Source organism: Molossus molossus, unplaced genomic scaffold (assembly GCF_014108415.1).
Source record: "Molossus molossus isolate mMolMol1 unplaced genomic scaffold, mMolMol1.p scaffold_m16_p_23, whole genome shotgun sequence".
NCBI classification, from domain to species: domain Eukaryota; kingdom Metazoa; phylum Chordata; class Mammalia; order Chiroptera; family Molossidae; genus Molossus; species Molossus molossus.
This window is the reverse complement of record NW_023425359.1, coordinates 6,718,135-6,785,116: the sequence shown is the minus strand read 5'-3', so window position 1 is coordinate 6,785,116 and position 66,982 is coordinate 6,718,135. Positions and strand designations below refer to the sequence as shown.

At 46.5% G+C, this 66,982-nt stretch overlaps 2 protein-coding genes and 1 non-coding gene across 4 annotated transcripts; 2 read left to right on the top strand and 1 right to left on the bottom strand.

Moving 5' to 3' along the window:
- Positions 1-9,311: 9,311 nt before the first annotated feature.
- On the bottom strand, positions 9,312-18,266 carry CUNH1orf131 (chromosome unknown C1orf131 homolog). The gene is made up of 6 exons (XM_036277493.1): positions 18,142-18,266; positions 14,801-15,144; positions 11,452-11,508; positions 10,668-10,763; positions 10,464-10,550; positions 9,312-9,368 (listed from the first exon to the last, which is right to left on the bottom strand). Exons 1-6 carry the CDS (start codon positions 18,224-18,226, stop codon positions 9,312-9,314), a joined length of 726 nt encoding a protein of 241 aa, XP_036133386.1. The 5' UTR covers positions 18,227-18,266.
- A 66-nt stretch (positions 18,267-18,332) lies between these two features.
- On the top strand, positions 18,333-54,340 carry GNPAT (glyceronephosphate O-acyltransferase). Of its 2 annotated transcripts, none has more exons than XM_036277521.1 (16): positions 18,333-18,579; positions 28,201-28,383; positions 35,578-35,754; positions 37,532-37,661; positions 40,328-40,455; positions 40,765-40,840; positions 41,094-41,245; positions 41,367-41,497; positions 43,289-43,512; positions 46,252-46,494; positions 48,535-48,614; positions 49,425-49,565; positions 50,977-51,076; positions 51,159-51,252; positions 51,839-51,900; positions 54,046-54,340. In XM_036277521.1, exons 1-16 carry the CDS (start codon positions 18,502-18,504, stop codon positions 54,087-54,089), a joined length of 2,043 nt encoding a protein of 680 aa, XP_036133414.1. In that variant the 5' UTR covers positions 18,333-18,501; the 3' UTR covers positions 54,090-54,340. The 2 variants fall into 2 exon arrangements, with proteins under 2 accessions (XP_036133414.1, XP_036133415.1); XM_036277522.1 differs by lacking the exon at positions 18,333-18,579 and adding an exon at positions 26,309-26,455.
- On the top strand, positions 39,618-39,722 carry LOC118640805. Its single transcript, XR_004961458.1, has one exon. It is a non-coding gene; the product is annotated as a small nucleolar RNA U13 (small nucleolar RNA).
- Positions 54,341-66,982: the final 12,642 nt, after the last annotated feature.

Genomic DNA, 66,982 nt, shown 5'->3' with positions numbered 1-66,982 from the left:
AAAGATTCCTGAAGATTGGAGAGCACAGAGGAGCTACGGCTTCCTGGGGCCAGCAAAGCCATGGCCAGCAGGTCCAGCTGCATTGCTTTGGGAAAAGATGAGGCCAATACACCAGGAATAAAAGTGTGGCTGGGCTCTTACAAGAGGGCTGCCTGGAGGAGGTGGCTTTTTACAATGAAATCCATATGAAAGGCTAGGGAGCTCCCAGAATCATCAAGGCTGGGGCTACCAGGCGGGCCTGCTCTGCGCCTTTGAGAGGAGCAGCTCAAGCTCAGCCTGGACTTGGTGTCACCTTGAGAAGCCAGCACCTAGGTCCCAGGGAGATGAGGAGGGGGAGACGGGACATTTCCACAATTTCAGGTGGCCTCTTCAGGAAGAGAATTGCCTGAATTCAGAGAGAAGCCACCAAAACGCCCTGCTGCCCTCCCACCACGGTCGGCAGTCCGGGAGGCTCGTGGGTGACAGTGGGCACGAGTCTACTTCTCTGACTCCCCCAGGAGGGTGGAAGCAAGACGGCTGATACCAGGGACTGTGTCAGGCTGTCCTGCAGCCACCTCTCCTGTCTTCAGCACAAAGCACCTTTCAGGGACAAGAATGGACCTAAGGGAGAAGCAGGTCTGTGCCACACACGTGTGTGTTCGAGCGGTCAGCAGCACGGAGCAGGAACTCATCAGCTCCGCGTGGCGTTATGTCCCCCTCTAGGAGGCCCTGGGCATCTCGTCGGCCATCAAATTCCTTGTTCCTTTTCACCATGGTGACATTTTTATACATACAAATTCTATCAAGATGATGCTTCTGTTGGGCTGGCTGAGGAATAACTTGGTGTCCATCCATCAAGCAGTTTCAGTGAGAAGGGAATTCAAAGTAATTTAAATGTCAGGTTCCCCTGCCTTGTAAATAATGCGACTGTTACGTAGTTCTTCTGCAGTTTGTTCTTCGCTGGTGAGCAAGTTCGGTCAAAGTCTATGCCTTTCCTTTTAGAATTAATCTCTTTTAAAAGTTTCCAGTAGCATTTCACTGCATAGCCTCCGAGCTCCTGATTCAGAGCAAGCTACGACATTACACAGCCCTGCCTTCCCCTTCTAACCAGTTAACAACCCCGGTGAAAGCAGACATCAGTCCTCCGGACCCACGAAGGAACTGACCTATAAACTGGATCGTCAGCCCTGTGGTAGTCTGCAGCTGCGACAGCACCCTCAGGAGCCCGCTGTGCACTTCACCGAGAGCAGTGGGCACGGGCCTGCCGTCCTTGCTCCGTGCTTCCCAGCGCACTCCGGAAAGCAGCAGAATGCAGAACCCGTGGGTGCTTTTTCCAGGCTGTTCGCACTGTAACCTTCATCTTAGTTGCAGGTGTAAGGCGTGGTCCCCTGTGAAGGCACGTTCCGGCACAGGTGAGCAGGCAGCTTCTAGACGAAGCTGCTGCTGGCGTCATGACCACCTGCTGGCTGCGAGATGCCAAGGGGTAGGTCAGATCCGTGGGGGACGGGCCGTGTGGATGCTGAAATGCACTACTACAAGGCCCGTGGATGGTGCCAGGGCCTCTCAGCCTCAGCACTATTAACATCTGTTGTGGGGGTGTTTGGGGTATTGCAGGATGTTCTGAGTGTTCCTGGTTCCTGGTTAACGCCAGCAGCAATCCTCAAGGAAGCTGTAACAACTGAAAGTGGCAGACATTGCCCAATGTCCCCTCTGCGGGACACCCTGGCTGAGAACACTATGTTATGCAAGTGGTTTGTCATGGGCCAACATGCAGAGTGATGTGGGGTGTCCACTCCAGTGTTACTTGGAAAACCGGTATCACAGGCTTGGGGCCTTCGTGTGAATACCTGAGACCAGGCTTTTCCGTAGGTCTGCAGTGTTCTGCCAGATGGGGACAGGTAGGGAAAGTGGGGTCAGCTGGGAACAGAAGCCCACCTGCAGGCCTGTTTGTATTCACCGAAGATGCCCCAGCCCCCAGCCCCATTCCTAGAAACAAAACTCCTTGGTTTCCCTTGGCCACTGTTGACGGAAAGCAACAGAAACTTCTTGATGGGCTTGTGGCCTTTAACTGGCTAATGTTTAATTGGATTATCATTAGAAGATATGCAAGTCCCTGCTGACCCTGGGACATCTCAGGATTTGTCTGCAAGTAGACTAAGTCTGTGGCTGTTTTCATTCATCACATTCCTGGCAGGTCCTCTCGGAGAGTAAAGGATCCTGGCAGCTTTAACATTCAGCTGTAAAACAGACGAGAAGTTGTGGGGCAGGGTGCACGGATCAGACACCAAGTTCAGCCCTCGGAAACATTTCAACCTGGCTTTGACATTGGTTCAGCTATGGGTGGGGGCAAATCTCTTCAATCCTTCTGTGCCTCGGTATCCCCATCTGAAAATGGGACTAATCATACTAATCTACCTCCTCTGATATAGTGTGAGGATTATAGAATAACGCTTTTTAAATAAAAAACAGTACAGTCTGTTTATCTACGGAGTCTAAGCTAATGGTTCACATTCAATGAATCAAGCCCGTGTGGTGACTTCCAGAGTGTTCTCTGGCCAGTGTCTTCCATCGGAGCCTCCAAGGGCCGTATTTCTTATACAGCTGCCTGGCCTTGTGGGCAAAATTGACATTTAAAATAGGCTTCCACCCTGGCCGGTTTGGCTCAGCGGTTAGCATCGGCCTGTGGTCGGGAGAGACCCGGGTTCGGTTCCCGCTAAGGGCACATACCTCGGTTGCAGTTTGTCCCCGGCCCTGGTTGGGTTGTGAGGGTGGCGACCACTCAATGTGTCCCTTTCACATCAATGTTTCTCTCTCTCTCTCTCTCTCCCTCCCACTCTATCTGAACAAAATATGGAAAAGTGTCCTTGGGTAAGGATAAAAAATAATAATAATAAAATAGGCTTCCTATGAATATCGAAAGCAACACTCCAAGTGTCCCTATTCCCACAAGACCTATGCACTCTGCCCAGGACGCTGTGAACAGGCCACATATCAGCATTCTCGCTATTAGTCCCAAAGGCATCTGCGATAGAAGTTCCCTTCAAATATGGAAAGAGATGAGTGCCCCCACTTTCTGACTCCTTGGTTTCCTTAAGTTCTGGTGTCTAAGGGGTCCCCACCCATAGTGCGCCTCCTTTGTTTCCAAAGATCTGGGCAGAGGGATCAGCCCTGAAACCAGGTCTCAGTAAGGTGAGGTGCACCTGACCCGCAGTCTAAGAGGCTGGTGGGGCTCAGCGGCAAAGGGGCTGGTGCTCAGCACGGCGCTGGGACTTCACCCGCACTGTCTATGAGGGTGGGTCCCGACTTTTTCAATGAATGACACTGACTTCAGTCGGGAGGAGTTGGAAGTTGAGACCTGCAGGAGAGTCTCGTCTGGAGGTGCTGGTGTTCTTTCTAAGGGCACTAGTCCTGGGGAGGACCCAGGGGGCTCTTGGGCAAGCAAGGTGGGCGCCACTTACCAGGCCAGGCGCTCAGGAAGCCTCTGAGAGTCCACAACAAGCTTTGGGTTTGGAATAGTGACAGCTTGCGGCTGTGCACGCGGGAACACAGTAGGTGCTTCCCGGGGGGGTCCTGCCTGGGGAAGGCCTTCCCACCTCCCACTCCTGGGGACTGCCCCCAGCCCAGCTCCGAGAGCAAGTGCAGAGTGAGCAGAGCAGAAAATGTTAAATGCATGACGCAGAATTGCTGCTTTCGCACTCAACTGTTGTATTAAGCATGAGAGATGTTTGTTTGACATTGGCAGAGGAATTTAAAAAGTAATGAAAAGCTTTGTGTCCTTGTTTTGGCTGTCAACAGAACTTCCATTTTCCTGCCTATCTTTACCCGTTTTCTCCCTCCCCTCTTCCCCCATGGCATCCACTTTGTCACTAGTTGTTGGTGTTTGGTGGCAGCCCCTAGTCCCTTTGGTGTTCACGGTCTGCAGAAAGCACGGAGGGGGGAGGGGAGTGCTTTTTCTAATTTTTGTAATGGTACCCACAAGCCTTTGTATTTTTTGGATTGCAAACACTGTGTTTTCTGGTCTTTGGGGGTCGGTTGAACTTTGTGTATTGCCTTTTGGAAAACCTGAGTTTTACCACCGTCTCAAGCAGATTTGAAATAAATTCTTTTGACACTGCCAACAACTAAAAGACGAGGTCTGGTCTGTTAACGACTGCTGGGTGCAGGTCTGCCCTTTCCCAACCCGTCTCTGACTGCTGGCTGGGCCAAGCAGAGGCTGCAGAGGGGCGGCACCCCCCACCCCACCCCCGACTCTGGCCCAGGGGGCCTACGTGTGCAGGTGCCAGGGTCAATGTGGTTGTGTGGTACATGCCGGGAAACCTTCAGGGTATTACACACAACCCAAAATTATGAAAACTCTCCAACAGTGGGAGTTCATGGAATTCATTTTTGCAGGAGGTGATAAAGCTGGCAATTGATAACAGTTAACTTACAGTTAAGATAAATTCATGCGCCTGGCCAGTGTGGCTCAGTGGTTGAACGTCGACCCTGCACCAAACGGTAGGCGGTTTGATTCCCAGTCAGGGCACATGCCCAGGTTGTAGGCCGATCCCCAATGGGGGGCATGCAGGAGGCGGCCAATTGATGTTTCTATCTCCCTCTCCCTGTCCCTTTCTCTCTCTCTCTAAAATCAATAAAGAAAAAAAATTTTTAAAGATAAATTCATGAGTAGAAATGGAACATGGGTTATCAGTGGAAACTGAAATTTGGGGTTAACATCCAAACGAATCCAGGAGCATCAGGAGCCTAACCAGCCCCTTCAATCGCACAAAGTCTGCGCATGTGGCCCTAAACTATCCCTGTTGTCTTCCTCAAATTGCAACCCCAGGAGCAGCCGTCTCGCAGGCCCCCAACAGCTGGGACCTGGCCTCACCCTCAGCTCCCTGCAGATCACTGTCCAGTGTGTGGGGACAGTTGCAGGCTCTGATGTCAGAGAGCAGGAAGACTGCTAGCAGGTGCTCTTGGAGTCGACATAGAGAAGGGAGCAGAACCGGGCCAAGGAAGATGTCGGCCACAATGCAGACCCAGCAGGGACCTCCAGGCTTTGGAGTCGTCCCAGGCTGGGAGGTGAGTCCCATGTCCATCATCATTGACGGGGCCACCCCAGGAGGGGCTGAGGCCGTCCCTAAAGAGGGCTCGTGGCTGAAGACTGTGGCCTTGGCACTTCTAGCAGCCGAGAGTAAGTTCTTATTTCTGAAAAGGAACCGGAGGGGACATCATAGCACCCACCACAGTGCTCCCCATGCCACGGATCTGCGCTGCACTCGGGCTGGGAGCAGCGCCTCCAGAATCCCAGTGGGGGAGCTTACATGAGGGACCTCAGGGGGACGAGCCGCATTCCTTCCACTGTGCCTGGTGTTGAGCCAACACGGACACTCACTGGCCCCTCTCCTATCCATTCTAGACCCCCGGCCTCACCTGGGGCCTCTGCTCGTCGTGGGGTTCAGACCGTCACCTCTCCTATCCATTCTAGACCCCCGGCCTCACCTGGGGCCTCTGCTCGTCGCGGGGTTCAGACCATCACCTCTCCTATCCATTCTAGACCCCCATCCTCACCTGGGGCCTCTGCTCGTCGCGGGGTTCAGACCGTCACCTCTCCTATCCATTCTAGACCCCCACCCTCACCTGGGGCCTCTGCTCGTCGCGGGGTTCAGACCGTCACCTCTCCTATCCATTCTAGACCCCCGGCCTCACCTGGGGCCTCTGCTCGTCGTGGGGTTCAGACCGTCACCTCTCCTATCCATTCTAGACCCCCGGCCCTCACCTGGGGCCTCTGCTCGTCGCAGGGTTCAGACCGTCACCTCTCCTATCCATTCTAGACCCCCGGCCTCACCTGGGGCCTCTGCTTGTCGCGGGGTTCAGACCGTCACCTCTCCTATCCATTCTAGACCCCCGGCCTCACCTGGGGCCTCTGCTTGTCGCGGGGTTCAGACCGTCACCTCTCCTATCCATTCTAGACCCCCGGCCCTCACCTGGGGCCCCTGCTCATTGTGATTCAGACCCTCATCCTGGGGGTTCTGAGCTTCCACTCCCCAGGCCCTTCTCAGTCCAGGGCTGTGGCAATTGTCTGTTGACCATCAAAACAGAGCAAGGGGAGTAGTGAGAGGTCCCTGAGTGGGCCACCTGGGTGGATTCGTCCCTGCCCCACTGGGTGACAGCAGCCCTACCTCGTGTTGATGGTCAGGGTCAATCACCCCTGCAAGGTGATGGCTCTTGGTGTCCAGGCCTCACCCTTGGTTCAGTGGAACATGTGCTATGTTATTTCTCCCTTTGGAAAGCTGGCTGTCCAGGTTCAAGGACCAAGCTGTGGGGAAGGCACCATAAGCTCCCTGAGAGGGTCATTGGGAATAATGGCAGGCGGTCGTGTCATGTGGGCCAAAGACTTACCCATGCAGGTGGGTCCAGGACTGGGAAGAACCCCTGCCAAGGAGAACGGCAGGATGAAGACTGAGGAATTCGCCCCACCGCTCTGGGGCCCCCGTTTCTCCCGTGGCTGTGGTGAGCACCTTAATCACAACCACCTTCCTTCGGCGACGCGTTGCCGTTCTCTGCTGCTAGCCTTGCAGGGAACTTGTCACCCAAGAAATCAAGTACGGTTTGAAGCTTTATCATCAGTCCAAAGGTACAGGCTGCTTTCTCTTAGCTCCTAAACCTGTGTTTCCAGAGCGTCCCGTGGTCACAAAACTGGTCTTTAAACATCTACTCAGGCCCTGGCCGGTTTGGCTCAGCAGTTAGAGCGTCAGCCTGCGGTCCCGAGAGACCCGGGTTCGGTTTCCGCTAAGGGCATGTACCTTGGCCCTGGTTGGGTCGTGTGGGTGGCAGCCACTCGACGTGTCCCTTCGCGTGGATGTTTCTCTCTCTCTCCCCCCCTCTCATTCTATCTGAACAACAACAAAACATTTATTCAGTGAATTAAAAGGTGAAAGCATTACCAGGTGACTAATTTATACTTGGACTTGCACTTTTCCAGAGCTGACTAGCCTGGGGCTCTGGTCCAGGCTGCCAAGGACTCAGTGGTGAGCCATGTGGCTTGCGGCAGGCCAGGGCAAGACAAGGCACCTTTGTCTCTGGTCCTCTGGCAAAAAACAAGGAAGGTCAGCTTCCCACTCTAATGGCAAAGGTCATTTCTAGCTCCTGAGAATTTTCCTAATGCTTTGTCACATTTGGGATCTTCCACACCTTTTCAAAGCTCTTAAAAACTGCCAAAATGCATATCCTAATGAATATTGCCTTTCAAAATAAACCTGGGAAGTAAAACACACTCCAATCCAAACATTTTTTTTTGGGGGGGGGGTACGTGCCCCTACCGGGAACCGAATCCAGGACTCTCTGGTCCGCAGGCCGATGTTCCAACCGCTGAGCCAAACTGGCGAGGGCCCAATCCAAACATTTTTTGAGCTCATGTGCAAAGCCTTGAGTCAACTTATAAGTCACACAGAAAAGTCAGCCATCTGTACCCCTCTGTCTTGACCAACACTACATTACTTACTAGGTTTGGATCTCAACTTTTTAGCAATAAAAAAGAGCCAAAATGGATTTCCAGCACTGAAGGTGTTTCTTTCAAGGTGCCATACGCTTTGAGAAGTTCCAGACACTGTCAGCAAGGGCAACTGTATTAAAAACGTAGGGTTAGCTGCCCAGGGTGACTGCTTACAGGTAGGTACTAGGATATGAGTCAACTCATTGTTATTTAATAGTCACAATCATATATGCACAAAAGTTGTGTTTTTATTTATATAACTTCTTATGAAGTAGGTTTTATATACTTGAGACTGAAAATCGAAGCTGTTTTTCCCACAAAATAATTGACAAATCACCACATTTCTCGGTTCTTTCATGATACAGTAACATTAAGTCACTTTTATAAAATTAGATGGCAATTTAAAGCTAATCCTTAGCCCTTCTAAATCAGTAAATATATGAAAAATCTTATTATGCACAAATGCACAAAACACCAGTGAAAGTGAAATGTGAGTGAATCTTGCTGAGAAAATCGAACATCTTTCCAATAGGTTTACTTTTTATTCACATGGCGTGTGGTTGGCCCAACATGGGCCATCAGACACTTCAGCAACCAGAAGCGTTTTCGTTTCTATCTGACTGTCCCTAGAAAAGCAGTATATGAAATATGAAACAGGTAAGAACGGTCTGGAAGTCCTGCTCGGGACCAGCGTCAGTGTGATGCACTTTCCATTCCTCCTCTAGTTCGCAGACCACTTCATTTAGCCACTCGGGAAGAATTTATTTTCTTGATATCAACTTGGCTCAGAATCAATGTCCCATTTTTGAATTTTCCAACCTGTCCAATCCGACCACTTGACAAAATACTGGGAGCTGATTTCTTCTTTTTGGATTTCCTACATTTAAAGTGAGAGAAAGGTACTGAAGTTGAGCTCATAAAGGAGGGTTGCAGCATCACTAACCAGAGCACCATGGTCTGCTCCTGCAGTGCCCCTCCCCTCCCATGCACAGCCCCCATCCTGGGGCCAGCCGCACCATGGTCTTCCCAGGTCCCTAAAACTACCACCTGCCTTCCTGCCCCAAAGCCTGTGCACTGATGACTTTTTTAGGCTGCCCCTCCTCTTCACTCAGGTCTCACCTCAGATGTCACCCCTTGGAATGACACCTGTCCACCCTCAGTGGTTTTCTTTCACAATGCTTTATCTCAAGCTCTGCACGGAACATGCCAGCCTGACACCTCACACTTATCTGTTTGTATGCTTGTGTATTTCCCTCATTACAATGTAAGGTCCTTGAGGGCAAGGACCCACCTCCCTCCGTGTGCTCATGGCTGCACCCCCAACACCTAAGACGCCTACGTGCCCGACACCCGTGGGCCCTCAACAGACATATACATCTAGAACACAACCAGTGGATGGCATGTACAAGCTCACCGGAGTCCGAGAAAATAAGTAAGATAAAAGGAGTTAATTCTGAAATAGTAACTCGAGGTGGTAGAAATACACATAAGCACCCAAATCAGTATTCTGTCACTCAAATTCCGGTGCTCTGTCCCATGTACTGTGTCAAAGGACAGGTACTCCAGACCCAGACTGTGCTGTCACATCAGCAGGGAGCAGAAGTCTTTTGTTGGAAATGTCGGTCTCAGCTTTTCCACTGGTCACTTGCAGTTTCTGGTCTTTGAAAATAGGAGGTTGCTGTTTGATGTCAGTCAATTTACTAAATCCTGTCTTCCCCTTACAGGGTTTGATTAGGAGGAGAGACAGTACAGCACTCTAACAATATAGGTACACCACGCGGACTCCAGGGATTACTTTCAGAACTAATAAATAGGTGTATCCATACCATTCCGCCACAGTATCTAATGATATCACTCACCTGTCTTCCTGCCCTTTCCTCTTCTTTTTCTTAAAAATATCTGTGTCTTGGGCCTGATTTCAGAATTAAAGATAATATATGTATCAGCAATGGATATGGAGACTCAAAAAAAGGCAAGAGTTCTGTGATCAAAAGCCACTTAGATACTATTTCAATATATTTTAAGTAGACACTGTAGAATAACAGACAAAGGGAAGGGGGCATGGGTGTGGGAAGAGATTACGGAAGAACTTCTATGCAAACATGCATAACCCATGGACACAGGCAATAGTGCAGTGAAGGCTGGGAGGGGGGCAGGAGGAGGGTGGAGGGGGTCAATGGTGGAAAAAGGGGGGAAACATGTGTAATACTTTCAATAATAAAGACAAACTTTACAAACAAAAGACTCAAAGTTTCATCCTAAAATACTTTCAAGAATGTGAAGGGCCATTCCAGAGAAGACTAACTACAAATGTCCCATCTTCCATTTCAGATGAAAGGGAGTATAATGACCTTCCCCCTGTGATGTTTCATAAACCCTTGTACACAATACAACATGTAATAGAGAAATGGGGATTGCGTATGGGGAGACAAATGACATAGCAGACATTATCTAAACAGGAGTTTGCTACTTCAAGCAAACCGTTCAAGAAATACGCCAGATTACTTGGCTGGTATAAAATGCTGATGACCTGAATAAGTGAACAGATTCTGATCACTTATCTCTAGCTCTTTCCAAGTAGGAGGGAAGGGGGAAGAGAAAGAAAGAGAGGGAGAGAAACATCGACGTGAGAGGGACACATCGAGTGGCTGCCTCCCGCATGACCCTGACCAGGGTTGGGGATAAACCACAACAGAGGTATGTGCCCTTGGCCGGAATCGAACCTGCAACTCATTGGTTGATGCTCTATCGCTGAGCCAAACCAGCCAGGGCTCTAGTTGTTTTTTCTTATTATTATTGATTTTAGAGAGAGAGGAAGGGAGAGGGAGAGAGAGATAGAAACATTGATGAGAGAGAACATCCTCCTGCATGCCCCCCACTGGGGCATGTGCTCTGCCCAGGAACTGAACCAGAGACCTCTTGGTTCATGAGTCGACGCTCAACTACTGAGCCACACCGGCTGGGCTTTCTGCTCTAGATTTAATAAAGAAAAGGCCATTACACCTACCATTCTCTTTTCTTCTTCCTTTGCTGCCTTTTTTTCTTTGATCTGCTTCTGCAAAACCTTATAATTCACATAACTCTTTTTGGGAGGCTGAAATGAAAGAAAAAGGAATATGTAATCAATTTTTATTCTGCACAGATCTCCCAGTGTCCCTTGCCCTGGCTTGCTGTGTCCTGTCTGGTAACAGGAGGCTGAGCAGCCCCTCACCTGTGCACCCAGCATAACCGCACGTTCCCTTTCCAAGACTCGTTCCTTTCCTTTTCCATAACCTGTGATCCCAAAGCGGTGCACCTCCAGCCGAGCCTGGAGACACAAAGCAGAACCAGACCCAAGTGTGTTACAAAAATTCCACAGAAGAAATACAGGCCCAACAGTATGCGTTTCAAGTATGACGTGCTGTGTGTCCAATACTCGTGTGTATTCCCACAACCTGTGACTGCAGCCAGCAAGACTGCTGCGATGGTTCAGGAGCTGCGTGAGGTCTGCAATGTGACCACCTCCTCCCAGCACCGCTCTGTTTAATCTGGACAGCTGAAACCATGCAGGAGTAAACAGAGCCCGCAGCACTTCCTGAAACTCTACAATAAGCTGCAACCACAAAGGCAGTAATTTCAACTTAAAGTTACCTCTACTCACACTTGGAAACCATTTATCCCAGATTTAAACACAGATTCGTGGGGGTATTTTTCTTTAAAAGATAATGTAGAAAGAAGACAAGAAGTCACCAATATCTACTCATGTAACAGTTGAATTATTTACTCCTTTTTTCTCATGCAATTGTGAAACCTAGTTACAATCTCAATTCCTCCTCAGCACTGCAGCGCCGGTGTTGCAGTGATAAGACTACCACGCTGCAAATGAACGCGCGACATTCAAGCAAGTGAGTTGTCGTGATGTGCTTAAACATTTCCCTAACCCTTGCACATGTTAACATAGTCATCTTTCTTAGTAATATAAAGATGAAAAAAATTAACAATTTCAAAACACATACCTTTTCTAAGTTAAATTCTTGTATATTCACATCTTTCTCAAGGATACTAGTTTTGGTCTGAAAAGGAAAAAAAAAATCTTATTAAGATATTCTATTACTACTCATTATAGTATCTACCACTGAGTGGAGATTTTAAAAAGCCCTGAAACTGGCCCAATTGCCTAAGTACTAAATGATAATACAAGCATGTTGCACAAAATCCTAATTAACACCGAATGGAAGCAAAGTGGAGAAAAAATTGTTAAGGTCTCAAGGCTTAAGAAAGGATTGATGAGAAACTAAGAGAAAGACCAATGGTGAGAGAGACCAATGTCTGTATCTCATGTACCACATATACAACATTCTGTGTGATGGTGAGTTCAAAGAGGATAACTGGCCCTGGCCAGTGTGGCTCAGTGGTTGGAGTGTTGGCCTGCACACCAAAGGGTCCCGGGTTCGATTCCCGGTCAAGGGCACGTACATGGGTTGCAGGTTCAATCCCCAGCCCAAGATGGGTTGGGGCACATGCGGGAGGCAAGCAATTGTGGTGTGATGTCTCTGTCTGTCTCTCCCCCCCCTCCATTCCACTCTATCTAAAAACATCAATGGAAAAATATCCTTGGGTGAGGATTAACAAGACAAAAACAAAAAAGGAATGTTATTCCTTAACATTCTTAACAGGCTTACTCCCTGCAGCCTCACCTGCTTGTCTGCTTAAAAAAAGAAAGAGAGCCCTGGCCGGTTTGGCTCAGCGGTAAGAGCGTCGGCCTGCAGAACAGAGGGTCTTGGGCTTGGTTCCTGCTAAGGGCACATATCTTGGTTGCAGTTTGTCCCTGGCTCCAGTTGGGGTCGTGTGGGTGGCAACCAGTCAATGTGTCTCTCTCACATCGATGTTTCTCTCTCTCTCTTCCCCCTCTCCATCCCACTCTATCTGAAGATAAACGCAAAAAAAAAAAATGTCCTCGGGTGATAAAAAGAAAGAAAAAGATAACTGTGTGACCAGAGATGTTAGAGGGTAAAAAAGGTTATATTTAAATAACTCTCTCGTTTCCTCCTTCCCACCCATTCTAATGGCTAACAAAACTCAACCTTGAGTTAAATATTTCTTTTATGAACATCAGATTTCTAAAAATGGTGGCGATTTGGTTTAAAATTCCCAAAAGAAAATTATACTAAAAATGTCTTCAAAATATGTAACCCTCAATATATCCTCTGGCTGTGGTTAACAACCCACAGAACTGACCAGGAAACTACTGTCAAACTGTACTGGCCAACAACAGAGGTCTCGACTCAACCCCAGCCCCTACTCGGCAGCGTCTGGAAACGGCAGTCCTGCTGGTCCTGCTCAGCAGGGTGGGGGCTGTGCAGGCATGGAGCGTGCAGCCCTGTCTTCTACCACGCTGACGGGCCTTGCGCACTGCAGTCCACGTGTATTCTAGTTTCTCCTTCTCCAAACGGGAGTTGTACTTCAGCTTATCCTGTTTGTCCTCCACCACTGTGTGTGATGAGTGTGTGGCTCAGTCACAGAATGCTTCCACAGATGATGATGGCTTCTGTCTCCATGGAGACCCTGTACTAACCTCCTGGGGTTATTACAAGACACAGGGTAAAGTACTGCAACTGTGCAGCACAGGTCCAGGAGCAGGAAGACTTGACCAATGCTCATATTATCAACGAATCCACCCACAAGGAGCCAACAGGCTCCCAGTAACCTTCACAGCACTGCTCATCTGCTGTCACCAGAACACTGGCTCTGGTTGGGCCTGGGGGCTGGACTAGCAGGATCCCACCATAGACGGTGACTGTCATGCTCTTGGTACATGGCTAGCTCTCTGCTGTCAATCCCATACACATCGTCCATGTTACCATGCTTTTATTATGTTTATGATTTTCTTCAGGCAATCACACATTTCATAGAATCAAATGCCTTAAGGCCATGGGCAGAGCACAAAGGATGCTGTATGGGGCACTTCCATTTGTCTACCCCAGAAAGTCTTATTTCCTCCCCCATGACTAGAAAACATTTTACATTTACTTTGAAGTCAGGATATCTTTTCCATTGGCATGTACATTTAATCTAATTAATACAATAAACAGTACTTCTGAAGAACAAATGGGTTAAGTCTTAATGATTTCAGTGTTTCTCCACACTTGAGGCCTTGACCCAGCTGTACCAAATTTGCCTAGAGAGTTGCAGTCATCCCCTTGTCCACGGGAATACATTCCAAGACCCCAGTGGATGCCTGACACTGCAGATAGTACTAACCCCTATGCGTACTGTGCTTTTTCCTATACAAACATACCTTTGATGAAGTTTAATTTATAGACTAGGCACAGTAAGAGACTAACAATGAAACAGAACAATTATGCCCAGCAAGTGTGGCTCAATGGTTGAACATCGACCCATGCACCAAGAGTTTACCGGTTCGATTCCCGGTCAGGGCACATGCCCAGTTTGTGGGCCTGATTCCCAGTGGGGGCATGCAGGAAGCAGCCAATCAATGTTCTCTCTAATAGATGTTTCTGTCTCACTCTCTCTCCTCTCCCTTCCTCTCTCTCTAAAAGCAGTAAAGAAAAAATCATTAAAAAAAAAAAGATCATAACAATACACTGTAATAAAAGGTTATGTGAATGTAGTCTCTCCCTCTGATAACCAAGATAGCTACTAAGCAACTAACAGGCAGGGAGAAGATACAGGGTGGATACACTGGACAATGGGTGATTTTGTCCCAGGCAGCAATGCTGGACAGGGCGAGATTTCATCACGCTCCTCAGAATGGTGGGCAATTTAAAAATTATGAATCATTTGTTTCTGGAATTTCCCATTTAATATTTTCAAACCGTGGTTGCCCATGGAAACAAACCACAGAAAGCAAAACCAAACTGCAAATAAGGGGGGACTATCGTGCTAACAATGTGATTTATGGTGAATACTAGTTTTTTCTCTGGGACACTAGTACTTAAATAACTAGGGTCAGTCTGTATGCCTACACATCTAACCCGCAATAAAAACCCTGGGCATCCAGGCTGGGTGAGCCTCCCTACTCAGCAGTGCGTCCCACCTGGGATCACACAGCACCACTGGGGAAATTAAGCACACCCCATGCAGCTGCACTGGGAGAGGACCCCTGGACACTGCACCTGGTTTCCTCCAGTCTTTACCCAGGTACCTTTTCCCTTTGCCAATTCTACTCCGTATTCTTTTGCTATAATTAATCATAACCGGGAGAGTGACTATATGCTAGGTCCTGTAAGTGCTGAGTCCTGAGGGTGTGGTCTTGGGGACCCCGCCATAGTCTATAAAGATACTCACCTAATACTACAATATCCAGGTCTTCACCCTCTACATAAAAACCAACCAACTCATTACCTTTGTGTTCTCATCTTGATCTGGCATCTGTTTTCTTTTCTTATTTCTGCTGTGGAATTCAACCACTTTTACTGGCTCCTTCCTGGTCAAGGAAGAGGGAGATGCTGCAGCATGAAGGCCTTGTGGTCCCGCAGGGGCTGCAGCGGGGGTCACAGCGGGGGCACACTGCAGCTCTTCTCTGAGCTCTGCGAAGAAGCTCGAAGCACTCTTCCTCTGGCCTCTTCCAGGGCAACCAGGTGCGGGAGCGGGCTCTGCCCTCAGTGCCACTGGAGTCCCCACATCTCTCTTCTTGTTTTCCCTTTTCTTTCTGATCCTTTTCTCTTCTGCTTCATCTTCTGTCTCTCCTGTTTGCTCAAACACAAGAAGGAAAAATAAATATTTTTGGTTTTGGCTATCACCCATATCAAATCATGTGAACACACGTACGCATGTGCCACCACTAGAAACACCCAGATCTACACACAAAGAAAAATCTACTTGTTTTTCTTCAAAGGGGGTTGTATTTGCATGATTTATAGAATCCAAAATCATAGTATCTTTTCCCAGGTAAGTATATTTATGCCTTTGACACTTTTTTTTTTAATCCTCACCGGAGGACATTTTTCCATTTTTTGTTCAAATAGAGTGGGAGGGAGAGAGAGGAAGAGAGAGAAACATCGATGTGAAAGGGACACATCGAGTGGTTGCCACCCGCACAACCCAACCAGGGCCGGGGACAAACTGCAACCGAGATATGTGCCCTTAGAGGGAACTGAACCAGGGTCTCTCTGGACCGCAGGCCAACACTCTAACTGCCGAGCCAAACCGGCCAGGGCACCTTTGACTCTTGTTAGCATAGTTATTTTAGTCCTCACCTTGGTCCTTACTAAAAGTGTCATCATGGCAATAGTCCCAGACTGAAAATCCTAGTGAGCTCACACTTTGTACTAAAAATGTCTGCTTTGCACTAAAAATGGCAGCCAGTGTTTCTTTTTAATGCTTTCTAGAATTACAGATATGCATTGTAGTTTTCCGAACTTCTTTCAGTTATAAATTAAGATGAACCCAAGATAGCTGGCTGAATTTGAGTCCGTTTAATTTCTACTAGATCTCTATAGCTCCTCTTTGTTTCACCTTTTCCAACTCTGATCACTTACCTGAAGGTTCTGACAAGAATTCGGGGCTTCATTACTCATTTAACAGTACAAATGCCACAGAGCTCTCTAAATACGTATCAGCTGATCATTTGTTTGCTTCTATTTGCTTAGTCTTTTATTCAATAAACACTTATTAAGAGCCAACTAAACTATAAAAATGAGTATTTAGCCCTGGCTGGTCTGGCTCAGCAGTTAGAGCACCAGCCCGCAGACCAAAGAGTCGCAAGTTCAATTCTGATCAAGGTCAGATGCCTGGGTTGGGGTTCGGTCCCCCTCCCTGGTTGGGGTGTGTGGGAGGCAGCCGGTCAATGTCTCTCTCGAATCAACATTTCTCCCCCTCTCTCTCCCTCCCACTCTATCTGAAGATAAGTGGAAAACATATCCTTGGGTGAGGGTTGAAAAAAAAAAAAAAAGAGCCCTGGCCGGTTTGGCTCAGCAGTTAGAATGCCGGCCTGTGGTCCAGAGATCCAGGTTCGGTTCCCCTAAGGGCACGTACCTCGATTGCAGTTTGTCCCGGCCCTGGTTGGGTCGTGTGGGTGGCAACCACTCAATGTGTCTCTTTCACGATGTCTCTCTCTCTCCCTACCACTCTATCTGAACAAAGCACGAAAAAATGTCCTCAGGTGAGGATTTAAAAAAAAAGAGTATTTCCCGCCTGTGTTGACACATACTGTATCTAGGATTTTGCAGATTAGTGTTTTCCTCTAGATTTTAAACTTCTCAAGGTCAGAGACTAAGTCTCCTCTGTCCTCCAATATTCCCAAGGGCATAGAGATGTTCTGGCCACGGTACAAAGCCTATACAACTGCAGGGACTGGATCTAGACTGTCTAGAGACTGGAACTCAGGCTCTGCAGATTACTAGCTATATAAGCTTCAGGAAGTTTTTTTGACCTCTAGGGCTTGTTTCTACCTTTGCAATAATGGGATTAATGGCAGTGTCTGCTTCATAGGGTTGTTTGGAAAATTTAAAAAGTAAATACATGAAAATCATAGAGTAGCATATGGTAAAGTCTCAATACTTTATAGCTATCGTTTTTACTGTTTAACTGACCTTAGAATTTTGAGCAATGGCTCCAAAATAAAACAGCTTTTGCAACATCATACTACAAATTTAAGAAATATGTTTGGTCCTTAAAGACACTAGTGACTAGGCCCTGGCCGGGCAGCTCATATTCCAAGGTTGTGGGTTCAATCCCCAGTCAGGGCCCGTACAAAAGTCCACCAATGAATAATTAAATAAGCGGAACAACAAATCGATGTTTCTTTCTCTCTCTAAAGTCAATAAACACATTTTTAAAGACACTAATGACTAAAGATTATCTTTGGTGCAGGAACCAGTGTCACCACCTTCCTCTCCTGGGGCAAGTTCTCCAGAGTGTGTGAAACTGCCTAGTGACATGCCAGGCGGTTGCCAAATTATAATGATAGTTTTATTTTCCTTTCCCCTCACCAAGATGAAAGAAGAGCCTTGCCGGGTTTGGCTCAGCGGTTATCGGCCTGCGGTCCGGAGAGACCCAGGTTCGGTTCCCGCTAAGGGCACGTACCTCGGTTGCAGTTTGCCCCCGGCCCTGGTTGGGGCCTGCGGGTGGCAGCCACTCGATGTGTCCCTTTCACATCGATGTTTCTCTCTCTCCCTCCCACTCTATCTAAACAAAAAATGGACAAATGTCCTCAGATGAGAATTAAAAAAAAAAAAAAAAAGGCAGAAGAGCGTGAGTCGACCAACCTGTGGAGGAAAAGCCCGTGAAAGCGTCATGTGGAAACATTCTCTGAAGCCCGTGGCCGGGGGGCAGAGGCACGAGGCCCCAGCAGGGCAAGGTGGTAGGGGCGCACGAGGGTCGGCCGGGTCTGGGGAAGGGCGGGCCCAGAGGTCCGGAAAAGGGAAAAGGGGGCTCCGTCGAGGGCCCAGGTCTGTGCGCATCTGCAAGCCTTGGTGCCTCCCACTCGCAACTAGGTTGGTGCCCACACTAAGCGGAGGGTTGGGAGGTTTGACTCACGAAGAATAACTCGACCCTGGGGCAGGAGAAAGGTGGCAGGCGGAGAGGGGGCGCCGCAGCGCTGGGGCGCCAGGGCGGGCGAGCTGCGGGGTGCTGGCTTGCAGGAACCTTGGGCCTGAAAGCGGACGCCCGCCCAGTTCGCGGCGCGCAGCAGGCCCTCGGCTCCCCAGGCCGCTCTCCGCGCGGGCTCCGAGGCCCCCACTCACCAAAGTCGTAGAGGTTCTGGAGCACAGCGTCTAGCAGCTGACAGGAGGGGGGCGAGGAGGACCCCAGCCCCCGCTCCCGCTCCATCGTGGGGCCGGGCGCCGCGGGGCCACCCGGAGCCCGCGGATGCGCGCTCGGCGCCCTCGCTTCCGCGTCCGACGGGCTGCGCGCGTGCCTCAGGTCCCCGCGCGGCTTCCGTCCTGGTTAAGATGGCGGCGCCCGGGGTCCCTAGGAGCGGTCGCAGAGGGTGCCACCGCCCTAGGCGAGGTCGGGCCGCCCCGCGCGGAGGAACCGCCCCCCGCCGCCGCACCACCACCGCCTAGCAAAGCACCCCAGGCCCTGCCCGGGACGGCAGCCGCACCATGGACTCTTCCAGTTCACGTAACTCCTGTTTTTCCGTCGGCTCCACCAGTCCCGGCGCTGTCGTGCTCCTGTACTCGGTAGGCGCCCAGGCAAGAGGCCCAGCGCGGGCCCGAGAGAGGACCCCCTCCTCCCTGTCCCGTTTTCCTCCGGGCCACGACCCTGGCCCCAAAGAGTGGGTCCCGGCTGCCCCGAGGAGGGGTTGGGTGGTTGACTTGGTTTCCAAGGCAACGATGCATCACTGTGTAAAATGTGCGTGTGCTTTTACAAGTTTCCACCGGGGATGGCCCCTCCGGCTCCTTCCCACTCGTCCCTTCTCGGCCCCTCCACTAGCCGCAGGGCCTTCCGAAAGCCCCTGCCTGACGCGGCAGCAGGCGTGGGACTCGGAGGCTCTCGGTCGCTAGCGGGGCATGGAGGGCCGCCTGTGGGCAAAGCTGAGAAACCCGCGGGTCCCACCCAGGCCGAGGCAGCCGGCCGGCGGCTCCCCACCCGCCCTCCGGCCCTCCTGGCTTCCTGGCAGGAAAGTACTTAGCTCATCTGTGGGCATAGAGTTTTTACAATCTAGGTCTTTTTTTTTTTTTTTTTAATCTAGGAAAATGTGGGTCTTCTGGAAGTTTAAATTGCCTGTTTCTGGCTTCCGTATGTCATTGTACTTTTCCCACAAGTCATTTTGGAAGACAATTAATGCTACCCAGCCTCTCTCCAACTTGCCTTTTCTCCACCAACCGCCTCTCTCTCCTGATTTTAATCTGCCTTTTTATGCCAACAAAACGTTTGTCACTCGCCATCTTCACGAGAGCTTTGTAGCCCTCAGGATTGCACAATCCTGGTGTAACTGATCTTTTTTTTGAAACACCAGATTAGTTTTTAATCTACTTAAGGAGGAAATAAAACAATGCATTTTAAAGGTATGTTACCAGGCATGTCCTAGCAGTTAGTTCAGTTTCTGACTTAAACATAATGTTAATTTGTGTAGGAAGGTCAAAACAGGGAAAACAGAATAAAAGCAAGATAAAGAAACAGTTTCAAAGAGAACATGTATGTATATGTGGCTACCTTCAAATTGGGACATCAATATTTTTTGGAACATGAGGACATTTCCATTTGTGGCAGTCAGGAGCTCTTACTTGCTGTTAACTATCAGCTTCTCTAAGGTTGATCACTTCAGCCTCTCTCTTCATGGGCCTGCTCACCCAGCAGTTCTGCGGTGGATGTATTTGACCTCTAACTCTGCTGCTCCGGAGGGAGTATGTAAGGAATGTAGGAAAGGGTTGCTTTGTAGCTCTGACATGCCTCAGGTAGCTTCTCAGTCCTGAACTGGTTTGTGAATTGACTACAGTTTTCTGTATGTGTATTAAAGGAAAGAGTTGATATTTTACTTACCCATTCACCAATGGTTCTTTACTGATAAGACTTTTGTCAACTTTTCATGTGAAAGACGAAGCAGTTGTATATGAGCTTTTTTACCTCTGACACTGCACACTTGTGACTACACGATTTTACTTTCAGAGTAACCTGAACTTTTTCTTACTATCTTGGCTGTCCTTATTTGCTCAGCCACACTTGTGATTGTGCAATGCTCTATCTAATCTGAAAGTGGTACTTGAGATATTTAAAATACTGCTGATTGCAACAAACATGGCAGCAATGGGTAGCTACAGTGTCCTTGGTCATTATTCTCAGTGTCCAGGATATAGAAATTAAAGATCCAGCATGCACAGTATGTTGTGGGAGTAATGAGAAGGAGCACCTGAGCTTTTGAGATGTGAATGGGAGATGAGGGAGAGGAAAACTGTTCTAGGCATTGATGTAAGAAAACTACTCCCTTGCATGTTTGGGGGAACCAAGTATTTAGGTAAGGGCAGAATAGAAGGGACCTAAGAAATGAAATCAAGGAAGCAGGCAGATTATATTTCCTGAATGAATTTTATATATCATGTTTTCCCAACCTTAAGGATAAAGTCTTAACTTTATAGGGCACCATTTAAGGATGATCACATTTGTACGTTGAAGGTCTGAGAGAACTGCTCGGTTTCTGGCACGATTGTTTGTATGTATAACCTCTCTTGCTTTACTTAAGTAGAGACTGTAGAAAGAGAGTTTGGCTGAGGAAGGAATTTGATGCCATGATCATAGAGCTTGATCAGGATGCCTTTGCAGTCATCCAGAGAAGAGAAGACAGCCCAAAGTAAGGACAGGCAGGGAGTCTGGGGAGAGGGAGATGGGGGAGTTTGTGGGATATTTAGGGCAGCTGAATGCGGTGGATGAGGAAACAGAGGCAGTCTGAACTTGACTCCTGGTTTCTGTGATTTGGCAACTGGGTGGATGGTGATGCCTTTCGCAGATAGGAAATGCAGGAGAGAAGCAGGTTTAGTCAGGGTAATGTTTGGGGTTGTGTTCACTTTGAGATGTGAGAGGCAAAGTTAATGATTTTTAATTTGTGGATTATTGTATTATGGACAGATACATCACAGGGGGGTTGGGAAACATCCAAATAGAGTTAGAAATATGGTAGCAGAGCAAACAAGGAAGGTCTAGTGTAAATATTTGATTTGACAGCCATCAGCAAGTAGGTTGTATCCAAAGCCACTGGTCTGCTTGAAATCTTTCTGTGAGACCACAGAATGAAAAGAAGACTAGGGGTGGGTAATCGGTGGCGTACCCATCACCCAAACCGTGGCTTCCTGTTAAGAGTCTGAATGATGTGGGGAAAAGGAGAAACATCTGTAACAAAAATAAATTAATAAAAATTTTTAAAAGTATCTGAATGAGCCCTGGCCGGTTTGGCTCAGCGGTCAGAGCATCGGCCTGCGGTCTGGAGAGATCCGGGTTCGGTTTCCGCTAAAGGCATGTGCCTCGGTTGCAGTTTGTCCCCGGTCCTGGTTGGTCGTGCGGTGGCAGCCACTCGATGTGTCCCTTCACGTCGATGTTTCTCTCTCTCTGTCTCTTCCTCTCTCTCTCCCTCCCACTCTATCTGTACAAAAAATGGAAAAATGTCCTCCGGTGAGGACTAAAAAAAAAAAAAAAAAGTATCTGAATGAAAAATCTCGACTCATTACAATGTGCCACAAGATGCTACATAATAGGATATCTGCTATCTCCGATTTTACGAATCTTGCTCACTGGGCTTCAGCCACACTGGCTTTGTGTTTCTCGGAGAATAAGCATGTTCTGTCCTCAGAGTACTCGCGGTCCCCTCTGTGTGGCATGCTGTGTTTCCTCCAGCATTGCTGGCTTTTTCTATTGTTGAGCTCCCAACATAAATATCACCTCTCCAGAGAGGACTTACCCAGCCATTCAGTCTAAAGTAGCATTCCACTCACTTTTTCGCATTAGTTACTCTCTCATTGTCCTTATAGTATTCTCTTTCCAGTGTTGGCTACAGTAGTCTTGAACTTACTGTCAAAGCTGATCGTTAAATTTTCATGAAGTTTACAAGCTCATTGTTAAAACACAGCCATTATTAAAAATGAAGGATTAAGCCCTGGCTGTGTGGGTCAGTTGGTTGGAGCATTGTCCCGTAGTACACCAGAAAGACTGTGGTTCTATTTCCTATAGGGACATGTACAGTAAGCAACTGATCAATGTTTCTCCCTCTCTCTCTCTTTTTCTCTCTCTTTCTCCCCCTTCCTCTCTCTAAAAATCAATAAACATATCATCAGGTGAGGATTTTAAAAAGTTAAAGATTAACTTATAAATTTACAATTAAATAAATATTCTTAAAAATGAAAGTAATATATACCCAAGACTCAGCACTTCCTAATTATTTTACTATTAGTTATGCTTTTGAGGATCTATGTGTCTGGTTATCATACTGTAAGGTGGAAAGCCTGTGTAAGAGTGGCCATTGGCATCTCTCCCCAACTCTGTGTTCAGTGAGGTTGTACTGGTAACTTGAAATCTGCCATGGTGGGAGTATGCATATATACCACAGAAATTGACAACTGCTATAAACCAGGGCTCTGCCATAGTCAAACATTTACCAGCATGCTATGTGGTGGAATCCCAAGTGGACTACCTTGTTTATTTGTTGTCTGTCTTTCCGTAGGGAATGTAAGCTCCCTCGGTGCACATTCCTTGTCCACCTTGTTCATGCTGTATTCTCAGCCTGTAGACAGTGCCTGGTACGTTGTGGGCTCTCAGTCATTATCTGGTAGATGAATGAATCCTCCAGAGCACTTGAAAGGGAAGTACAAGGAGAGGCCTGTGTAGCTATGAATAAGGAGAGGCCTATATGAGATAATTAAGACAGGGAAAACAAAGAGTGGAAGGAAAAGACTTCACCGAAGTCGTCTTACTTGGGCTCCTTTGTATTGTGCTATTGGGTGAGTAGCTATGTAAATATATTTATGATGGTCAGTACTTCTCCAGCATGATATAGGGAAGGACAATTAATTAATAATCAACCTGTGTGAAGGAATCACTTGGAGTACTTTAAAAAATGATTCTGATGCCCATGTACCACTCACAGACCAAATTAAATAAGACTTTAGAGGAGATCTGAGCATCAGTATTTTTTAAGTGCCCAAAGTTATTTTAATGTGCAACCTGGTTTAAAAACCACTGGATTAGACATTAGGTTAGGGCCAGATGGGTAGAAGTTTGAACTTTAGCTGTGAATATATATATATATTTTTTTTATCCTCACCCGAGGACATTTTTCCATTTTTTGTTCAGGTAGAGTGGGAGGGAGAGAGAGAGAGAGAAACATCGATGTGAAAGGAACACATCGAGTGGCTGCCACCCACACAACCGACCAGGGCCAGGGACAAACTGCAACCGAGGTACGCGCCCTTAGCGGGAACCGAACCCGGGTCTCTCAGGACCGCAGGCCAACGCTCTAACCACTGAACCAAACCGGCCAGGGCTAGCTTGTTAATATTGATGACTCATCATCAACAAGGTTTAAGAAGTGGCTTCACTCAGTAATTTATCTTTTTTTTTTTTTTTTTTTTTTTTATCCTCACCCGAGGATATTTTTTCCATTTTTGGTACAGATAGAATGGGAGGGAGAGAGAGGAAGGGAGAGAGAGTGAGAAACATCGACGTGAAGGGACACATCGAGTGGCTGCCACCCGCACGACCAACCAGGGCCGGGGACAAACTGCAACCAAGGTACATGCCCTTAGCGGGAACCGAACCCGGGTCTCTCCAGACCGCAGGCCGACGCTCTAACCGCTGAGCCAAACCGGCCAGGGCAGTAATTTATCTTTTTATTCTACAATGATTGAGTTCCTACTAGGAACTGGGAATACAAAAATGTATAAGACACATTACCTACCCAGACAAGAAGTTCACATTTTTGTAGGAGAGACGCCAAATACAAGTTTAATGACTGTTTTAGATGCCTTCATGAAAAGGTATTAAAGGTTCAGTAAAAACTCAAAGGAGAAGACCAATGCCACCTAGGTTTAGGGGAGACTTGGAAAATGGTACACCAAGGAGGTGAATGGGAGCTGTGGTTGATGGTTAAGTATTGTCTAGGTGAACAGTGGGGAAGGGCCATTTGTAAATGCCCTGTTTCCTAATTGATACCACCATGCACCTGGTTACTCATAAGAGAGATTGAGTCAGTCTTGATCACCACTATAACCCCAACACATACCACAATGCCAAGCATATAGTAGGTGCTCAAATATTTGGCAGTCAGAGTTATTCTTAAAGGTAGCAACTTCAACAAAGATGTGGGGAGCCATAAGATATAGCTTGTTTAGGGAGCTACAGGTCTCTGTGTAGTTGGACTGTTGGAACAAGGGGAATGCTAAGTAAGGCAGGGTTGGGTTGGGGTCATATGCTAAGAAGTGTGGACTCAGTCCTGCAGGTAACAGAGAATCATGGAAAGATCGTAGATGTTATTTGGCAAACTTTTCAAAATTTGTGTTCCTGCTGCTCTTCTTTACGGGTTCTTGTCCTGAGGACTCCCTTTCTTCTTCACTGTCTCTCTCCCACCCCCTTCCCTCTTTCACTCTGTATATATACACATAGATAAATGGGAAGTCAGTAGGGAGGTAGCTAAATAAATAGATATTCCCAGCTTATTCTAATCCTTTTCTCTTCCCACCCCCAGGATCACTAAATGGGAAGTCGAAGTCACTAAGATCTCTTTTATCCCTAAAAATATGTTAATTTATAATGGTAGTTTGTTGCAGTCTGCCAAGTCTGAGCCTATATAACTCTGTATTACTTTATTAATGAGAAATGTGAAATTTGAAAAGGTTCTCCAGTCTTATAAACAAGAGTATGTGATATGATATGACTGTAGTTTTGCACCAGAACTCTCAGCAATTAGATTTTTCTCTCATGTAGTCTCTTTACTTTATCTATGTGGCTATTGAAATGTTCAAGTTTGTATATATCATGTGCTACTCTTTTATAAAAACTTATAAGTGCTCTTTGCTTCTATTTATACTCTTATTGTGCCTAATCCTGATCTCAGTTTAACATTTTGTATTTCTTTTCTATTACTGAAACATTTAGTCATTCAATTATTGACCAAATATGCATATTCCAAACATGGCTCAGTGTTGGAAATACAAGGAGAACATGAACTGTCCTGTCCTCTAGATAATTGCATTGTAGTGGGGAGACAGACATTCAAACGATTACAGTGTTGTGGGATGCAGATCATAGTAGACATGTGTAGCAGGTAAAGAAGTCCTAATGAGTAAGGCAGAGTAATTACATCTGAGGAACTCAATGAGAGTTTTCACCAAAGAGTGACACCTAAAGCAAGGATGACAAAGGAACCAAGGGCAGTCTAGGCAGAGAGATGAGCATGTGCAAAGGCCCAATGGCATGTCAGTAATGAACTGTGTTGGGCGAATGCAAATCACTTGCTATTCAGGAGACCATGAAGCATGGTGGGTGATGGGTCTGGAGAGGAAAGGAAAGGGCACATCATAGAGGTTCTCAGATGACACCAGAAGTGGCTTAGGTCTTATTCTAAAGGAGGTGGGGAGTCATTTAAGTATTTTAAGCAGGGACCAATTTGGTCAGGAATGTGTGTTCAGAAGAGTACCTGGCAACATGAAGGGGGCAAAACAGGCAAAGGAGAACTGCGTTCAGTTTTGGAAAGGCCAAGTGTGAAGTGTTTGCAACTAAATATGTGTATGAGGAGCTCAGATGGGGGAAGAGACCAGGACAGAAGATTCCAAAGCCTAGCTAAGTAGTAGTTACAACCAGTTGAGTAGGTGAGAGTACTCAACATGTGTGGAGTGAAGAAGAGATGTTTACATAGTAAAGGAAGTGGGAGGAAAGAAGACATATTGTAGTTTGGGGAGGAATTTTCCCCCAGGTTGGGAGTCCTTAGATTAGAGAAATGAGGTCGATTTTCTGCTACGACAAGAGTCTTGAATAAAAAACCAAAGTGGGAAAATTTCAGGATGGTCAGAGGTCAGACAGGAGGGAGTACTTGAGAAGGGTGTCATGCTGTAGAGAGGTCCAGGAGGCCAAGGACTAAACAGAGGCCAGGGTAGAATAATTACATTCTACCCTAAATAACAAGCCCTGGCCAGTTTGGCTCAGCGGTTAGAGCGTCGGCCTGTAGTCCAGAGAGACCCGGGTTCGGTTCCCGCTAAGGGCGCGTACCTCGGTTGCAGTTTGTCCCCAGCCCTGGTTGGTCGTGCGGGTGGCAACCACTTGATGTGTCCCTTTTACATGGATGTTTCTCTCTATATATCCCTTCCTCTCTCTCTTATAAAAAAGAAAACTCAATAAAAACATGAACCAAAGAAATAACACTCGTTGTACTTTTTTATAATAGTGGTGAATGAAAAATAATCCAAATGTCCAACATTAAAATAATGTGGTGGAAAAAACTTAAATGACGTGGAGATGTGGTTTTGACAGTAAGTGGAAAATGCAAGAGGCAAATCAAATGCGTGTGTGGTGGGAGGGACATGGCTACACGCACAGAAAGCCATGCCCTAAAATGGTCTCTGGATCATGGGAGGACAGGTGACTTTATTTTCTTCTTTATGCTTTACTGTATCTTCCAAATTTTTTTAGTGAACATATATACTTTGGTAATTAGAAAAATTATTTTAAAAAGTTAGGGAACATAAAGTGATTACGTGGCCACTGACCTGTTTTAAAACGATATTTGATATAGGGAAATACTTAGTATAATTGAACAGGCAAGATAAACTATATTTGGTATGGTCCATGTTTTGAACTTTAAAAATATGTATTTCTGTAGCTGTGAATGAAAAAAATAAGGAAACAAGTGTTAAGAGTACTTATTCTTGCCCTGGCCGGTTTGGCTCAGCGGTTAGTGCGTCGGCCTGTTGTCTGGAGAGACCTGGGTTCGGTTCCCACTAAGGGCACGTACCTCGGTTGCGGTTTATCCCCGGCCCTGGTTGGGTCATGTGGGTGGCAACCACTCAATGTGTCCCTTTCACATCGATGTTTCTCCCCCCCCCCCCCCACTCTATTTGAACAAAATATCAAAGATTGTCCTCGGGTGAGGATTAAAAAAAGAGTGCTTATTCCTGAGGTGTAAAATTATGGGCAGTTTTTACTTGCTTATATGTTTCCATGTTTCCAGATATTCCACAATTACACATGATAAGTGGTGTAGGATAATGGGTAGGAACAAGGTCTATGAAGCCAATAGGCTCGAGTTTGAATCTTGTCATTGTCCTTTGTGAGCTGTGGGACCTCGGGTGAGTTATTTCACTCCCCTGGACCTTGGTTTTCCCATTGTAAAATGGGGGTAATGAGCAGAACTACTGCATAACTTTCATACGCTTGTTATGAGAACTGTTCCTTTTCAAAATATATATTAGCATTTAAAAATAGGATTGTTCCTTAATGGATAAGTTCTTGGAATAGTGCCTGACGTTTAGTAAGCAGCTATGCATGTTAGCTACAATAATTATTATTTCTACTATGACTTAGTAGGTAGAAAGGAGATAAGAAAGTAATCACAGCAAATACAGACTGCTCGATAGTAGCTTATGTGGGAGCACTTACTTCTTGAGTAAATCTTACTTTTGTTTGCACCCACGTAGATTTATTTGACTTGACATAATTTTGTTTGTTTTTTTAATCCTCACCCAAGGACATTTTTTGCATTTATCTTCAGATAGAGTGGGAGGGAGGGAGAGAGAGAAACATCGACGCAAGAGAGACACATCGCGTGATTGCCACCCACACAACCCCAACCAGGGCTGGGGACAAAGTGCAACTGAGGTACGTGCCCGTAGCAGGAACCAAACCCGGACTCTGATCCGCAGGTCGAAGCTCTAACCGCTCAACCAAACCATCCAGGGCTGACTTGACATAATTTTGAGTTTCAAATGTGTGCTATGATTTAATTTTTAAAGCCAAGTGGAAGAAGCAGACAAAACAAGTTTATCAGTGTGATTGATGAAACCTTGTCAAATTTAGCAGATTATTCTACAGCTTAATGTCTCATCTTTGCCATCTTTGTTAACTTTCCCAAAGGGGTCTTGGCTTTACAAAGATAACAGTCAGAAATATAAAAATAAAAAATATTATGATAACTCAATATCAATTTATTGATCCCAATTACTTTTTTGGGGGGGTATATGAAAATCTAACATCAGATCACTCTGTTCTTGTTCATATGTCACAGAAAATATATTGGCAAAAATAAAATTGTACAAGTATAGTCCCTAATCAGTCCTAATTCATTTTACAGAATGTGCATTACTCTCTTTCTTTTGCCTTATCCACAGAAGGAGCGCAAAAAGTGGGATGAGTTTGAAGATATTTTAGAAGAAAGGAGGCATGTCAGTGACTTGAAGTTTGCGATGAAATGCTACACACCTCTTCTGTATAAGGGAATTATTCCGTGCAAGCCGAATGATATTAAATGTAGTGTTCTCAATTCTGAAGAGGTTTACTATGTCATTAAGCAGGTAAGTGATTCCCTCTTCAACCACAGCTATAATGCTCATTGTCAACAAGTTCTTTCTCTTCTTGATTTATACATTTATTTTGCTTACTTTGAAGTATCTTTTTAGGTCTAGCTATATTCGGCACATTCATCAAATGTTTATCATGGCCATAATGTGTGTTAGCCTCTCTGCTGGACACTGGGGTCTAGCAGCGAGCAAGATGAGCAGAGCTCCTAACCTCTTAAGTGTATAATCTGATAGGGAATGATGACAGTTGTATAATCAACTATGACATAAGACATGCTAGTAGGGCCACTAGTTAGAGGAGAAGCTAATTTTGTGTAGGGAGTTAGAGTTTTTTGTAAAATGAGGCCTGAAAGATGACTGGTAAGTGGTTTTAGAAATAGAAATGGACAGATTTAAGAAGTTGAGCCGCCACTGCCGTGACTCGCACTGTGCGCCAGCACACCCTCCTCCCCCCACCCCTGGTTGACAGCTCTGCCACCATGGAGGATTTGAATGAGTACAGCTGCATAGAGGAATTCGTAGAGGGTCCCAAGATCAACACAAACAAGAATCAGCAGAATGATGGTAAAATGTTTATTGGAGGCTTGAGCTGGGATACAAGCAAAAAAAATCTGACTGTTTGTCTCAAGTTGGGCAAGTTGTAGACTACACAATTAAAACAGATCCAGCCACCAGAAGATCAAGAGGATTTGAATTTGTGCTTTTCAAAGATGCTGCTGCCCTGTCCAGGTAATTCAGTTGGTTAGAGCGTTGTCCAGATATGTCAAGGTTGCGGGTTCGATCTCTGGTCAGGGGACATACAAGAATCAGCCAATGAATGCATAAATAAACGGAAGAACAAATCGATGTCTCTCTCCCTCTCTCTCTCTTTCTAAAATCAATAAATTAAAATAAAAGATGTACCCTGACTGGTTTGGCTCAGCGGTTAGAGTGTCGGCCTGCGGTCCAGAGAGACCCAGGTTCGGTTCCTGCTAAGGGCGCGTACCTCGGTTGCAGTTTGTCCCCAACCCTGGTTGGTCGTGCGGGTGGCAGCCACTCGATGTGTCCCTTTCACGTCGATATTTCTCTCTCTCCCTCTCTCTTCCTCTCTCTCCCTCCCAATCTATCTGAACAAAAAATGGAAAAATGTCCTCGGGTGAAGATTTAAAAAATAAATAAATAAATAAAAGATGCTGCTAGAAGAGGTGCTGCAGCTAGTGGACAAGGTGGTACTAGGAGTCAGGGCCAAAACTGGGACCAAGGATTTAATAACTTATGATCAAGGATATGGAAATTAGGCCTATGGTGGTGATCAAAACTATAGTGGCCATGGCAGCTATGATTCTACTGCTATAATTATGAGAACTATGGATGTGCAGACTACAGTGGCCAACAGAGAGCTTAGAGCAAGGCATCTCGAGGGCGTGGCAGTCACCAAAACAATTGTCAGCCATACTAAAGGAGGACATTAGAGACAACCGGAAATTGCTAAAGTAAGACATCTTGCAGGACAACATTGAAGATGATTATTTTGTAAAAGACATTTTAGTGTACTAGACACAACTGTGTCCAACTGTATATAGCTGCCAATTGTATTTGTTTTTACTTTGTTGTTTGCTGTTATGATTCAATGTGGATTTCTGTTTATACAAATTTTATTTGTGTGATTTCATGTTAAATCTCAAATGCTTCCTCATATGATGGTTTTCCTGCATCAGATACTAAATAGCTCTGTAAAAATGTGATTTTATTTTATTTTTTTTATTTTTTTTATTTTTTTTTAATGAATTTTTATTTATTTTTTTGTTACAGATATTTTACCTTTTTACCCCATTGGCACCCCCCACCCCACCCCCTCCACCCTGTCCCCGGCTTAGTTGTCCATGTCCATTGGTCATGCATACATGCATATAAGTTCTGTGGTTTATCTCTTCCCACCCCCCCACCCCCCATCCCCTCTTCTGAGGGATGTCAGTCTGTGCCCTACTTCCATGTGTCTGGGTCTACTGTATTCCTCAGACTGTTATGTTCATTATATTCCGTATATAAGTGAGATCATGTGGTATTTGTCTTTTTCTGCTTGGCTTCTTTCACTTAGGATAATACTTTCCAGGTCCCTCCATGTCGTCTCAAAGGATAAGAGATCTTTCTTTCTTACCGCTGCATAGTACTCCATTGTGTATATGTACCACAGCTTTTTGATCCATTCGTCTACTGGTGGACACTTGGGCTGTTTCCAGATCTTAGCTATTGTAAATAGTGCTGCTATGAACATGGGGGTACATATATTCTTCCTGATTGGTGTTTCAGGCTTCTTAGGGTATATTCCCAGCAGTGGGATCACTGGGTCAAATGGAAGTTCAATTTTTAATTTTTTGAGGTAGCACCATATTGTTTTCCATAGCGGCTGCACCAGTCTGCATTCCCACCAGCAGTGTATTAGAGTTCCCTTTTCTCCACACCCTCGCCAACACTTGTTGTTTGATGATTTGTTGATGGCGGCCATTCTGACAGGTGTGAGGTGATACCTCATTGTTGTTTTAATTTGCATCTCTCGGATGATTAGTGATGTTGAGCATTTCTTCATATGTCTCTTGGCCATTTGTATGTCCTGTTTGGAGAGGTGTCTATTCAGCTCCTCTGCCCATTTTTTAATTGGGTTCTTTGTCTTCCTTTTGTGGAGTTGTGTGAGCTCTCTGTATATATTGGAAATTAACCCCTTATCTGATACATCATTGGCAATGATGTTCTCCCATACAGTGGGTTGCCTTTCCATTTTGATGATCGTTTCTTTTGCTGTGCAGAAGCTTTTTAGTTTGATGTAGTCCCATGTGTTCATTTTCTCCTTTATTTCTGTTGCCTTAGGTGATGTATCAGTGAAAATTCTGCTCCGTATGATGTCCGAAATTTTGTTGCCTACATTTTCTTCTAGAATTTTTATGGATTCACGGGTCACATTTAAGTCTTTTATCCATTTTGAGTTTATTTTTGTGTATGGTGTAAGTTGATGGTCGAGTTTCATTTTTTTGCATGTAGCTGTCCAATTTTCCCAACACCATTTATTAAAGAGGCTGTCTTTACTCCACTGTATGCTCTTGCCACCTTTGTCAAATATTAATTGAGCGTATTGCCTTGGGTCCATTTCTGGGTTTTCAGTTCTGTTCCACTGGTCTATATGCCTGTTCTTGTGCCAGTACCAGGCTGTTTTGGTTACAGTCGCTTTGTAGTATAACCTGATATCTGGTAATGTGATCCCTCCAACTTTGTTCTTCTTTTTCAAGATTGCTGTGGCTATTCGGGGTCTTTTTTGGTTCCATATGAACTTTTGAAGTATTTGTTCTAGTTCTATGAAATATGTCGTTGGTATTTTGATGGGGATTGCATTGAATCTATAGATTGCTTTGGGTAGTATGGACATTTTAATTATGTTAATTCTTCCAATCCATGAACAGGGTATGTTCTTCCACTTTTTTATATCTTCCTCTATTTCTTTTTTCAATGACCTGTAGTTTTCTGCAAATAGGTCCTTTACTTCTTTGGTTAAGTTTATTCCTAGGTATCGTAATTTTTTTGGAGCGATGGTAAATGGGATTGTTTTTTCAGTTTCTCTTTCTGTGAGTTCATCATTGATGTACAAGAATGCCGTCGATTTCTTGACGTTAATTTTGTATCCTGCTACTTTGCCAAATTCATTTATTAAGTCTAATAGATTTTTGATGGAGTCTTTAGGGTTTTCTATGTACAATATCATGTCATCTGCAAATAATGACAGTTTCACTTCCTCCTTTCCAATTTGGATCCCTTTTATTTTTTCTTCATGTCTGATTGCTGTGGCTAAGACTTCCAGTAAAATGTGATTTTAAATAAGCAATAATTAAGGCACAGTTTATGTTATAAGGAGTATTGGTCCATAAGGAGAAACTGTGGTCCGTATTAACAGCCAGCTACAGTATCATCCTGTTCCCCATTTTTGTGAAGACGTAGTCTCTGCTCCCAGCCTTCATTCCCTGTTAACGAAGGCCTTTACCACACTCTAAATAATGTAGTTTCCTCTATGTGTACCTGGAGACATTGTCATGGAAGTCTCCGTGTCATAGTCATAGTGTGTGATTAATGGAAGCTTTCTAGTAGACCATGAGTCTTCCAAGGACTATACTCTGAAGAAAAGTACCCCTATAATGGTACAAAGCATGTAGGTTACGCCTCTTATGAATAGAAAAGATTTTGTTTTGTTCCTGTCTCTGAAAAGCCATTTGTTATGATTCGCTAAATAGTTTTAACTTAATCAGCGATCTTTTAGAAAGACCTTTGAGTAATCATAATACCATGACTTTAATTGTTCTCTTGATAAAAAGTCCAGATATGGCCCTGGCCGGTTTGGCTCAGCAGTTACAGCGTCGGCCTACGCTCCAGAGAAACCCAGGTTCAGTTTCCAATAAGGGCACGTATCTTGGTTGCAGTTTGTCCCCGGCCCCAATTTGGTCCTGCGGTGGTAACCACTCGATGTGTCCCTTTTACATCAATGTTTCTATCTCTGTCTCTTCCTCTCTCTCCTTCCCACTCTATCTGAACAAAAAAATGAAAAAATGTCCTCGGGTGAGGATTAAAAAAAAAAAAGCCCAGATATGCCCAGGGGAAAAGCACTGTTAAACTAGTAGGAGCTACCTTTTGAGAATATCAAAAATAGTTTCATTATCACTTAAGGATTTTGGCAAATAAGTTTGAGGTTATTAAAATAAATTCGAGAGGTAAAGTAGACATTATTAAGTGAAGGGAAGAAGCAAGGATGCTGCAGCTATTCACTGAGCTAGGGAACTTGAGGAGGGAGGGACGAGTGTGGGAGAGCTGAGTTCTGTGCAGGGCAGACCTCTGCCAGGCCTCCTCTGTCCTCTCTGCAGCCTTTGGTTCTTGGTTGCCCTTCCCTTTAGTCTTTAAACAGGTCTATACACTTTAAAATGATTACAATGGCAAATTTTATATTATGCATATTATCATAATTTTAAGAAATGGGATGATTGTAAAAACAAGTCCGAGGCTTTCCAACCTGGAAAGTATTTTTGCTTCAACTGTTGTCCTCCTTCTCTCATTCAAACTTTTCAGCTATTCTTTCTGTGGCCACTGTCTTTACTCCCCAGCCTCCTATTTATTACATATCTTTTTAAAGATTTTTTTGTATCCTCACCCGAGGACATTTTTTGATATTTTGTTCAGATAGAGTGGGAGGGAGAGAGTGGAAGAGAGAGAGAGAGAGAGAGAAACATCGACGTGAAAGGGACACATCGAGTGGTTGCCGCCCACATGACCCAACCAGGGCCAGGGACAAACTGCAACCAAGGTACATGCCCTTAGTGGGAACCAAACCCGGGTTTCTCTAGACCAGAGGCCGATCCTCTGACCGCTGAGCCAAACCAGCCAGGGCTAAAGACATTTTTATTGATTTTTAGAGAGAGAGAGAGAAACTGATCAGCTGCTTCCTGCACACTCCCTTCTGGGGATCCAACCCCAAACCCGGACATGTGCCCTGACCTGTAACTGAATCGGCGACCTCTTGGTGCATGGATGATACTCAACCAACTGAGCCACACTGGCCAGGTCTTTTCACTACATTTTCAGTCCATTTATATTCAGTGTGGGTTCTCTTCTGACCATGTTACGAAACCTTTCTTGTTGAGTTACTCTCAGAGAAAAATAGAGGAATACAGGTGAAGAGGAAACAGTTTATCCTAGTTCCACACTCTTGGGCCTGTTGACCTGAGCCCTCCAAAAGATAAGCTATGGAGTGAGATAGAAGATAATTGCATAACATTGGTGAATGTACTAAATACCACTGGGTCACTTACTTTAAAATGGCTAATTTAGCCCTGGCCAGGTAGCTCAGTTGGTTAGAGTGTTGTCATGATATGCCAAGGTTACGGGTTTGATCCCCGGTAAGGGCACATACAAGAAGCAAACAATGAATTCATAAATAAGTGGACCAACAAAACAATGTTTCTCTCTCTTTCTCTCTCTCTCTCTCTCTCTCTCTCTCTCTCTCACACACACACACACACACACACACAAGCTCCCTCCCTCTCTCTAAAAATCAGTTTTTAAAAAAGGCTAATTTTATGTTATGTTAATTTCACTTTAGTATTGGAAAAAAGGTAAGCTACTTTTTCTCTGCATGTAATTGCAGGATTTGGGGATCCAATATCCCATTCTCTGATCTTCTGTGCCTCATCCTAAAATGAAGCGTTCTGGATAAATATCGTATAACACAGACTTCACTCTTTTTCAAAGTGCTTGTTTGGAGGAAGTTAAAAGGATTACATTGGACATCCTTGAGGGAAGAAACTGTGACTTGTTCATCTCCAGGCCCTAGACAATCAGCCAATATTTTGTTCTCTTTATCAAAAGATAGGTCTGCCAGCCCTGGCCAGTTTGGTTCAGCGGTTAGAGCGTCGGCCTGCAGTCCTGAGAGACCCGGGTTCAGTTCCCGCTAAGGGCGTGTACCTCGGTTGCAGTTTGTCCCCGGTCCTGGTCGGTCGTGCGGGTGGCAGCCACTCGATGTGTTCCTTTCACGTTGATGTTTCTCTCTCTCTCTCTCTCTTCCTCTCTCTCCCTCCCACTCTACCTGAACAAAAAAAAATGGAAAAATGTCCTCGGGTGAGGACAAAAAAAAAAAAATTAAAAAAAAAAAAAAAAAAAAGATAGGTCTGCCATATGAGTAAAGAGAGTTCCCTTGTGGGATCGTTGATAGCTTGGGGGTGTCCTTTATATCTGATGTAGTCTGAATGATATTTCAGTGTAGTCTTGTATTTTTACCTTGTATATTACCTTGTCATGGCATTGAGCAAGCAGATGAAGCACTGCAGTAGTCTACTGAAAGGTTCCACTAAATGTGTGTTCTAGGGCATTGGCTCCTGGGGTATGAGCTTATTAGTACATCCCATGGAAAGGTGAGATGTTCTCCTCAGTCTAAAATGCTATCCTGCAAAGCCAAATTCTCTTTGTATTTCTAGTCTTTAAACTTGTCTAAATAGGATCATTTATCTATTTTTGTTTTGTTGGAAAATAAACTATGTTCATTTAAATTAGGAAGAAAACATACCATTTTTAAGTTCCACAGTATTGTCCTATTTGGAACTTGTCACTTGGAACTGGTTTGAGTAAAAAGAGCTCTGGCTTCTTTTTTCCAGAAATTTACCCTCACTTTCTTCTTCCTTTTAGCTCTCTAAGGAATCCCTCCAGTCCGTGGATGTCCTCCGAGAGGAAGCTTGTCAGATCTTGGATGAAATGAGCCACAAGCTGCGTCTGGGAGCCATCCGGTTTTTTGCTTTTGCCCTGAGTAAAATATTTAAACAAATTTACTCAAAAGTGTGTGTAAATGAAGAAGGTATTCAGAAAGTGAGTATTGCTTGTTAAACAGTCTTTTCTTCACCCCTCACTGTTCGGTCAACTCCCAGTCTTCTCACCCCTCACTAAATGGGCAGGCCTCGTCATCGGGCTCCTGTCCCGCAGAAGAGGCTCTGCCGTTCTGGAGGGTGGTGTTTTCTCTGTTGACCTTCAAACCTACAGACTTCAGGCTAACTTAGGTAAGACTTACAGATGAAGCTTATGTCCGATGTTCACTAAGTGATAGAAGTAATACAAATAATTTCTGCATATGCTTCACCTAGATTCCCCTGCATTTCCTTTATCCTTTCCTCAGTACTCTGGTGTGTCTTTCCTATGAACAAGGACATTCTTTCATGGTGCAGTTATCAAAATAAACAAATTAACATTGCTGTATTACTAATGACACAACCTTACTCGTATTTCACCAGTGGTCCTAGCGAAAGGAAATCCTGCAGCATGTGTTGTTACCTTTAGCTGCCATGTCACTGCAGACTTCTAATCTGGAACAGTTCCTCAGTCTTTGTGTTTCATGATATTTTTGAAGAGAACAGACCAGTTATTCTATAGTGTCTGCTGATTTGGCAGAGTGATGTTTTCTCAGCTCTGGGCTCAGTTGTGTACTTTGGCAGGCACACCTCAGAAGCAGTGCTGCATCCTTCTCAGTGCATCAGGTCAGGGTACATGGTGTCTGCTGGTCCCGTTAGGGTGATGCTCACTTGTGCTAGTTGGTTAAGGTAGTATCCGGTATTCTTCACGTTTCTCCACTGTAAAGTACTGTTTTTCCCTTTGCAACTAGTGAGTATCTTAAGGAGAGATACTTTGAGAATTGTTAAGTGTTCTGTTTTTGATCATAATTTCCTCCACTATTTTTTACATCCACTGATGATTTTTGCCCAAATCAGTCATTACTATAATGATTGCCAAATGGTGATTTTTCTAATTCTATCACTCTGTTATTTAATAGTTTGATTTTTCCTATAAAGATTATTTTTACTCAACTTCTTCTTCCTATCACTATCTTTAGATTGCTTACTTAATCTCTGAATCTCTGCCAAAGAATGTCTGGCACAGTGTTTGGAACCAGGGCATGTTGACTGGCCATGTCTTAACTGAGCACAAATTACCTTGCCTGAGTTAGTCATACTTAGATTTCAGAAAAACAGATAACACATTCACACCGTGAACACTCTTGAGGCTGACAGCCCCAGGAATACATTGGAAGCTGAAATGCATGCCTCCCAGCTACGTGCACCCATTGTCCCCAGCAATATTGTCCCTCTCATTTGTCCTAAAAATTCATAGATTTTGTTTTTAATCTGCCCCAGAAACATTTGTTCTCTCTTACTATGGACAGCCAGTCTGCAGCAGTTCACAGCTGACTTTTTAATTCAGGCTGACTTCAGTCTGTTCCCAGCTCTGCCATTTGTTAGATGCGTGACCCTGTCACAAACCAGGAAGCTACGGCTATTCACAAATATGTGGTATTAAACAATATTTGTAAAATGCTTACTACATAAAACGTTTAATATGGTACCCAGCTAATATACATTAGTGGTCATCACTGTTACTATGATCCATAAAAATTTGGATTTTTAGTATTCTTGCATTACGTGAGGTTATTTATCTAGAACTCTAAAATAAGATTATGTGAGTAGTATAGGAGGCAGAAAAACAGTATTAATTCCCTCTATACATATACACATTCTTCTGTGTTCTGATTTGAGATATGGTTTTAATAATATGGAAACTAAAATTATAAAAAACATTGCATTTATTTATTTTAAAGCTACAACGAGCCATCCAGGAGCATCCAGTGATTCTGCTGCCTAGTCATCGAAGTTACATCGACTTTCTGATGTTGTCTTTCCTTTTATACAACTATGATTTACCTGTACCAGTCATAGCAGCAGGAATGGGTATGTATTGTTTTTCTGCTTTTTCTTATTGTAAAAATTAAAATGTACCCTGGAATGAGTTTGACAAGACTGAGCTATTTGAGGAAGATGGTGAGGAGAGCCGCTCCCTTCCTCGCTCAGTCGCAGGTGTGGTCGGCTGTGTCCTTCTGTACGGTGCCAGCACGGACCCGCGAGACCTGTGCGCCTCGGGCTCTGCTTTCGGTGGAGAAACGAGATCATGTGACCTTTCTGTATTACCTGCCTTTTGCTTTTTTAAATTTAATAATATATCAAATTAATAAATTTAATAATTAGATAGATCTGACTTCTGTAATGTTTTTTAATTGTGGTGAAATACACAAAAATAACATTTACCGTCTGAACCACTTTTAAGCATACAGTTCAGTGGCATCAGGTGCATTCACATGATTGTACTACCATCACCACCATTCATCTTGCGAAACTGAAACTGACTCCATTAAACTATAACTCCCCGTTGTACTCTCCCCAAGCCCCTGGCAACCACCATTCTACTTTCTGTCTCTGTGAATTTCACTCCTCTACATACGGCATGTTAGTGGAATCATGCAGTATTTGACCGTTTGTGACTGGCTTATTTCACTCAGCATAATGTTTTCAAGGTTAATCCATGTTTTATAGCGTGTGTCAGAATTCCCTTCCTTTTTAAGGCTGTATAATATCCCATTGTGTGCATATACCACATTTTGTTATCTATTCATTCATTGGTGGCCACTTCCACTTTTTGGCTATTTTGAATAATGCTGCTATGGACATAGATGTACAAATATCTGTTTGAGTCTTTGCTTTCAGTTGTTCCAGTGTATTCTCAAAAGTAGAATTGCTGGGTTCTGTGATAATTTTTTTTTTTTTTTTTTTTATCCTCACCCGAGGACACTTCTCCATTCCCTGTTCAGATAGAGCAGGAGGAAGAGAGAGAGAGAGAAACATCGACGCGAAAGGGACACATCGAGTGGCTGCCACCCGCACGACCAACCAGGGCCGGGGAGAAACTGCAACCGAGGTACATGCCCCCAGCAGGAACCGAACCCGGGTCTCTCCGGACCGCAGGCCGACGCTTTAACCGCTGAGCCAAACCGGCCAGGGCGATAATTTTATTTTTTATTTTTTGAGAACCTCCATATTATTTTCTATAGTGGCCACACCATTTTACATTCCTACTAACAGTGCAGAAGGATTTCAGTTTCTCCACAGCCTCGCAAATGCTTGTTATTTTTTGGTTTCTCTCTCTCTCTCTTACACACACACACACACACACACGATAGCCATCCTAATTGGTGTGCAGTGGTATCTCATTATTATCTTATTATGAGGAATATCTATTCAAGTACTTTGCCCATTTTTAAATTCAGTTGTTTGTTTTTTGTTGTTGAGTTCTAGGAGTTCTTTATATATTCTGGATATTAACCTCCTGTCAGATATATGATTTGCAGATAGTTTCTCCCATTCTGTGGGTCAACTTTTCACTCTATTGATTGTGTCCTTTGGTGCACAGAAGTTTTTAATTCTGATATAGCCCGATTTACCTGTTTTTCCCATTTGTTTGCTGTGCTTTTGGTGTCACATCCAAGATAACTGTGACATCAAATGTCATGGAGCTTTCCCGTGTTTATTATAGGTCTAGTCTTACATTTAGGTCTTTGGGCCATTTTGAGTTCATTTTTGTATATAGTGTAAGATAAGAGTCCATCTATGTGTCTGAAATTTTTAGTAGCTAAATAATATTCAGTTGTGTAGATGTAATTTAGATTTGCGGTTATAGATAATTTTACAAGATATTTTATGTCCTGTAGGATTGATTCCCAAAAGTAGGATTGCTAAGGCAACTAAATTATTTATTTATCATCTTTTAAGGTAGCCAGGGAAGCTGGGATTTAAACATATACCTTTGTTAATCAGTACAGTAAACAGTGAGGTAAAAAAAAAACTGCGGGAAGGATCCCGTTGTAGTTCATAAGGGTGATGATTGGACCTTCATACATTTGTATGAGATGTGCCTCCCACTAAACCTTGTTACAACTTTGGCACATTACGCATCTGACTTAAAAAAAATAAAATAAAATTGCTGGAACTTATGTACTTTAACAGCATTTCACTGTATAGACATATGAGGAAGTGATTTGAAAATGAGGGAGAATGTAAAGAAGGAGTACTGTGTAAGTGATGCTGGAACTCCTCCTCTTAACTCTGGGTTTGCTTTATGAAATTCGTGCCACTCAAAGAAGCTGGGTCTTTTTACCTGACGGGTAGAGAGGGAAGGTGAGAGCTTGTCTGGCCTGGCTGTCCAGAGCATGGTGGACACATGTTGGTCTGTCAAGTTCAACAGCAGTGCTGACTAAAGACGTCAGCCTGATGACATTGTTACGGTTGTCACATTGCCTGCTGTCCCCTCTGTCTAGCTGGTCTGGTTGTAAATGCAGAGGTGCACGGAGGGCACAAAGTACTCTCCCAACGAGCACCTGCCCACGGAGTCCCTTCTTTTCCTTAATTCTATTGACGTCTCTTCTTGGAGATTTTGATCTCAGAAAGTATAGTCATTAATATCACAGGGCTGTCTTACATACATGAAATCCTTCTTAACAGAGTTTAGATCTTTACAGAAAGTTTCAGGCTCTGCAAGTCAGTGTTAAGCCTTCTTTGTGTGTTAGACTTCCTAGGAATGAAAATGATTGGGGAGCTGCTGCGGATGTCGGGTGCCTTCTTCATGCGGCGCACCTTCGGTGGCAATAGACTCTATTGGGCTGTGTTCTCCGAATATGTCAAAACCATGTTACGGGTAAATACAAATAAATACCAAGCTCTTTCAATCTATATTTTCTTTTCACTGAAATTTGCTGTAAGATCTTATTTAAATTCTTAACATCTGAATGGACCACTTAGCTATATTTCTCCCTGGAAGCAATGAGCAGAACTCAGCAGTCTGTTTACTCCGTGTGACTCTCTTGTTGGAGTCTCACTGTAAGCAGTGTTTGTTCAGAGGGCTGGGGCGGGAGCTGGGGGAAGGAATCAAAAGAAACATTTATTCTTTGAGCGCAGGCAACGGGTTTTGTGTTTTGTTTTGTTTGTTTGTGTTTTCTCTTTAAAGAATGGTTATGCTCCTGTTGAATTTTTCCTCGAAGGGACAAGAAGCCGCTCTGCCAAGACATTGACTCCTAAATTTGGTAGGTCACTTACAGACTGGAGGAAAACTGCAGACCCAAAGGCTTTACGTGTGACGTCGTAACAGCTGCTAAATAGTACTTTACACTTTTTTTTGCAAGATACTGTTTTTTTCATAAGTGTAACTGTTTAAGCTTAACTTTTTATAGTTATGGGCTTAGTATATCATGTATATTTTTAGTATCTTCCTGTTTATGTGCCCTTGTTTTTAAACTCCTTGATATTTGTGAAAAGCCATTCTCCCTTTGTTTACAGGTCTTCTGAATATTGTGATGGAACCATATTTCAAAAGAGAAGTTTTTGACACCTACCTTGTTCCAATTAGCATCAGTTATGATAAGATATTGGAAGAAACTCTTTATGTGTATGAGCTTCTAGGGGTTCCGAAGCCAAAGGAATCTACAACTGTACGTAAAGGGTGATTGGACCTAATTTCATTGGAATTTAGTGGAAATGATTGTTTACAAATCAACTGATTTCCTAATTTACTTCCTTCTGTTTTCTTTTCCCCTGTGTTGATACTGTTAGGGATTGCTGAAAGCCAGGAGGATTCTCTCTGAAAATTTTGGCAGCATCCACGTATACTTTGGAGACCCTGTGTCCCTTCGGTCTCTGGCGGCTGGGAGGATGAGCCGAAGCCCATATAACTTGGTACCAAGGTGCAAGGCTATTGTTCTCATAACTGATGTAGAATCAGTGAACATCTGGAAATAGGGATTGTGGTTCTTGACCATTTCTAGGACTGAAACTTGGTTATTTGAGATCACACATCAGGGAAGTGGAAAGCCTCAATTAAAAAAGAATTATGTGTTTGCCAAAAGCAATCAGCTGCAGGATGTATCTGTCAAACATGCAAAGTCAAACAGTTCATTCTTCTCAGAGGAGCCAGTCCCTGACCAGCTTAAAGTGGGAAGAGTCCTGGTCGGTGTGCTCAGTGGTTAGAGCATTGGCCCTGCACTGAAGGGCTGTGGGTTTGACTCCTTGTCAAGGGCACATACCTGAGTTGCAGGTTCAATCTCTGGCCCTGGTTGGGGTCATGCGGGAGGCAACTATACTATGTGTCTCCCTCACATCAATGTTTCTCTCTCTCTCCTCCTCCCTCCCTTCCACTCTCTCTAAAAATCAATGGAAAAAAATATCCTTAGTGAGGATTAGCCAAAAAAAGTGGGAAGAAATACAGCATTGTTAATAAGTGAATGTATGGAAATGGTAGGCCAGCCAGGGTATGTACTAAGTATTATTTTGGATCCCAGAAAGGATCGTATAATAATAATGAATGGGAATGAGTTTCTCTTCTCAAGAAGAGTATAGTTTTATGGGCAAGGAAATGAATTAGGTTCTTTTAAGATGTAGGTATGGTACACATTTAGGTTTGTGGTTTTTTTTAATATGTTTTTATTTTTTATTTTTTTAGGGAAAGGGAGAAAGAGATAGAAACATTGATGACAGAGAAACATGATCAACTGCCTCCCACACGCCCCTCACTGGGGATCATGCCCACAGCCCAAGCATGTGCCCTGACTGGGAATCGAACTGGTGACCTCATGGTACATGGGTTCATGCTCAACTACTGAGCCACACTAGCCAGGCTAGGTTTTCTTAATTTAGAGAAATACACCGGAGGAAGCAAGGGAGACAGAAATCATCTGCCTGGCCCGGTAGGACGTGACTACAGCATCATTCATGATTTATCTGTATCACCAAACATCCCACAGCAGCTAGGGTGCTTTGCTGGTAGCTTCGTTAGCTTCAGAGCAGATGTCAGCTTTTGTTGTCACAGGCTTTGTCTCTATAGATCTCAAAGTGGGTTGTTACCTAGTACAGAGCACCCTCATTGGCTACAGTTTTCACATTAAGCCACCTTATTACATGGCTTGCTTTTAGGTCAGATGTGTATTCCTGCTTCAGCTATCTCTGGAGGCTCCCTGTGTTGTCTGATTCACCTTGGTGATCCATGCTTGAGGAGTCTGTCAGGAAAGGATCGTGGCAGTACTTGGCAGGTGCCCTGAAGCTTCTCAGGAGGACAGTGGCAGTCAGGCAAACAGGACAGCCTGTGTAGACATGAACAGTTGTTTTAGCACTTGATATGTGTGTTCTCCAAGAGAGATGCTCTAAGTCCTGTGGGTTTAGAAAGAACAGAGTAGTTCACTCTACTTGGGAGGCATCAGTTTTCACAGAAGTGATCTAGCCTATTTGTAAAGCAACACAAGTTTTTGTTGCCTGGAACCAGAAACAATAGGACCCTATTCCCATGAGTATTTTTATCACCTGTCAAGAGCCTACCTAGAGACATCTGGACAAAGTAAAGCAAAGGTAGGTTCCTGCAAGGTGACCTGGCAGACTCTGTTGGCAAAAGTCTGAGAAGCCTTCCAGGTGGCCTGTGTTCCATCCCCTCCCTTGGTACTTGTCTCAGTAGCAGAACTGTGACTTGCTCTGTGCTCTGCTTTTAGATATATTCCTCAGAAACAGTCGGAGGACATGCACGCCTTCGTCACTGAGGTTGCCTACAGAATGCAGCTTCTCCAGATTCAGAACCTGGTACTGAGCCCGTGGGTCCTTGTCGTTGCTGTCCTGCTCCAGCACCAGCCTTCCATGGACTTTGACGCTCTGGTGGAAAAGACTTTGTGGTTGAAAGGCTTAACCCAGATCTTCGGGGGCTTTCTCACTTGGTCCGGTATGTATGTGGACCATACATGATGAGAATGTGACTTTATTTTTTTTAATCCTCACCCAAGGGTATTTTTCTGTTTAACTTCAGATAGAATGGGAGGGAGGGAGAGAGAAACATTAACGTGAGAGGGACACCTCAACTGGTTGCCTCCCACACAACCCGACCAGGGCTGGGGACGAACCGTAACTGAGGTATGTGCCCTTGACCAGAATCACACCCGCGACTCATTGGTCTGCGGGGTCTGCGGGCCAAAGCTCCAACTGCTGAGCCAAACCGGCCAGGGCAGAATGGTACCTTTTTTTAATTTCTTCATTTGGAAGGAAAAGTTGTAGTCTAGACATGGAAAACCTACATAGGACTTTGAGCAAAGTATTGCTCAGAGAGGGAAAGAAATGTCACTATAGGACATTGGTTATTCGAGAAATAGTGTTTATTTACGTGTTATTTCTCCCTGTGAGACTATCTTGAGGACTAGAATACGATTTTCTTGGCACCTAGCGGAGTGGAGAATAAATAGTGAGTCCTTTTTGCTCCACATAGCAGGTCTTTTTAAACCACATTATATTTGCAACCCATTTGCCTCACTGGATTGTATGTATTAATAACAATTCTGAAAAACTTGATTGGAGTTATATGAGTACTATGATGGGAGTTGGGGTATATATGACAATAATTAGCTTAAGTTGTTTTCAATCTCTTTGATTTAAAATTACAGAGACTGCAGTTGAAAATGCGGTTCTTTTAAGACCAGCTAATTATTTGCAGTCAGGCACCTGCTGTTCACTCATGAAACCGTGTTGGGCACCTACTTGTTGCTGGTACTGCCAGGGATGCAGACATGAGCAAGATGCAGTCTTGTTCTGGAGGCTCTGGTTTGTAGAGTGCAGGGGTGGGCGCTGTGCAGACTAGTAAAGACTGCCCGGGAGATAAGACAGAGCTGCAGACAGACCGCAGAGGTGAGCGAACACTGCGGAGGCAGGGCCCGCGCTCAGGGCCCGCGCTCAGGGCCCGCGCTCAGGGCCTGCACTCAGGCTGCAGAGAAGTGATTTTGGAATCAGTCCTGGTGAAAAACGGGCTCTTCAGGGAAACAGCGGGAGAGGAGCGCAGCTAGCATAGGGTTAGGACATCAGAATGGCCCGACAGCCATGGTCCCTCGACGTGCGGGAGGTTGGTAAGGTTGGGGTGCTGGCTCGGGTGCAGGGCGTTGGAGAAGGACAGCAGCTGGACCAGACTGACCTGTGCGCGGGGCGTTCTGAACGCGGTCTGTAGGTTATGCGAAGCAGTCGAGGATTTTGAGCAGGGAAGGAGGACCAGCTGATTGGACATTATTGCTAATTTAGAATGTTATGTATATTCAGTTTTTTCGTTTTTACTCATATTATCCCATATTCCTAAACTCTCATATCTAGAGCTTTTTATCGATATATATCATTATATAACATCATATTGTATTATGTATGTAAAGTATATCACACATGATACAGGGTGAGGCAAGAGGAGGTTTACAGTGGCGAGTACATGAAACAGTTTATTCTTGTATTGTTACTCATTATTGTACTCTTTTCCGTATGAACAACTGTAAGCCCACTTTTGCCCAGCCTGTGTTACGTTTGTGTCAGCACTGGGAGCCGCTGAGAAGGCTCCTTAGGCCCTGGCCAGTTTGGCTCAGCGTTTAGAGCGTCAGCCTGCGGTCCGGAGAGACCCGGGTTCGGTTCCCGCTAAGGGCACGTACTTCGGTTGCAGTTTGTCCCCGGCCCTGGTTGGTCGTGCGGGTGGCAGCCACTCGATGTGTCCCTTCACATCGATGTTTCTCTCTCTCTCTGTTCCTCTCTCTCCCTCCCACTCTACCTGAACAAAAAAAAAAAAAAAAGGAAAAATATCCTCGGGTGAGGATAAAAAAAAAAAAGAGAAGGCTCCTTAGTCCAGACGGGGTCTGGGGCGTCCGGAGGAGCACCTGTGCGCTCACATGTCCTTTCCACGACGTCAGCGGACTTGTCCCAGCTCGAGCAGATGCCTGCTTCCTCCCCTCAGCCCGCCCTTTGGCTCAGTCAACAGTTAAATAATTTCCCCTGGCCAAGAATATTTGTTACATATACCGCCTCTTCATTATGCTTCTGTAATCCTAACTCCTTGGCTATCTCCAGGCCAGCATAGTGCCCGCTGGTGAGTCACAGGAACTGTAGTGGGCCCGCTTCTCTCGTCACCTTTGATACAGGAAACCCAGGAAAACCCCCAGCTCGCCTGTGTGCTCAGAGGCCTTTGGTTCACCTGAGAAGTTGCAAAGTGATTTTCTTGCCATCTTGAAATTGATCTAAGTGAGAGGGGGTGTGTGTGTGTAGCATGTTTTAATATATATTTATGGGCCTCTTACTGTTGTTAATTTCACAAGTATGTGATTTTTTTAATCATGTAACTTGAAGCTCTTACAAAACGTTGGGTACCCTTGGTTCCTGAGGCGGAATTGGTTTTCAGAGTGGGACTGATGTGCGTTTCAGAATGGCTGACAGATCTGGGGTGCATACGTATATTACATGTCCAGAAAGTTTGGTTTTTGAAATAAAACTTCTAAAATACTCTTCACATTTGATGTCATTAGCTCAGCTAGTGGAATCTAAGGCCAGCACCTGGGATTTGAATAAGCAGGTCAAGTCACCAGCACTGATGTGTCATAGACCTGAGACTCCCAGCAGTGACCCAGCGATTTTTTTTGCCATTGGCCTGAATGCATTGTCTTGTGTGTAGAGAGTGAACCTGCTGACGAAGTGATCCAGTCCAGCATTCTCCTGCACTCCAACGTTGTTGGCCTCGTCAAAGACCGGGTGGCTCTGAGAGTGGACGTCGGGGACTCGGAGGTGGTGGACGGCCTCATCCACCGGCACATCACTCTCCTCACGTGCTCGGCCTACAGGAACCAGCTGCTCAACGTGTTCGTGCGCCCGTCTCTGGTGGCGCTGGCGCTGCAGATGGCTCGTGGGGTCAGGAAAGGTGACTGGGGAATGTGGCCTTGACGTGTGGGAGACCTGGCCCCTCGGGTCTGTGCCAGGAGCAGCGCTGGGAGCCTGGTGTGGCTCACTCCGTGTGTAGCCGCGCAGCAGCCCATGCGCGCAAGTCAGGCTTCGGCCCCGAGTCCATGGCATCCGCGTAGAACGGGAGCCCAAGGGACCTGAGAAATCCTCTGATCTAGACTCTCCTTTTATTTTATTTATGTTGTGTTAACCCTCACCTGAGGATATTTTTCCACTGAGTTTTAGATAGAATGGAAGGGAGGGAGGGAGAGAGAGGGAGAGAGAAACATCGATGTGACAGAGACACCTCAATGGTTGCTTCCTGAATGACCCTGACCAGGGTTGGGGATCGAACTTACAACCCAGGTACATGCCCTTGACTGGGAATTGAACCCATGACCCTTCGGTCCTCGGTCTGACACTCTAACCACTGAGCCATATAAGCCAGGGCTAGACTCCACTTTTATAAATATGGAAAATTTGCCTAGAAAGCTGCATAATTTCTTAGAGAAGGATCAGGGACTAAAGCATAGTTCTCTTGACCTGATGCTCTTTTTCTGTGCTAACAGCTCCCATCACTGGACAGGTAGGCGGCATGGTGGACAGTCGGGCAGGGTAGGAGTACTGACTAGAGGGACAGGTAGGCGGGATGGTGGATGGTCCGGCAGGGTAGGAGTACTGACTAGAGGGACAGGTGGGCGGGGTGGTGGACGGTCCGGCAGGGTAGGAGCACTGACTAGAGGGACAGGTAGGCAGGGTGGTGGACGGTCCTGCAGGGTAGGAGTACTGACTAGAGGGACAGGTAGGCGGGGTGGTGGACGGTCCGGCAGGGTAGGAGTACTGACTTGAGGGACAGGTAGGCGGGGTGGTGGACGGTCCGGCAGGGTAGGAGTACTGACTAGAGGGACAGGTTGTTGCAGTGACAAGTGTGCAGATGAGCAGAACACAGTTTCTGTCCACAGGATCTTATCATCAAGGCTGGGTTCTCTACCCAGACCACACATTAGAATTACTGGAGACTCTATCCCATTCCCAAAAGTTGAGTCAGTTGGTCTGGAGTGTGGACCAGACATTGGCGTTTTTGGTTTTGTTTTTTCAAATCTCCCTAGGTAATTCTAAGGAAAGATCGGCCCTGGCCGGTTGGCTCAGTGGTAAGAGCGTCACCCACAGACCAAAGAGTTCTGGGTTCAATTCTGTCCAAAGGCATGTACCTCGGTTGCAGTTCATCCCTTGCCCTGGTTGGGGTTGTGTGGGTGGCAACCAATCGATGTGTCTCTCACATCGATGAACCTCGAAGGTCCTGTGTCTGTGCCCTCATTTAGCGATTGAGGAGATAGGCCCAGGGAGCTCAGATGATTTAGTTCAGGACACAGGAAACTTTAATCTGATTTCAGCTCTATCTGAGGTTTCCTACATCAGAATTCCTCCACAACTAAGGGTCACACACTTGGTCTTTGAGGGTGTCGTGAACACCCTGAAATGGAGGCAACATTTGACATCTTTCTGTACATGTATTTTTCTAAGGAGAAAGTTCACAGCACATGTCAGGAAGATGAGGAAGCCTCTGTGATTGGTGGGCAAGGTGGCCCTATGTGTCTGGAGAACCAGAGAGCGTTTCTGTTGTGTGCTCACATCCTCCAGTATGGAAGATGTGGTCAAGAGAGCGGAAATAGGAGTCTAGAGGGAATGAAGGAACCCTTCTCTCTTCTCTGGGGGAGCCTGGGTAGGGAAAGGGAAGTTCCCAGTTTCTAAGGAATGTGGTGTCTTGTTCAGTCCAGACTGACTGATTAGAGGCTTGGTTGTCATTTAGATCCAACCATTAAAACTGCTAGACTATAGTTGGCTCTGTAGATAAAATTTGCATTGGTTATAGCTTTCATTGGGGGCCTTAGCTCTAATCCTTGATAGATGAATGATATGCCTCTGAAATACAGCATTTTTCTGGTACCGTGGAATTCTTGCCACTCCCTGAAAGTTTAAAAACCAATGTTGTAATTTTCTGTAATGCATTTATTTCCAGAGGATATCTACAGTTGCTTTCGCTTCCTACACGATGTTTTGTCGGATGAGTTCATCTTCCTTCCAGGAAACACACTAAAGGTAAATCCTTGCAACCATGGAGCCGATGTATTTGCAGCGCGAGTCCTGGAAATGACAGGGGTCCACCAGTGCGGCTCCTTTCTTCGGGCAGCGTGCAGCAGGCTTACTGGGGACCTGGAACACTCCAGTCAGCAGACTCTAGTTTGATTCTTGGTTAAATGTAATCAATATCTTTGAGATTATTTGGTAAGAAGAGGGTCATTCTTTGAACCGTTAGTGCAGCTACTGCAAATAAATCAACTATATTTTGCTAAAAATGTACCAACCAGCATACAATTTCCCGTTAACAACTATTGGAATGAGTGGGGCCTTTTGCTTTCCGAGTAGAGAGTGTGCTCTTGCCTGGTGGTGTAGACAGCTGATGAGGGATCGGGCTCCTGGAGCTGGAGTGCTGGGTGCTGGGGTGGGGAGAGGCCAGGTAGACAGCAGGGGGGCCAGCTCTCTGTACACTGTGCCAAGGAGAACAGGTGTCACGTAGCAGAGAAAGAGGGTGGGTGCCACAGCTTTTGAGCATAATTCTAAGTATTTTAGGACTTGCTGTTGCCCTTCCTGTTTAAATTTACAGAGTGTGGCTGTGCAAAGGGAAAGAAAATCCATCACCCAAGTGGTGACTCCTCAGCTCATAAATGTTGTGTTTGCTGTGTGTGAAGTTCAGCACTGAGCACTTCCTTGGCTTCCATGTGACAGCCAGACCCTCTGGGAAGGGTTGTGACAGCTGGTGTTCGCTTGTCTTGCCAGCACCCGGCTGCACACACTGAGCTCAGCGCATACTAACCTAGGGATCCATTCTGTCTTCTCCGGTCCCTCCAGGACTTCGAAGAAGGCTGTTACCTGCTTTGTAAAAGTGAGACCATTCAGGTGACCACGAGGGACATCTTAGTTACAGAGAAAGGAAATACTGTGCTAGAATTTTTAATAGGACTCTTTAAACCTTTTGTGGAATGTTATCAGGTATGTAAATCTTTCACAAGTTCTCTGTTACCCTTCCATGTCAAGTTTAACTAAGGTTTCCCCACCCGCACTTATTTCTGGCCTATAGGGCAAGTATCTTCCCCAGGTGAATGGGAGAACCAGAGAGACTGATTACTGGGATGAGTGATTTCACCTGTCAGGTGAGACCTTGCTCCCTGCATACAGGAGGAGGTTGGTCCATTACAGACCCAAGAGGATGACAGCTTGATGACACCGTGAGCACAGTATTCCTGTGACCACAATCACAGCCAAGCATTGTTGCAGTTACCTTACAGTGTTTGTTCAGAGTATGTAGCAAGATGTTTGACACATAGTAGGCACTTAGTAAATGCAAGATTTGAATGATACACTAAGTCAGTTGGAAGGGAAAGAAGTTCAAGGAGAAGTAGCTGAAAGTTTGTCAGAGCTCTAAGGAGTGATTAGGAGAGGGGATGGTGTGTATGTCAGCAGGAATTGTGCCTGCATTCAGAGGGGGACAGGTTGTTTGAGATGGAAACGCCAGAGGGGCCCCTGACATCAGAGGGAGATAGGTTATTTGAGATGGAATGGTCAGAGGGGCCCCCACACATATTTTCGAGAAGAGGACTCTGGCTGTCAGCTCTGTGCACTGTTGAGGGGCACCCAGGACCTGACTTCCTGGCAGAGTCATGCTTTGGTTAAGGAGGTAGCCCTGGCCAGCCTCCATGTACAAAGTCTTGCCCTTAGTAGGTATTGGATAAATACTCTCTACCTTTAAGCACTATTCTTAGTAGAAATCAAGTATTTTAGGGTCTAGCATGTTATTAGGTCTTTTTAGAGAAAAAATAAAGTTATAAAAAATTTGGTCCCTCTCTTCCTAAGCAGCATAAGATAAATTAAGCTGATAATTCACTTAACTTGCAGCCCATTAAGTGAAATTATATTTTAATAAATGTCGGTACTATTGCAAATGTTTTTTTCTAATTGTAAACAGTGGTATAAGTTCAGTAGAGCTCTTATTTTTCTTTGTAATCCTCACCCGAGGATATTTTTCCATTGATTTTCAGATAGAGTAGGAGGGAAGGGGAGAGAGAGAAACATCGATGTGAGAGAGACACATCAGTTGGTTGCCTCCCACATGACCCCAACCTGGGCCAGGAATCAAATTAGAACCGAGGTACGTGCCCTTGACCAGAACCGAACCCGGGACTCTGGTCCGCAGTCGGATGCTCTAACCGCTGAGCCAAACCGGCCAGGGCATCAGTGGTGCTCTTAAAATTCTGCAGCCTTCCCGTGCTCAGACCTTGCAGGTTTGGTCTGCTCTAACATGGCGTGTCACTCTGCAGCGGGGCAACGTAAAACGATCTGCTGTTCTGTGGTATTTAACTGCCGTTTTCCTCTCTCTGCCTCTCATCCTCCCTTTTAAAATCAGATAATTTGCAAATACCTCTTGAAGGAAGAAGACGACTATTTCACTGAGAAACAGTACTTGGCTAGAGTTAGGACATTCACAAGTCAGCTTCTTGATCAAGGTCAGTCACACCTCTGTGGGCGGTGGTTTCCTTTGGCTGGGAACAGAAGTGGTCCACTGACTCTTCTCCACCTCTGTTGTAGGTGCCTCACAGTGTTATGATGTATTATCTTCTGATGTTCAGAAAAATGCCTTAGCTGCCTTGGTGAGGCTAGGTGTGGTAGAGAAGAAGAAGGTGTAAGTACTGTGCGAGGCTCCCATGGGTGCTGACGGGGCTGTGGCTGTAGTGACGGTTGAACAGAGTCCAGAGAGCTGCAGTGTGATCCGGTCAGCGCACTGGCTTCACTTGCCCACGTCCCCGTGAGCTGGGTGTGCGAGTTAGCCTGCAGGCTCCGGCTTCAGAGGAGGCCAGTGGGGGGCACGGGAGGGGGGCGCTCTAGCTCAGCGTTTGGCTTCGGCCTAACATTGGAATTTATAGATAATAGGACAGATGTTTGGGTGGTGTGTGTGTACATTTATGTGTGTGTACATGTACAACACATAAATATGAACGTTTGTATGTATAAATAGATACTGACTCCTCTGAGTGAATGAGTGTAAGAATGAGAAAGCTTAGTGGGTAAACTTCCCTAGTGTGTCTCTAATGTGGCCAAAGAACTGAAGCAAAAAGCCAGAAAGTAGGACAGGAAGGAGCAGGGGGCCTTTTAATGTTTTCACATTAATCTTAAGGAAAACTGGTTACAAGTAGTCCTGCTGGTAAATAGTGACAGTTGATTTTCCGCCTAGTGTGTGCAGTAAGAAAACTTGTTACTTTTTCTCCTAGAAATAATGAGTATATATTTAATGTGAATGAACCTGCTACAACAAAATTAGAAGAAATGCTTGGTAAGTACAGTTCAATTGAGTATGATTAGTTTTCACGTGTTATCTGTCAACATACAGTGAAACAAGAACGTATACTACAGCACCAAATGCCTATCAAAACGGACAATAGAGTTTTAATACAAACACAACTATTACGTCATCTAGAATTTTCTCAAGGAAACTAAGGGGAAAGTGCAAGGAAATGACCAGAGAACACCACACGCTTGCCATAGGCAGTCAGACAGCAGGAAGACAGACTGTGCGCCCCCTGCCTGACCACTCGGGGTCCGAGATCTAGGCCCGTCATGTCTGGTATTGGATGTCGAGCACGTACCTCTCAGGTAGTCCTTGGAGTCTCTCTGTCCCTCAGGACTCTGATCCCTTCTTTCCCAGGTGAGAGATTGGGTCAGTGTCCACATCACTTACACTTCCTGAACTCAGAATTGGAGAACAGTCCAAGATCCTATCAGCTTACAAAGAAATAGTCCTGCCCAAGAAGGCAGGGGCATTGTTTCTGGGCCACAGTAGGAGTCAAGAGTGTGCTATAAGCCGAGATGTAAAGGTTAGAGGAGGTAGAGATCACTTCTCATAGGAATGACGGGGAAATTTTAGGAAGGACGCGGGTGTTAGCATTTGAAAAAACTGATTCTATTGAATAAAGCATGGATCATTGAGTAGTATTCTTACCAGTTATGTTTTTGTACCTAATTCTAATTTAGCACCTTTGTCAAACCTGCATGGAAGAGCTGTAGGTGGGTGTCTGTTGGGATGATGGGAAAGCCAAGATGGGCACGTGGTTGAAGGAGAGTGGGTGTAGGAGGGAGCAGAGGGCAAAGGACTCCTTGGCATAGATTGGAAAGGTGAAGCTGGGATCGTGGGACACGGAACATTGAAACTTGGTTTTGAATTTGGTAAGGGGCAAATAGCTTAAACACACCTTACTCTGTGAGGATGATGGAAGTGATTTCTCAATGATGGAAAGCCACGTGGTCTGGGTGAGAAGCTACGAGAACATACTGGGCTTGAGGTCAAAACATGGCTGAGTGCAAGTCCTGCCTCTGCCTCGGCTCCGGGTGCTGGCCATGCCCTCGCCTCTGAGATGCGCTGCCTCTGCGGGGGGCCGGGCACTGGCCATGCCCTCCCCTCTGCGATGCGCTGCCTCTGCGGGGGGCCGGGCGCTGGCCATGGCCTCCCCTCTGAGATGCGCTGCCTCTGCAGGGGCCGGGCACTGGCCATGCCCTCCCCTCTGCGATGCACTGCCTCTGCGGGGGGCCGGGTGCTGGCCATGCCCTCCCCTCTGAGATGCGCTGCCTCTGCAGGGGGCCGGGCGCTGGCCATGCCCTCCCCTCTGCGATGCGCTGCCTCTGCGGGGGGCCGGGCGCTGGCCATGCCCTCCCCTCTGCGATGCGCTGCCTCTGCGGGGGGCCGGGCGCTGGCCATGCCCTCCCCTCTGCGATGCGCTGCCTCTGCAGGGGGCCGGGCGCTGGCCATGCCCTCCCCTCTGCGATGCGCTGCCTCTGCAGGGGGCCGGGCACTGGCCATGCCCTCGCCTCTGAGATGCGCTGCCTCTGCAGGGGGGCCGGGCACTGGCCATGCCCTCCCCTCTGCGATGCGCTGCCTCTGCAGGGGGCCGGGCACTGGCCATGCCCTCCCCTCTGCGATGCGCTGCCTCTGCAGGGGGCCGGGCGCTGGCCATGCCCTCCCCTCTGCGATGCGCTGCCTCTGCGGGGGGCCGGGCGCTGGCCATGCCCTCCCCTCTGCGATGCGCTGCCTCTGCAGGGGGCCGGGCACTGGCCATGCCCTCGCCTCTGAGATGCGCTGCCTCTGCAGGGGGGCCGGGCGCTGGCCATGCCCTCCCCTCTGCGATGCGCTGCCTCTGCAGGGGGCCGGGCACTGGCCATGCCCTCCCCTCTGCGATGCGCTGCCTCTGCAGGGGGCCGGGCGCTGGCCATGCCCTCCCCTCTGCGATGCGCTGCCTCTGCGGGGGGCCGGGCGCTGGCCATGCCCTCCCCTCTGCGATGCGCTGCCTCTGCGGGGGGCCGGCGTCTCCAGCGGTGCTCGTCCGCCTGTTGGACTCTGCAGTGTTAGTGTTCTCCTTGCCAGTGGCTGCAACAGTCGTCAAAGGGTGAACGCGGTGTCACGTCATGCTGTCTCTTCCTTCCTCAGGTTGTAAGACGCCAGTAGGAAAACCAGCAACTGCAAAACTTTAATAGTTGCCAAACAGCTGTGGAAATTTTGGTGATATAATTACTGTCATCCGAGGACTTTTATTACAGCAAATGGGTGTGAAGGCAGAGACCCTTCTCTCTCCTGCTTCCCAGGACTTGGAGACTGTGGGCTCGAGAGAGGCGGTGAAGGCCAGTTGAAGCCCTGTAACTATCTGCACCACGATGATTTGAGAGGCATTTGTATCGAACTCTGTGTGTTTTAAAATAAAACAATCTTTGGGAAACATGTTTGGAAAAACAAAGCCCAGATGCTGTCACTAACATTTTTCAACTTCTCACCGCGTTAAACTGGGACACTGACTTCGGGCTGACAGTGCGGCATCGACGGCAGGGCTCTGGCTGTGCCAGGAAAGCCGCTGGACGGGCATCGCTGCCCGCTGCTCGGACACAGCCGGCCCTCGCCCGACAGCCCACGCAGGCTCCGGGAACGGCAGCTTCAGGTGAAACAGTGTGTGACCAACCGGCGTCACCACAGGCTGGTTCCTGTAACAAGAGTTAGTTCCCGCAGCTGGTTCTGGTCCCATCGACATCACCAAGCTCTCAGTGGAGACCCAAAGCACCTAGTGCTAAACATTGAAGTAAATCGGACCTCTACTTAAGATAGATGGATGAAGAGATTATCTTTTAACCTCCTCTTCCAGGCACCTCATGGCACAAGGCAGGTTCCACCCGGGACAGGATGCCTGTCCACCCTGGGAGCACTCCCTCACTCACACACTCACTCACACACACTCACACTCGGACCGGGTCAGCGCGGGCACGCTACTTCACCTCCCCTGCGCGTCTTTGGGATGTGGGAGGAATCGGAGTCCCCAGACAAAACCCACTCAGACCTGAAAAAGAACATGTCCACGCCACACAGCTGCCCTGGCCAAGAAATATTTTTTTTCTCACCGACATAACAAACGACAAGGTTGAGTAAATTAGCGTGCATTAAAATGTGCCACCCAAGAGCCCTTAATCAATAGAACTGAGTCAGAGGAAGTACATGCATCGAAGAGAAGTTGTGTATCATAAATAGGCTTAAGAATTCAAGGGGGAAAAGTTTAAAATAAGGTGGGTAAACACCAAAAACCACAGCAACCAGCCACCTCTGGAAGTGACATTTAAGCTACAAGTAAAATGAGCAGGAGGCGGCCTTCAAACTGTGGGGTTAGGGTGATAAAGGGGGGACCAGAAGGCTTGGATGGGCAGAGAGAAGGATCAGAATCTCCTGGGCTTGGTTTTGGAGAACCTGAAAGACCAATGTGGCTGAAATAAGCATGAATTTGGAGAGAAACGCCATGACAAAATACCACAGACTGGGTGGTGCAAACAACAGTAGTACATTTTCTCACAGTTCTAGAGGGTGGAAGTCCAAGATCAAGGTGCCAGCAAGTTAGTTCCATCCTGAGGTCTTTTCTGGGCTCTAGGAGGCCGCCATCGCTGTGTGCTCATAAGGCCTCTGCATGGAAAGAGCAAGCTCTCTGGTGTCTCTCCTCCTGGGGCACAAATCCCATCGGACCAGGGCCCCACCCTCATTACCCCATCCAGCCTTAGTTCCCATCTCTAGACACAGCCACACGGCTCAGGGTTTCATCATCTGAATTGGGGCCCACAATTCAGTCCATAGCAGCAGGGATCAACATGTTAGTGACTAAGAGACTTGTGAAATACTTGAATTGCAATGTAAGTGCCGTGGGAAATGGACATTTTTCTCAACATGAGGTTCTAGCACTACCGGTATCCAGATTCCTGGCAGGTACATTGCATGTGGCCCCCAGCGACCCGGCTGTGCCGCACATTCAGACTGAAGAGCCATTGCGCTAGTCCATGCACTGGTGGCCACGGGCCCTGTGTGTGGCTCTGCTTGCTTGGGAAGCCACGTGTGCTGAGCTGGACCCGGAGTTGAGGAGTTAACTGAACAATGTTCCTGGCTGAGGAGATTATGTCCTGCCAGCTGAGCAGGCCCTAAACTTGTTCCCCCAGGGTGAGACAGCTGTGAGCCCGCCGGGGGCAGTTGGGAGCCAATTCTTTTTGTTGTTTTTCTATTCCTCACCTGAGGATATTTTTCTACTTATTAACAGTTAGAGTGGGAGGGAGGGAGACAGACAGACAGACAGACAGACAGAAACATTGATGTGATAGAACCACGTCAACTGGTTGCCTCCCGCACGACCCAACCAGGGCTGGGGACACCGCAACCAAGGTATGTACCCTTGACTGGAATCAAACCCGCGACTCATTGGTCCTCTGGCCGATGCTCTAACTGCTGAGCCAGACCAACCAAGACCCAGCTAATTCTTGGTGAGTAATGTGCCTTAGAAAGAATTCCCATACCCCCAATATGGTTATTAGTTTTTCTTCTCCATGACGCTCATGCTGTGCATATAAAGGTTGAAGACTAAGGTGACTTTATTTTCATACCTGTTTGTAACACATTTCAGGTTTGGGGACAAAGACTTTGGAGTTTTGGGTGCAAGTGACTATAGACTTGTCTCCTAGCTAGCTGTGACATTAGGGCCCATAAATTAAGCAGATAGTGGAGGGGCAGGAAAACAGGGTGCAGCCAAAACCAAACGTGGCTTTGCACCTGTAACAGATGGCATGGGGGCGGGGCTTTGTCACCTCTCTCTCTCCACACCCTCCCAAGTCACCCAAGTAAACATAGAGTCTTAATCAAAGAGAAGCATGCTTCCTGTGCTAACAACACGCCCCACGCATGTCCCTGCACACACTCCTAACTGTAAGCCAGCCCCATAGCTGCCCCTAAGCCCTTCCACTCCTATCCACGAATCCCCATGGCTCCCCTAAACCCTTCCACTCCTATCCACAAATCCCCATGGCTCCCCTCAGCCCTTCCACTCCTATCCACGAATCCTCATGGCTCCCCTCAGCCCTTCCACTCCTATCCACGAATCCCCATGGCTGCCCTCAGCCCTTCCACTCCTATCCACAAATCCCCAAGGCTCCCCACAAATCCCCATGTTCCCCTAAGACCTTCCGCTCCTATCCACGAATCCTCATGGCTCCCCTAAGCCCTTCCGCTCCTATCCACAAATCTGGGAGCTGCCACTGCTTTGAAGTAAGTTTAAAACAACAACAACAACAACAACAAAAAAACCTAGCATATCTGGTTTTTCAAGACAATCTCCATTCCAAACAATATACTGTGATAGCTAACAATGCAGGGTCTGGAGTCCAGCTGGAAACTCAACTCTGCTATATACCAGCCCTGTGTTCTTGTGTGATTTATGGAAACTCAGAGCCTCAGCTTCCTTATCCACAAAATGGGGATGATAATAACACCTACTTACAGTTATTGTGAGAAATACAAATGTTGGTAAGATATTTGAAACAGTCCTTGGCAATAAGTATAACCTGTTACTGCTACTACGGTCTGGGACAAACCCTTGCCTTCTCCCAGCAGTGGTTAGTATGGCCATGGACACTTACATCCCTGCTCCACAACCTGAGGAGCGCACCTCAGCTCAACAGCATTGTGTTCCCGTGTCTCACTCCCAGACACCTGCCACCTTCCAAGGTCAGCTGAGCCAGAGGAGAAATCACAACTTCCCCCTACATCCCTCTTCCCAAAAGAATGGAATCAGTCAGGATGGGGTAGAAAATAGATTTTGATGTCTTCCTTGACTTTGTTCATACCTTTACTTTTTTTTTTTTTTTTAATCTTCATCCGAGGACATTTTTCCATTTTTTGCACAGACAGAGTGGGAGGGAGAGAGAGGAAGAGAGAGAGAGGGAAACATCGACGTGAAGGGACACATCGAGTGGCTGCCACCCGCACGACCAACCAGGGCCGGGGACAAACTGCAACCGACGTACATGCCCTTAGCGGGAACCGAACCCGGGTCTCGCCGGACCGCAGGCGGATGCTCTAACCGCTGAGCCAAACCGGCCAGGGCATACTTTTTTTTTTTTCTCTCCAAATTAAAATGACTAACTCTGGCAGAAGCAGGAATACTCCCATCAATAGGTCCACACTCATCCTTTTTCTAGAGCCCACCCTGGCGCTGGTTGCTGCACAGCTGTCAACCTAGGATTTCCCCTCACTCTTGTCTTTTTTTTTTGTATCCTCACCCGAGGACATTTTTCCATTTTTTGTTCAGATAGAGTGGGAGGGAGGGAAGGAGAGAGAGAGAGAAACATCAATGTGAAAGGAACACATCGAGTGGCTGCCACTGTTGTAACCCAGGAGATCGACCACACTCAGACTCCATTTTTCAGTTTTTGGGGATGTTTTATTACCTGCGCAGGGACTGCAGCCAACCTACACAGAGGAGAACTGCAGCCCCGAGCTCAGGGGGAGGGTTGCTTATATAGGGCCGGGGTCACTCAAGAGTTTAGCAGAGCAAGCAAGCTGCTTGTACAGAAGCGGAGGCAGTTAGCGATAAGCAGGAGGGAACGGAGGGGGGAGGGAGCTGAGGCGAAAGGTAACTGGGTCAGCATACATCTGTCCTGCTAGTCATTCCATTATCCAAGTTTTAAAAACTAACAAATTCGAGACAGATATCAGCGGTCAGTCAGGTGCAATACACACATGTTGAACAGTTACAGTTTTATGGGGTAAAGGGAGCTTCAGTTTCTCCCTATCAGTTTCTTTACAGAGCATGCAGGACACTCTGGCCTTGGGGCCGTTTGTGTCCTCCCTTTTCTTGAAGGATGTTGCTTTTCAAATTCCCAGTGAAGGTCAAACTCTAGTTAATTTTTATGGGGCTAAAGCCCTCTATAACATTCCCCATTGTTCGTCTTGCTGTCTCTGAGGTTGTTAATTAGGGCAGCTTAAAGACAAGTTGGATTCTAAGGACAGTGAGCTACAACACCACCCGCACGACCATTCAGGGCCGGGGACAAACTGCAACCGAGGTGCGTGCCCTTAGTGGGAACCGAACCCGGGTCTCTCTGGACTGCAGGCCGACGCTCTAACTGTTGAGCCAAACCGGCCAGGGCTTCACTGTTGTCTTGACAATTGCCTTCACTTTTCTGCATTGGGCTCCCCTCTTTCTTGGATCCCATGTCTTCTTTTTTATTCATTGTTCATTATAGTGAAACCCATCTTCCAGGTGTATGAGGGGTTAATATTTTAGACCTTGCATATTTTTAAAAAATCTTTTTTCTACTCTCATAGTTGTCTGATGGATTAGCTGGGTATAAAATACTAACTTGGAAATAATTTTCCCCTCAGAATTTTGTTTTGGTTTTTTTTATAATTGAGTTTATTGGTGTGACATTGGTTAATAAAATCATTTAGGTTTCAGGGTCCTCTCAGAATTTTGCAAAACATTTTTCTGTTGTCTTCTAGTTTCTAAAGCTGTTCTTTTGAAGTTAAAAGAACATTCTGATTCCTTAACACAAACTATTTGTTGGAAAGTTTTTAGAATCTCTCTTCTATAGTTTCTGCAATTTCAGTTGTTATGCTTCATTGTCAGTGTTTTAAAATCCTTTACTCTTGGCGCTCAGTGGACCTTTTCAACAGATGTGGGTCCTTCAGGGCTGAGAAATGTTCTTGCGTTATTTCTTTTGTAATTAGCTCCTTTCTTTTCTCCGCCCTTTATTGTTAAAATTTGTGTTATTTTATTTTAGGACCTCCTGGCCTTTAATTTTCTAACACCCTGTTTTTGTCTCATGGATTCAATATCTTCTTATCTCTGGTAATATTTATGGCTTGGAAGTTTTCTTCATCTTTTGAATTCTCTCTATTCTCATCAAGTTTGGTTTTTTTTGTTTGTTTTTGTCCTTCCTGTTTGAGATTTCCCCCAGATGTCTAGTGACGTTTAGCCGTCTGTGCACATTGAGGAGTAGACAGGACAGCGCTCCAGCAGCACTGTGCACGGGTGGGCTCCCCGCAGACTGAGCGCACAGGTCAGTACTAGTGACGTTTGGCCGTCTGTGCACATTGAGGAGTAGACAGGACAGCGCTCCGGCAGCACTGTGCACGGGTGGGCTCCCCGCAGACTGAGCGCACAGGTCGGTACTAGTGACGTTTGGCCGTCTGTGCACATTGAGGAGTAGACAGGACAGCGCTCCGGCAGCACTGTGCACGGGTGGGCTCCCCACAGACTGAGCGCACAGGTCGGTACTAGGGCACCTGTGCCAGCTCAGGGAGGTAGCACCCGTGCAGCCTGCCCTTAGTGGCAGCAACAGCCCTGGATCTCCTGTTAATAAAAGGATATTCAGAAACAGGAGCACAGGTTCACTCACTTCCACTGGCCAACGCAGAATCAGTGTCTTCCCATTTTTTCAATGACCTTGATCCATTTCTTTACTTACCTGTTTTTCCTTGGTGATGTTAGCGGGCTGGGACTTGACTCCTTCAGAGTCTGAAATCAGAAAAGCATTCCTGGTGGGCGGTGCCGTACCCTGCGTTTTGCAGTAGCAGATTGTCAGCCCACTGTCCCCGGGCTATGTGTGGAACCGCATCCTTGTGCTCGCTAACAGCTTGTTTGCTTTCTACTTGCTTGGTGGGGACAGGTCTGGTCTGCACGGGACCAGTCAGTGCCAGAGTCTCCTCTGAGCCTCAGGCGGGTAGGTATCTGGGCACTTCGGGTGTCCTCTGCCGAACACAAACAGTGATCGTAACAGCCAGCATGTAGTAAGCACCTCCTGTTTGCCAAGCATGGTTCAAATCCTTTACGTGTATTTTCTCATTTAATCCTCAAGAGAATCCTGTGTACTGTGGACTGCTATCACTGCATTGTCTGGCTGAACTAACAGAATATATGTTTAAATTACCCAAATTTGGGCAGCTAGACATTCAAGGAAGTAGTGTCAAACTTGGGCATTTTACCATGGAGCCATCCGGCGAGAGCAGAAACCGACTATGGGCAGAAGCCACGAGGACCCAAAGGCAGTGCTTCTAAGAGAGACGTGGGTGAAGCAGCTGCTCCCGGGAGAAACAAGGGCTGCACATTCCCGTGCAGTTTCCTGGGCCTCGAGGAGGTAAGGCTGGGGAAGAGCCTGCTGCGTCCTTGGCCTTTCTCCTGCTAGGTCTAGGGGGAGGGGACAGGTCTGAGCAGGGCCACCATTCTGACTGCTGTGCCCTGCTTCTTGGTGTCCGAAAGGCTGTCGGGATAAGAGCTGTCCTCTGGAGCTGAACTGCTGGGCCGCGTCCTGGCTTTGTCCTTCCCACCTCTGCGACATGGCTGAGTTCGGCCCTGTGCCCCTCACCTGTGCAAGGACCAGAACTGTGGGAGCAGCAGAGCGTGGGCTCTGCTTGAGAAAACCAGGCCAGTCTGCCACTGAGCAGCCGTGTGACCTCAGACAGGTTCCTCTCTGTTAAGTGAGGCTGACAAGACCACAGTTTCATTAAATGTGATGAAATTTAGGTGCATGAACCCACAGGAGGCATTTGATAATGGGCAGAAACATTACACAAGCAAATAATGACACCAATGTCATTGCTGGCCTGCCCTCGCACATCTGGGCACCGGCAGAGGCTTGCCCGGCTGAGTGGGGCAGGGACCTCCCTGCCGGCTGCAGGCCGGCCTTGTTGGCGAGCAGAGCGTTGCACAGAGAAGCAGGGAAAACACTGTTTTTAGGAAACCAGTGTCTTCTCTGCTGACTCACACTATTCCTAGCTTCACAGAAGAAAAGCAGAATTCGTGATTAAAATAGGTCATGTTTTGCTCAAGACTTGCAGCTTACTTAATCCAGGAGACTGAGTCAGGTGCACCGGCCTCTGAACCAGGGAGCTTCCTGAGGCCTCGCCGAGTCCCCGTGCCCCTTGCAGAGGAAGCCCGCGGGACATGCCTGTTCTGTTTGACCAACACGTGCGGGCGCTTGCGGTGTGCCAGGAACTCTTCTCGGTGCTGCGCAAATATTAGCGTTCGGTCCTCAGACGGCTGCGCAGTCGCAGAGTTGGATGCTCCTCCTTTATTTTTTTATTATTATTTGTTTTATCCTCACCCAAGGACACGTTCCCATTTTTTTTTTAATCCTCTCCCGAGGACATTTTTCCATTTTTGTTCAGATAGAGAGGGAGGGAGGGAGGGAGGGAGAGACATCAATGTGAAAGGGACACATCGAGTGGCCGCCTCCCACACGACCCAACCAGGGCCGGGGACAAACTGCTCCAGCGGGAACCGAACCCGGGTCTCTGGACCGCAGGCCGACGCTCTAACCGCTGCGCCAAACCGGCCAGGGCAGATGCTCCTCCTTTATGACGGGGCGTGAGCTGCGTGGAGTTCGGGCACATGATGAAGTCAATTGCTTTCTGTTTTCCGTTTCCATTTCATAAAATGCTTTTGTGAAAGCATCACTGGCTAACAAGACTATAAAGTTCGATTCTTATTTTCTTTTTTAAAAAAATCTCAGCCCACAGGGCTAATGGCTAAAGTTGCAGGTGCCCAGGCAAAGGCCAGAGCTGCACTGGGCGGGCCCTGGGCAGCGGAACTGCTGGTCATGGGGCGGGAGGTCGTGTAAGCTGCCCGGGGACCCTGCTAGGGACAGAGCAGCCCTGGATGAGGGTCACTGAGGGTCCCACGCTGAGGCTGCAAGGGCAGCAAGCTGAGACCAGTTTTATTAGTGTTATTGGGACCCCCCCTCTCCTTCCTCTCTCTCTGTCTCTCCTTTACTCTCTCTTTTTATTTAAAATCACCACCCTGGTGAGAACTGCTATATAAACCTATTACATATGTGGATGAATAATATTGACGTTTTTGTTATTTTTCTCCTTTACCTTTTACACAGTTCAAAGAAACCAGCTTCATTTTCCCTGTTTTGGGGGAAGTTCGCAACTGGGTGGAAGGCAAAAAAAGTGCCAGCGAAATGTTTCCCTCTCAGGCCGGTGCTTTCAGTGATTGAGAGCCAGGCAGAGTGTCGAGAAAGGAGCAGGAGGGAGAACTCCTCGGGCTGGAGGAGAAGGGACGAGGGTTTCCGTCCACAAGCTCTTTCCCAGGCCACACTCAGGACGGGAGACCCTGGACAGGGGCAGCCTTGACAAAGGACCTGAGTCACAAATGTAGCACACAAGCCATGGGTTGAAGGAGCCACTGGGTCAGAGGGCCAAAGGGACACCTAGTAGGATCCCACGTGGACCCATAAGCAGTGACCAGAAGCCCCGCCCCTCCTGGATACCACACAGCCGCAGTAGCAGTACCGAGCACAGCCTCTGGCTGTGTCCTGGGGGCAGCACCCCTGACAGCCCAGAGGTTAAGATTAGAGTTTATGATGATCGTGAACCAGCCCCTGCTCCTTCTTTCCTTCGGAGAGACTGAAAAAGAGACGGGAGAGTCAGACAGAAGGAGATACATATGCCTTTGTTCCCGATAAACTGGATTCCGGACTGTGCCTAGCCAGTGTCTTCTTCCCCAGGGCAGTCCAGGCCTCCAGCAGGAACAGAGAAACCCTAATGCAGGCAGCTAGCCTGCAATGGGGGGATTTTTGTTTGTTAGCACAAGTATTTGGGATGATTATATTTGTCCCGAGTATTGCAACACTTACACCAAAAATTATTAATCTTTTATCTGAAATTCAAATATAACTGTGCTCTGTATTTTATCTGACAAGCCTGCCAGTGACAGCCAGGTGCCTGCATTTCTGGGAGACGTGGTGGGGACTCAAGGAAAACAGCACAGGAGCTGGGTGTGGGTGAGGGTGGCAGGCAGGGCTGGGTGGGGTGAGCTGGCACGAACACAGCAAGTCAGGCTGAACTGGGCAGGTCAGGATGCAGCACCAGCACGACCAGAAGGGTGTCCACCACCAGGTAATGAGGTGTGAGCAAAACCAGAAGGAACAGTCAGGGGTATCGTTTACAGACCAGAGGGCTTCTGGGAAAACATGGCCCCCACATTCTCCCCTCAACTACTCTCAGCGTGGGCCCCCCTGCCCCGCTCAATGCATCTGGCACGTCTGGGCATCACCTCCTTTCCTCCTCTCTCCCCAAGCAAACTCTTTTCCTCTGGAAACTTCCCCTACTCCAGTTCTCAGTGAACTACTCCTGGGTTTCCATATCATTTAAATAACTATGGCATGTCCTTAGAATCATTTACTTACATTTCTGTCCCCTCTCCCCATTCAACTGTGAGCCCTTTCAGGAGATTTGGACAAAGGCTGTTTGCAAAGCAATCAGGTCCCACCTCCCACTCCTCAAAGCCGGGGCTCCCTGTGCCCCACCTCAGTGACAACTGGAGACTTTCCTCTGATGAATGAACGGCACCTCTCTGGGCGTGGGGGGACAGCAGGCACAGTTGAGGACGCGGTACTGAAAGCAAGGGTGAGGTTCTCATCTCCATCTTCTTCCCTGCGCTCCCAGGACTGTCAGCCAAGCCCTCCTCCTCCTGGCAAGAGGCTGGGAGTCTGCTGCAATCTAACCTGCAGAGGCTGTCGGGAGAGGGGTTCAGCTCACTGGTGCCCAGGCCGGCAAACCCCCACCCACTGCTCAGAGCTTCAGTCAGCTCTGACTCCTCAGCTTGTAAATAAGAGCAAGCAACCAGGTCTTATTGGAGATGAAACAAAGAAACATTGCAACTGGGAGGAACAAAGCTTAGAGGAAGAAAACTTGCCCTGGCAGGTTTGGCTCAGCGGTTAGAGCGTCGGCCCGAGGACCGGAGAGACCGGGGTTCAGTTCCCCCTAAGGGCACGTACCTCGGTTGCAGTTCTTCCCAGGCCTCGGTTGGCGTCGTGTGGGTGGCAACCAATCGATGTGTCTCTCTCACATCAATGTTTCTCTCCCTCTTCCTCCCCCTCTCCCTCCTGCTCTATCTGAAGATAAATGCAAAAATGTCCTCTGGTGAGGATAAAAAAAAAGAGAGAAAGAAGAAAACTTGAACACGACAACAACAAAACCAGATAAAGATGGTCCCCCACAAACGATGGTTCCACTTACGGATTTTTCGACTTTACGATGTTGTGAAAGTAATATGCATAATAAATTACAAGCTATTCAACCTTTTGTTATAAAATAGGCTGTTAGATGATTCTGCCCAACCGTAGGCTAATGTAAGTGTTCTGAGAAGGTTTAAGGTGAGCTAGGCTGAGCTCTGAGGTTCGGTAGGTTAGGTGTCTTAGAGGCATTTCCAACTTACGACGGATTTATCAGGACGTTGGAAGTCAAGGAGCATCTGTACTCCTAATATCCTCTGTGAGATAAAAGGTGCTTTATACAAAGGGGACAGTCAGACACAAAAAGAGCTTTTGGAAATCTAAAACAGGAAAACAGGCCAGGTAGTTCAGCTGGTTAGTGTCATCCTGATACACCAAGGTTCCATCTCCTGTCAGGACACATACAAGACTGTACCAATGGATGCATAAATGAGCGGAACAACAAAATTAATGTGTTTCTCTCTCGCTCTAAAATTAATCAATGAAAATAGATATGAATGAAAAACCCAATAGAAGATTGGAAGATAAAGTTGAAATTTCTCAAAAATTTGGGTAAAAATAGATGAAAATAGGAAAATATGTTCTTTGCTTCTGAGGTTCTAATGACACACATATTGTAGCTTTGAAATGTAATCCATATGTCTTTCCAGCCCTTTTTAAAAGTTCATCTGTGTTTCAGTCTGGATAGTTTTTTCTAGCCTATTTTCCAAGTTGCTAATGCTTTCTTCAGCAGGGTCTGATTTATTCTTAATCCCATTTCAATTCCAATCGCTTTTTACAGCTCTAGGCTGTCCATTTCATTATTTTGTTTGTTGTTTGTTTGTTTGTTTCAAGTTCTCTGAGAAACTCAGAGTACTTTTTTCAAAATTGACTTTTAGAGAGAGAGAGAACAAGGGGGGAGAGAGAGAGAGACATTGATCTGTTGTCCCACATATTTATACATTCATTGGTCGATTCTTGTATGTGCCGACCAAGAGTTGAACCCACAACCTTGGTATATCAGGACGACGCTCTAATCAACTGAGCTACCCAGCCAGCGTCAGAGAATCTTTTTGTCATTTATTCTTGTGAATATACTAAAGTCTGTGCCTGACAACTCTTTTTTTTTTTTTAAATTTATTTAATCCTCACCTGAGGATATGTTTATTGATTTTAGAGAGAGGGAAGGGGAGAAAGGGGGAGAGAAACATCTATGTGAGAGAGAAACGTCAATCAGTTGCCTCCCACATGTGCACCTACTGGGGAGCGAACCTAAAATGTAGGTAAGTGCCCTGACCGGGCATCAAACCTGCAACCTTCCAGTGTACGAATGATGCTCCCCTGCCTGGGGCTGACAGCTCTTTTATCTGGATCTTCTGTTAGTCTGTTTCTACTGTGCGTTTCTCTTGGGTTCGTCAAAGTCTCTTTTGCTCATAGATCTCATTATTTTCGTTTGCGTGCTAAGCATTGTATGTAAAAACTACAGAGCCTGTTTGAGGACTCGGGGCACTTGACCGTTCTCAGTGCAGTCGGCCCTCGTTCATTGCCGTTAATCAGCTCCAGACTCGACTGCGATAAACGGATTTCCGCGAAGTGGGATTCTTTCCTTTCAAATACTACACTGTATTTGAAAAAACCGTGCTAGGGTGACGCGGCGACCGTGGAAGCGCGAAGTGGCGAGGGACGACTGGAAAAGATTTTGCCACCAGCAGACCTCCAGAGGCACCAGCAATCTGAGGTTCCCTTCATCCAGTGAGGGTCTGGTGGCCTGCTTATTTATTTATTCATAGGATAGGGACTTTTAGGGTTCTAACCCAAGACTTAGATGGGATTTTACTAGGGGTGCCCTTTTGTGGTTCACCCTACAGTCGTTTTTGTCTCCCGATGTATCTGTTGACACCCCGTTTCGGCTTCCCAGCCTCTTGTGAAATGCCACAGGGCTCTAGGGGAAAATCCCTTCGGGTGCTGGGCTCACCTCACTGGGCTTCGTCCTAGATTCTCGCCCATGTTCCCACTCCCTCGTTAGCGCTCCGGTGCTGTATGTTCTGACACTGGTTCTCCGCCACCAGCTGGGCGTC

Bases quoted from the DNA above. Each gene is read 5' to 3' on its own strand.
- CUNH1orf131 (XM_036277493.1), bottom strand. From the start codon at position 18,226: ATGGAGCGGGAGCGGGGGCTGGGGTCCTCCTCGCCCCCCTCCTGTCAG. The intron at 10,551-10,667 runs GTGAGGGGCTGC...CTTTCATTTCAG, and splicing joins CGGTTATGCTGGGTGCACAG to CCTCCCAAAAAGAGTTATGT. The intron at 9,369-10,463 runs GTAGGTGTAATG...TTCTGAAATCAG, and splicing joins AGGAAGAAGAAAAGAGAATG to GCCCAAGACACAGATATTTT.
- GNPAT (XM_036277521.1), top strand. From the start codon at position 18,502: ATGGACTCTTCCAGTTCACGTAACTCCTGTTTTTCCGTCGGCTCCACC. The intron at 48,615-49,424 runs GTAAATCCTTGC...CGGTCCCTCCAG, and splicing joins TTCCAGGAAACACACTAAAG to GACTTCGAAGAAGGCTGTTA. The intron at 49,566-50,976 runs GTATGTAAATCT...TTTTAAAATCAG, and splicing joins CTTTTGTGGAATGTTATCAG to ATAATTTGCAAATACCTCTT.